Raw genomic sequence first — 72,089 nt, forward strand, 5'->3', positions numbered from 1 at the left:
GGATTCCCGTTTAGTTGACCGTTCGTCACGTGTGGGGCCGCGTCTTGTGGGGCCGCGTCGTGTGGGCCCGCGTCGCGTGGGGCTGGTAGAAAGGGACCGCGTGGGACAGGACGAGAAGCGTTTGGTTGCACGTGAGCAGGAGCTGGGTTCTGTCTCTCTCGGCCCCAAATTGGCATTATTAAGTGCACATTTTTCCCCTCTTTCTCTCTGTCCTTTTCACCAAATTAGTATAAAATCTAGAGAAGCTTGCATTTCTGACTTTCTTCAATTATTTCTGCCTTTTGGCCCTCGTTGTTTGCCCAATATGGCAGCAAATCTAGTACTCCCTCCGGTCCATATGTATGTAGTTAAATCTAGAAGCAAATCTCCAGGATAATGTACGATAAATTCACAGTCATAGTAAATCAAGAAAACTAAGTACGGCCAACAAAATATAGTAGACTAGGGATAGATAATCCCTAGATAATATGGATAGATAATAGGCAGCATACACAGGCAGCCAACATAGTAACAGGTTCTTCACAAGCACCATCATACTAACATAACAACAAGGGATCCCTAGCTAACAACAAAGGGATCCCAACAACAAACTAGGAGGCAGACGAGCGGCAGCAGCGACACGTCCAGGGACTCCGCCTACCCCATCTAGCTCTGCCTCCACTTGTTGCTCTTGCTCCCCTTGGGAGCCTTGGGCTTGAGCGGAGGCATGCGGCCGGCGGAGATCTCCACCCGCCGCAAGCCGCGGAGGTGCATGCCGAGCGCCCGTGCTTGGCGCGGAAGGAGTGGACGTTCACCGTCGTGCCGACGTTGGGGAAGGTGTTGCTGATGTTCTCAGCATGCGTGACGAGGCAGTTGAAGTCCATGGCGCCGAGTCTCCTGGTGCAGAAGGGGCACCTGTACACCCCCTTGGCGAAGTAGGAGATGTACTGGCCGACCTGCAGCCTCCGCAGCACTTGGCGAGTCTTGACGTCCTCCTCCTCTTCGTCGCTGCCGACGTCGCTGCCGGACATCCGATCCATATCAAACGAAACTAGTGAATGAGTTGCAACGATGACTAACGTACATGATAACAAAGTTAAGAAAAACAGAGTCAGCCTCGGTTAGAGTGGACATGATTATATATCTACGGGGAAGGTGTTAGCGAACTAAAGCTCATGCACAACAGATTTGTACACGGCAATGGTTCGCTGAACCCTCCCCGTAAAAATTTGTGCCCAACCATTCATCATAGGCAAAGAAACAGATTCTAGATCTGAACTAGATCTGAACTTGAACACATTCGAGATTATTTGCAAAATTAAACGGTTGATATCTTTTGATTAGTGCATAAAATAACTGATTGAGATCCCATGATTACTTGCATAAATTAACTGATTGAGATCCAATATTACTTGCATAAATTAACCGAACAGACCGAACCCCAAATCTTAAACGAAATCAAGAAGTGATCAAAACAAAATGGAATAAAATCGGCGCAAATATTAGCCCAATACTCATCCATCTACAGATCCATCTACACCAGCAAAAATAGGGTTCAAAAAGGAATGGGGAACAAAAAGGAAGCAAACCGTAGTTACCTCGTTCCATGGGTCCTCCGAGGAGGTGTCGTAGGGGTTCGGGGGCGGGACGTACGGCACGGGGTCGTAGGGGTCGACCCATCCCGCCGGGATCTGACTGCCACCGGCGGCAGCAGCCTCCGATGCACCGGCGACGGCGGCGGCGGCGGCGGCGTCGTCGTCCGTAGAGGGACGGCGCCGAAGATGGAGGCGTCACGCTTTGAGCCCACCTCGACGATGGGATTGGCATTCTCCTTGTCCATCTCTACGGCGGAGGAAGAGGAAGAGGGAGAGGGAGAGGGTTTTTTGCTTTGGAGAAGATGATGGGACGTGAGAGAGTTGGCGATGCGTGAGCGAGTGAGAGTGACAGAGAGAGTGCGAGGAGGCGTCTATAAAGGCGAGGGGTGGTTAATGCGACCCGCGTCCTACGCGTGCACGAGTGCACGTCTTGGACTTCGCAACGCGACACGCGTCCACGATTGCACGTCTCGACTTCTCCACCGCGACCCGCGTCTACGCGTCAACAATTGCACGTGTCCTCGAGTCTAACCCCGGAAATTTAGATATACTCGGGTATACCCTCGAGTCTTATACTAGCATTTTTTGTGTGCTCAATTTTCCCCTCGAGTGCTAATACTGGCTAGTGCAATATACTCAGTTTTACCCTCAAGTGGCTGGTCAACAGAGAGTCAACAAATGGGATTAACTAGTTAAATGAGTCATTTAATGTGCAAAAAAATCCTAAAAAGAGTGGCACTTACTCATGGAGTCTTTACCACAAATTGCCACTTATCAAATCATAGATAAATCATAGATAAATCAAGTTTTACCACAAATTGCCACTTCTCAAATCACCTAGTAGCTATGAAGGTGCATGGTTTTCCACAATAAGCCCTTCCCAAAACAGCTTCCCCCAAATCATACTTTGTCTAAATGAGGCCACAATTCTCACACCGATGTATATTGGTATTGCAAATAGTTTGAGGTAGGCCAAGATGGGTTTCATTGTACAAAACAAGCATTTTCCATTTTTTAAATCTCATATTTGAATCCCTTAGTCTATTTACTACTCGGGTGCCCTTGGTTTCTTGATAGTACTCAGTTTTGCCCTCTCTCTTCACAAATTCTCGCAGACGTGCATCATCGCCCTGATTGGTCTAGCCCATGTCACGCGGATCGTGCCCGCCGACCGTTGATCGTATGATATAGGGAACGGGCAGGATAACCCCTCTCTGTCTCTCTGGTTGGCGTTATTTTTCACGCAAAAAATGATAAACCATCACCGATTTGTTGTTACCATTACTTTTCACGCAAAAAAAATGATAAACCATCACCGATTTGTTGTTGCCATTACTTTTCACGCAAAAAAATGATAAACCATCAACAATTTGATGTAGCCATTACTTTTCACGCAAAAAAATGATAAACCATCAACAATTTGATGTAGCCATTACTTTTCACGCAAAAAAATGATAAACCATCAACAATTTGTTGTAGCCATTACTTTTGATGCAAAAAAAAAATGATACAGTAAACCATCACCGATTTGTTGTTGCCATTACTTTTCAGGCAAAAAATGATAAACCATCACCGATTTGTTGTTGCCATTACTTTTCACGCAAAAAATGATAAACCATCAACAATTTGTTGTAGCCATTACTTTTCACGCAAAAAAATGATAAACCATCAACAATTTGTTGTTGCCATTACTTTTCACGCAAAAAATATGATAAACCATGCATCACCGATTTGTTGTTGCCATTACTTTTCACGCAAAAAAATGATAAACCATCAACAATTTGTTGTAGCCATTACTTTTCACGCAAAAAATGATAAACCATCTATCTTTGTATAGAATGATAAACCTATCACGTATGATTTTTGAGGTCATTTAGAGAAGGCGAGAAAAAACCTAATTTGTTACAAAAGCTGGTTTCGAGTGAGACCTAACCAAGTTTGGCATACATGATGGCATACCTATAACAACAAGGAATATGTAAAAGGGAAAGTTTCAGAAAATTTGAAATTTAGGGTGAAAATGATGCCATACATGATGCTGTTTTTCGAGGTTTTGACCTGAAAATCAATTGGGTATTATAAAGGGAAATAAAATGTTCGAAAAATGTAAGAGATAGAGTCTGGCCCATGCACGGTTAGGTGCACGCCTCAATTAGAAAGTCCCTTGGACTATAAATATGTATCTAGGGTTATCGGAAAAGGAGGACAATCATCGTTCAACCAACACAAATCAGGCGCATCGCCACCCCTTTCTTCGAGGGTTTCTCCGGGTAAGCACCATGCTTGCCTAGATCGCATCTAGCGATCTAGGCAGATATCGTTTATTCGTCAACCTTGTACTTGCTCGTGTCTGAAGCCTTGTTGATGGCGAGCAGGTACTATTTATCCTTAGGTGTTTAGGGGCTTGCATTGATGCTTTCACGTGCATATCTGCGTGGCGATGCCGTCCCTCGACACCTAACTGCCCTTACGTCTATCCAGACGTAAGGGCAGCATCTTGCTTGTTCGTTACTTAGTAGATCTGATCCGTTATAGTTGCTCCTTGCTCCGCAGGGATTAGTTTAATATCTGCATAGTTAGGCCTTACGCTGGGGTCGGAGGATCCGGTAGTGCGCTAGATGTTGTTCACCGTCCCTGCGAGGGATGTTCCGGGAATCGACGTTATGTTGGTTTTTAGGCCTCTCGTAGGGGTGGTTTGCATCATCTTCCGTAGTTGCTAGGCCCGATCACACGTAGGACGTTCCGGTTATGCGGTGAAAACCCTAAACTGTCGTGGATCGTTTTAGCTTTGTCCCGATCAAGCGGGATCCCCATGCCATTGTAAATCCAACGTGAAACATGGGGCGATCGGCTCCTTGAGCCGATCCATAGGGAAACCTGAGAGCCGATAGGGCTCGTATTTAATGTTTACGTGTCTACCATGCAGGAACAATAGAAGCACTCTAACACCTTCCTGATCGGGTCTAGGTCAGGTGGCACACCCTAGCAACCACCAGGACGTGGCTAGAAGATTTGCGGGGCGACGCGAGGTGCCTGATGACCCACAAGTATAGGGGATCGCAACAGTCTTCGAGGGAAGTATTACCCAATTTATTGATTCGACACAAGGGGAGACAAAGAATACTTGTAAGCCTTAACAGCGGAGTTGTCAATTCAGCTGCACTGGAAACGAGACTTGCTCGCAAGAGTTTATCGATAGTAACGGTTTTATGGCGGTGGAAATAGCGAAATAACAGCAGCGGTGAAATAAAGACAGCAGTAGTGATTATAGTAAACGAGCAGGATTAAAATACGTAGGCACGGGGACGGATTTAACGGGCGTTGCATGGATGAGAGAAACTCATGTAACAATCAAAGCATGGGCATTTGCGGATAATAATAAAACGGTATCCAAGTACTAATCAATCAATAGGCATGTGTTCCATATTTAGTCGTACGTGCTCGCAATGAGAAACTTGCACAACATCTTCTGTCCTACCAGCCGGTGGCAGCCGGGCCTCTAGGGAAACTATCTGGATATTAAGGTACTCCTTTTAATAGAGTACCGGAGCAAAGCATTAACACTCCGTGAACACATGTGATCCTCACATCACTACCATCCCCTCCGGTTGTCCCGATTTCTGTCACTTCGTGGCCATTGGTTCCGGACAGCGACATGTGTATACAACTTGCAGGTAAGATCATAAACAACGAATATCTTCATGAATCAATAACATGTTCAGATCTGAGATCATGGCACTCGGGCCCTAGTGACAAGCATTAAGCATAACAAGTTGCAACAATATCATAAAAGTGACATCTACGGATACTAGGCACTATGCCCTAACAATCTTATGACTATTACATGACCAATCTCATCCAATCCCTACCATCCCCTTCAGCCTACAGCGGGGGAATTACTCACACATGGATGGGGGAAACATTGCTGGTTGATGGAGAGGCGTTGGCGGTGATGGCGGTGAAGATCTCCTCCAATTCCCCGTCCCGGCGGAGTGCCAGAACGGAGACTTCGGCTCCCGCGACGGAGTTTCGCGATGTGGCGGCTCTGCGGAGGGTTTACGGCGACTTCGACTTCTCCCGTGCGTTTTCAGGTCGAAACCAATAAGTAGTCCGAAGGGGGGCGTCGGAGGCCGGCCGAGGGGCCGGACCACATGGCCGCGCGGCCCCCCGGGCCGCGCCGCCATGTGGTGTGGGGCCCTCGGGCCTCCACCTCCTTTGCCCTTCCGGCTCCGTCAATATTTTGGTAAAATAGGGCCTTCGCAAGAATTCCGAGGATTTTCCCGAAAGTTGGATTTACGCACAAAAACGAGACACCGAGCAGTTCTGCTGAAAACAGCGTTAGTCCGTGTTAGTTGTATCCAAAATACACAAATTAGAGGCAAAACAATAGCAAAAGTGTTCGGGAAAGTAGATACGTTTTGGACGTATCAACTCCCCCAAGCTTAGCTTATTGCTTGTCCTCAAGCAATTCGAGTTAACAACCGAGCGATAAAAGAACTTTCACGAACACATTTGCTCATATGATGTATATATTCTCATGCTATGGCTAATACTTAAGCAGTTCATAATAAGATACATGCAAATAAGATCATCCAACAGCTATGTCAATCATGGAGAGGTACCAACAATTAATAATAAGCACCATGAATCATGTATATAAGCAGGATTGCAATGTTCATAAGAGAATATGATAAAGTGGTATCTCGCTTGCCTGTATTTAATCGGCAAAACATAAATGCCGAGGCACCTCTTGAGTTCATAGAAATACTAGAAGTAGTGATTGTCAAAGATAAAAGCATCAAAGTTATACCACGATCAATCATATTTTGAGACAAGCATATTATACTAAGAATGACAGGTTGTGCTCTCAAGATAGTGCTCAAAGAAAGAATGGAGACACAACATAAAAGTAAAAGATTGACCCTTCGCGAGAGGGAAGCAGGGATTAACATGCGCTAGAGCTTTTCATTTGTAAAGCGGGAGTAAAATTATTTTGAGAGGTGTTTGTTGTTGTCAACGAATGGTAATGGGTACACTAACTACCTCATCAACCGGACTCACAAGAGCGGCTCCCATTTTATTTATTTTTGGTTGGCACTCCTTCCAACCTTTCTTTCACAAACCATGGCTAACCGAATCCTCGGGTGCCTGCCATCAATCACATACCGTGAAGGAGTGCCTTTTTATTTAAGTTTTATTATGATGATGACACTCCCCCCAACCTTTGCTTACACAAGCCATGGCTAACCGAATCCTTCGGGTGCCGTCCAACAATCACAAACCATGGAGGAGTGTCTATTTGAATTAATTAATTTGGGACTGGGAATCCCATTGCCAGCTCTTTTTGCAAAATTATTGGATAAGCGGAAGTGCCACTAGTCCATATGAGAGTCCGTCAAAAGTAAATGACAAGGTTGAAAGCTAAACACCACATACTTCCTCATGAGCTATGAAACATTAACACAAATTGAGAAGCATTTTGAAAGTTTTAAAGGTAGCGCATGAGAATTTACTTGGAATGGTTTGAAATGCCATGCATAGGTATTTATGGTGGACACTTTTGGAACAACTTGGTTTTCAGGTGTTTGGAAGCACGAGCGGCGTTCTCGCTCAGTACAAGTGAAGGCTAGCAAAAGACTAGGGAGCGACAAATCAAGAGAGCAGTAACTGTCATAATCATGCTTGCGGCAAAATAAATTAACGGAGGCATAAAAGTGATACAAGAACTCTGAAGCAATATAAATCATCGAGGCTTAATTGACCTTTTTTGTTTAGTCATATGCATGCGTGAGCATGTGCCAAGTCGATATAAATGAATTATTCAGAGGAGGATACCACAATGCCATACTTACTTATGAATAAAACAATGCAAGCAAACGTCCACGACATGCTACTCATATTAATAAATTGGAACTAAACATGAGAGATCATGAACTACTAGACTTCCTCAAATAACATATACCTCACATGAACCAACTAAGCATGCTCATATGGATGAGTATATGTACAAAAATGAAAGCAAATAGAGTTCATACCAGCCTCTCACCACAATCAGATTGTCGTAGATCGTCATTATTGCCTTTTCACTTGTGTAGCTTGGATAATATGAAATGAAAACCACGCTCCAGCCACCGAAGACCATTGAACTCATGATGAACTTTACAAACCAAAGAAGAACAGCAAATATTTTTGGTGTTTTCGAATTGGAAACAAGAACGAAAGAAAACAAGCAAACAAAGCAAAATCTTTTTGGGTTTTCTCATAGCAAACCAACGATAGCAAATAAAATAAACTAAGAGCAAGGAACCAAATAAACAAATGGTGAAGAGAAACAACAGAAATATTTTTGGTCTTTTTGTGTTTTAGGAAAGAAACAAAGCGAAAACAAAAGAATGCAAACTAACAGAAACACAGAAAAGCGAGGATGACGAGAAATCTGCCAAATCCGACAGCAGTACAGAAATCGAAAATAACAAAAATCTTCCATTGCTCAGACCAAAAAGTGTTCAACTAATGAAAGTTAGATAACAACCTGGGGAACATGCTCAAAAATTGGCAACTCAAAATAACGTTCTGGCTGTGCGTACGAATTTTTTTGGTAACAGCACAGAATCTGTTTTTGGACAGCACTTCCCCAAATATCATCTCCCTCTCATTAGAAAACCACTTTAAGAGACTAAACAAGTATGTACAAGTATCCAGCAACCATAATATGCAAAGAATGAGTGATGCCGGTATACCTCCCCCCAGCTTAGGCTTTTGGCCTAAGTGGAGTTCATTCCCACGGTCCCCATGAAGTGGTGTCTTCGTAGTATGACGAAGAACGACCCGGTTCCATGTATGTGCTGGAGGAAACGTCGGGGTACGTGACGGTGTAGTCGTAGGAGGGCTCAGCGTTCTTGGAGTCATGTTGCTGGTGGAATTCTTGTATCTTCATATGTTCTTCCACCACCTCCTTAGTGAGTGACCATGATTGCCTGTCAATATTGAACAAACCTGGCTGGGGAAGAGGGATTTCCTTCTCATTCCCATCAGCAAACAACATTCTATAAACCATATTATCTATAGTGGAGTCAGTAGTAACAAAACGATGGCTCTTCATAGCAGCAATATCTAATTTCCTAAGGGTTAATGGTACATCATTAGAATCAAGAGGAATATCTAGATGTGTTAAAATGCGCAGTGCAATAGTTCCTCCAAAAATGGGCCCCCTGCTAGACAGGCGGCGAGCAATTAGAGAACCAAGATGATAAGGTGTCTCTCCAGTAAGTGCAACATTCAAGAAAGCAAGATAGTAGCTAGAGATGTTACTAGTATTTTCTCTACCCAAAATGCTAGTACCAATGTAATATGCGAAATACTTAATAGCGGGGAGTTGAATGTTTCTTATCTTCCCTCGCTGGATGGTGCGGCAATCATCCCCGGTGATCCCTCGGTAGAGCTCCAACAAGTCCCGGGGGTTGTCATCAATCCTCCTTGCTGTACCTACAGGGGCAATACCCAATGCACAACAAAATTCTTCCAATTTCATGGTAACAGGAATATCATAGATTTTGAATGCGACTGTCGGCTCATATTCCGTGTTGTGGAACTTGAAGCTCTCAACGAAAACTTTGGTGAGCCTGTAATATTGTCCCCTCTCGTCTCCCACGTAGGTGGCTAGGCCTGCCCTGTTGACAAGGGTGAAGAAGTCATCCAATATCCCTGCATTGGTCGGAAACTCATAACGGGGGAAGGATGAAGCATTAGGAGCCCCATGGTCCTCCTCGGGCGCGAAGCTAGGCGCGATGACATCCTCATTGTAGGATCGCCTAATTTGAGTAGACGCCCTTGAGGGCCTACCGGTGCTGGTTGTTGCTTTCTTGAACAACTCTCCAAACTTGAATTTCTTCATCTTCCCCTTCTGAAATTTTCAACAATCATTATAAAATTTGATTTCAAGGTGTGTAATTGAAGGGAACTACTATAGGAACTTGCTAGAGTACTAAACATGCATCAAAACTAATTTCTTCCACTTAGAACAAGCATGCAAGCTCACTAAACATGTTATCTACAGCAGCAAAATATTCAAGATATACTCAACCAAATGAAATTCTAATTGGACAATCAAAGGAGTCACATACCAAGGAGTAAATGTGCCAAATTTCAGACGAAATCCGGGCTGAGCAAGGAGATCGAAAAATCGCGAGTTCTTGAGCGAGAAACACGAGTGAGAGAAACTTGGTACGAGCTTTTCGGGAGAGAGAAGATGCTTGGGACGAAGAGATGATGTAGTGGGGCAAGGGGTGGCCCACACCACAAGGTGGCGCGGCCCCCTTGCTGGCCGCGCCGGCCTATGGTGTGGCACCCCCGGTGCCCCACAGGTCATCCTCTCGGTGCTCCCAGGTGCCTCGTCGAAAAATAGGACCAACGGTGTAATTTTTGTAATTTTTAGAGAACTTCGAAAAATGCACATTTACGGGTATTAAATTAATGATTACTTGCGCAGGAAAATGATTTCTAAAATCTTAAATGACTAAAGCATATTGCAAAACAAAAGTGCTACAGCAAGTAAAATAAGTGGAGGGAGAAAGAAAGAAAGAAATGTTGTTTAGCTCCCTTATGCATTAAAATGTACTTGTTAACAAGGTTGATCAAGTCTTGCTACCAAATAAATTTTATATGACATAAGAAGAAATAAACCTCAAATCAATCATGTTACCTTATATTGAATTGATATGGATCCAATCACAAGAGTTTGATATTCTTCTTTAGGCTCATATATAGGACAATCAATGGATCCCACTTTGATAGTTTTCACATTAAAAATTGTATTGACTCCACATACTTTATCAATCCTCTTGGGAAAATAGACGGTGTGTTCCTTATCATCAACATTGAAAGTAACCATGCCTTTATTGCAATCAATAACAGCCCTGCAGTATTAAGAAAGGGTCTTCCAAGAATAATGGACATATTACCATCTTCAGGCATTTCCAACACAACGAAATCAGTTAATATCAAGCAATGCTGAGTAACTTGAACAGGAACATTTTCACATAAACCAACAGCAATAGCAGTAGATTTATCAGCCATTTGCAAAGATATATCAGTTGGTATCAATTTATCTAAATCAAGTCTCTTATAAAGAGAAAAAGGCATCACACTCACACCTGCTCCTAAATCACATAGAGCAGTTCTAACATAATTATTCTTGATGGAACAAGGAATAGTCGGTATACCTGGGTCGCCCAACTTCTTTGGAATCTTACCATTGAAGGAGTAATTAGCGAGCATAGTAGAAATTTCCTCATTGGGGATTTTCCTTTTGTTAGTAACAATATCTTTCATATACTTTGAATAAGGAGGCAATTTAATAGCATCGAGTCAAAGGGATTTGCAAAAATAAAGGTTTCATCCAATCACAAAATTTATTATAATGTTCCTCCTCCTTTGATTTTAATTTCTTAGCGAGGAAAAGGCATTTGCTTTTGAACCCAAGGTTCTCTTTCATTACCATGTTTCTTTGTAATAAAATCTTCTTTAGTGTACTTTTTATTTTTAGCGAGGCTTTTCGGGTTCTTTTTCAACCTCTTCTTTATCGGGAGTATCATTCTTATCATTATCTTCCTCATGTTCATTACCACTTTCGGTTTCGGCATCAGAAATAGAAATACTATTAGGATCATTAACGAGGTTCGGAGGATTCTACAACATTCTTATGTTTCTTTTTCTTTTTCTTAGATGGAGCACTAGTTTTAATTAATTGAGAATCTTGTTCAACTCTTTTGGGATGCCCTTCGGGATATAGAGGATCCTGGGTAGAAACACCACCTCTAGTTGTTACTTCATAAGCATGTTTTTCTTTAGAATTATTTCCCAACAAGTCATTTTGCACTTTAGTAAGTTGATCAATTTGAGTTTGAACCATTTGAAAATGTTTAACAAGTATCTTAACATCATTGGAGGTTCTCTCCACAATACCATGCAATTCACTAATAGCTCGAGAATTTTCCATTAAATGATTCTCTACTCTCATATTAAAGTTTTCTTGCTTAACAATATAATTATCAAATTCATCTAAGCATTGAGCGAGGAGATTTTGAATACGGAATATCTTCCCTAGTAAAGTGTTGAAGCGAGTGTACCTCAATCATGGATGAAGGGGGAATTGTCTCACATATATCTTCTATAGGAGGTAAATTCTTCACATCTTCGGGTTTAATACCCTTCTCCTTAAGAGACTTCTTGGCTTCCCTCATATCTTCATCATTTAATTTAATCATACCCCTCTTCTTCACTATCGGTGTCGGGGTTGGTTCAGGTGTAGACCAATCATCATGATTCCGGCCTATTTTAGCCAATAATTCTTCGAGCGTCTTACGGAGTTCTTTTCACGAAAACACAACCAGCACAACTATCCAGGTATGCCCTAGACTCAATAGTTAGTCCACTATAAAATATATCAAGTAAATCATGCTTTTCCAAATCATGGTCAGGCTGAGCTCTAATAAGAGAGCAAAATCTCGCCCAAGCCTCAGGCAATTTCTCTCCATCTTCCTGGTCAAAATTATAAATTCTCTGCAAAGCGACATGTTGAGCACTAGCAGGAAAGTATTTTCGAAAGAAAACATCACGCAAGTCAGTTGGACTTTTAATAGAACCAGGAGGCAAATTATTATACCAAGTTTTAGCATCATCCTTTAATGAGAACGGAAAAATTTTGGCGACAAAATAAGTTCGCATCTTGACATCATCAGAAAACACGCCACTAAGAGTAGATAACTCGGTCGGGTGTTCAACGAGCACTTTCTTTTTCGGTACCACAAAAGGGTGTTTTCTCAACAATAGCTATATGAGATAGATCAAGAGAAAAATCATAATCTTTATCCCTAATGTTTATAGGAGATGTGGCAAATTTAGGATCGGGAGACGGTTTATATCTAACGGCATGTTACGCAAGCAACTTTTTAATTTTTCTTGCATCGGTAGTAGCATTGCATTTTTCAATAAAATCATCATCAAGCTCTACATAATCTTCATCAAGATCATCACTAGAATAATCAAGTTCGGGTGATTTAACGGGTGTAGTAGCATTAGGAGTTTCGGTATTTTCAATTTGTCTAGACTTAGCAATTGTAGCATCTAGAAAAGATCCCAATGAACCACTATCATCAAGCACGGCAGAAACATTATCAATATTATGAGAATTTTCAGATTCAGCGAGAAGTACCAGCACGCGAAGCATGTGGCGGTGAAACAAGTTTATCAATCACAGAGGGTGAATCAAGAGCAGCAGAGGTACTCAGAGTTGTACCTTTTCTTGTAGTGGATGGTAATATGGCGATCTTAGTATCGCGAGGTTTACCCATGATGGAGAATGGCAGCGAACAATATCAATCCAAGTGAACTTCCAAATAAAGCTATGCTCCCCGGCAACGGCGCCAGAAAATAGTCTTGATGACCCACAAGTATAGGGGATCGCAACGAGTCTTCGAGGGAAGTATTACCCAATTTATTGATTCGACACAAGGGGAGACAAAGAATACTTGTAAGCCTTAACAGCGGAGTTGTCAATTCAGCTGCACCTGGAAACGAGACTTGCTCGCAAGAGTTTATCGATAGTAACAGTTTTATGGCGGTGGAAATAGCGAAATAACGACGAGCGGTGAAATAAAGACAGCGGTAGTGATTATAGTAAACGGCAGGATTAAAATACGTAGGCACAGGGACGGATTTAACGGGCGTTGCATGGATGAGAGAAACTCATGTAACAATCAAAGCATGGGCATTTGCGAGATAATAATAAAACGGTATCCAAGTACTAATCAATCAATAGGCATGTGTTCCATATTTAGTCGTACGTGCTCGCAATGAGAAACTTGCACAACATCTTCGTCCTACCAGCCGGTGGCAGCCGGGCCTCTAGGGAAACTATCTGGATATTAAGGTACTCCTTTTAATAGAGTACCGGAGCAAAGCATTAACACTCCGTGAACACATGTGATCCTCACATCACTACCATCCCCTCCGGTTGTCCCGATTTCGTCACTTCGGGGCCATTGGTTCCGGACAGCGACATGTGTATACAACTTGCGAGGTAAGATCATAAACAACGAATATCTTCATGAATCAATAACATGTTCAGATCTGAGATCATGGCACTCGGGCCCTAGTGACAAGCATTAAGCATAACAAGTTGCAACAATATCATAAAAGTGACATCTACGGATACTAGGCACTATGCCCTAACAATCTTATGACTATTACATGACCAATCTCATCCAATCCCTACCATCCCCTTCAGCCTACAGCGGGGGAATTACTCACACATGGATGGGGGAAACATTGCTGGTTGATGGAGAGGCGTTGGCGGTGATGGCGGTGAAGATCTCCTCCAATTCCCCGTCCGGCGGAGTGCCGGAACGGAGACTTCGGCTCCCGCGACGGAGTTTCGCGATGTGGCGGCTCTCCGGAGGGTTTACGGCGACTTCGACTTCTCCCCGTGCGTTTTCAGGTCGAAACCAATAAGTAGTCCGAAGGGGGCGTCGGAGGCCGGCCGAGGGGCCGGACCACATGGCCGCGCGGGCCCCCCGGGCCGCGCCGCCATGTGGTGTGGGGCCCTCGGGCCTCCACCTCCTTTGCCCTTCCGGCTCCGTCAATATTTTGGTAAAATAGGGCCTTCGCAAGAATTCCGAGGATTTTCCCGAAAGTTGGATTTACGCACAAAAACGAGACACCGGAGCAGATTCTGCTGAAAACAGCGTTAGTCCGTGTTAGTTGTATCCAAAATACACAAATTAGAGGCAAAACAATAGCAAAAGTGTTCGGGAAAGTAGATACGTTTTGGACGTATCAGTGCCAGGGTCCACTAAGCGGCCACGGGAGCTTCCCGGCTCTTCGTGTTGCTCAGCCATTGCCCGTCGGTGGGTTTTGGAGGGTAACACATTCCGGCACGCCCGAGTGGGACAACCTTACGCAACATCCACGTCAACATCGGCATCCGAGATGGCGGAGGAACAGATCACATACGAGGATCTTCCTCCTGATCATAAGAAGAAGTACGATGAGCTGAAGGCCATCGTTGAAGCCGAACTCATCGGCTCCTTTGAGAAGACCCGTTCGCACGGCATCAGGTTCAAAGGATTCACGCCACAAGGTGTCCTCGATGGGTTGGATTTATCCCTCCCTTCAGATGAACGAACCGAGCCCTGCGACGGAAATCAACTACGTGGTGGCCCATTCATCGCATCGGCATTCGAGAGCCTGGTGAATTCTTTGGAGCGCGTTGCGTTCGGGTGGTCCAAGAGATCATGGAGCGTCGGTACTCCCCTTCGGGACCTGCTCTAGGGACTCACCAAGGAGAGGTGCAACTCCACACCAGGCCACCATTGCCGTACGCTATGGCAGCTCCACAGCAACAAGGTTCACCGGCATACGTTGTCCACAAGGTTGGAGGTGATCCGGGCGACTACCAGTTCTTATATGAGCCGCCCAAGGAGATCCCACACGGGTACGTGTGCACGTTTGTGCCGGATTGCAACAACTGGACACAGGCGATCCAGGCTCCAGCAGGAGGGATTGCCGGAGCGAGGAGCCATTGTTCCGGCAGGGAGGAACGACTGCAGCGGCGGGGAGTTTGGGAGCGGAAGCCGAGAAACAGGCGTGGCTAGCCAAGTATACCACTCGCACCGGTCCGGGAAAGCTCAGCTGCCACCACCTCCACCGCGGATCAGATCGGCGCAGTCCCGAGAGATCGGTTCGGCATCTTGCCGAAGAAGAAGATAATCGGCTATTCCAAGCCGTACCCCAATGAGTTCGACCTGATCCCACTACCACCCAAGTACCGGCTTCCGGACTTCAACAAATTCGGTGGGTAGAAGGGTCTAGCTCCATTGAACACGTGAGCCGATACTTGGCCCAGCTGGGCATGGCTTCGGCATCGGATCAGCTACGGGTGAGGTGCTTCTCGCAATCCCTCACCGGTCCAGCTTTTGGATGGTACACCTCGCTGCAGCCGAACTCAGTACGATCATGGAAGCAGTTGGAGGAACAATTTCACACCCAATATCATTCAGAAGCTACTGAAGCTGGTATTGCCGAACTAGCACAAGTTCGGCAGAGACGAGGAGAGACAGTGGCTGAGTACATTCAGCGTTTCAGAACTGTCAAGAACCGATGCTATTCGGTTCATTTAACTGAGAAAGAAGCAGTCGAGCTGGCCGTGGCAGGCCTTGCAGCGTCATTCAAAGATCTGACGTTCCAAGTGGAGTACAACTCGTTGACGCACCTGGTCAGTAGGCTGACCTTATATGAACAGCGCCATCCAAAGCTGTACCAGGACAAGTTCAAGCGCGCGATAACCCTGGTCAATGCTGATGAGGATGAAGATTCTGCGGAAGATCAGGAAGTTGCGGTAGCCGAGTGGACTCGGACGCCGATGCACTGTGTCCTGCAAATGGGTGAACCCGCCGGGGCCTCCAAGAGGGTTGGACTTCGATGTGAGCAAAGCTGAACGGATCTTCGATCTGCTACTAAAAGAGAAGCAGTTGAAGCTCCACGAAGGCCACAAGATCCCTACGGCACAGGAGATGAACAAAAGGCCATACTGCAAATGGCATCATACGTTCACGCACGCCACCAACGATTGCAAAGTATTGCGCGCACAAATTCAGATGGCGATAGAATCGGGCCGATTAACTTTCGGACGGTTTGCCATGAAGGTAGACATGCGTCCGTTTCCGGACGTCAATATGGTGGACCTGAGCCACTCCATAAGGGAACCTGGGTTCTCTTTTGATGTCAATATGGCAGGGTTTGTGATCCGCCATGGCAAAGATAAAGCCGAGAGCAGCCACTCTCGTGGCAAGGATAAAGAGGAGGCCGTTCCACACGACCGGCCCCAAGATGATGATAGACGGTACCTAACTGAGGAGGAGGTGAGAAGCATACGGTATCAGCGCCCACTCTCCGTGCATCTCCTCAACAAATATGAGCAGCAGTATGACCGACGTCGACGCTACGACGAAGAGTGAAGACGATGAAAAATATCGTCGGTCTGATGCGGAAAACAGGAGGTATCGTCAGTATGATGGAAGCAACGATGGGTACGAACGCCACGCTGGAGGGAGGTCAAGGGAGCAAGACAACGTGGATAAGCACTGGAACTGTCCCTTCTTCAAACATTGCTGGGACTCAGGAATGAGCCGATTGCCAACAATCGAGAACTGCCCAGAGTGCAAACAGCGAAGGAGAAGGACAAACGAAGTTTTAGTGTTCGAGCGTCTAGGACCCCTCCCACCACATAACAAACGAGCTGAGTCCTCTCAAGAAGAAGACTTCGAGGAGTCAGATGGAGAAGAAGATAGGTATCACCGGCCAAGGTGGTGCCCTGATGGACTCAGCCATTCTCAGAAGCGTAGAGTGCAGCGGCTGCGAAACCTGGAAGAAGCCGAGGCACAGTACCTGTACACGTTGAGAAGAGCACGGCCCGATCTGGCCGTGAAAATCCAGCAAACATTGGAGACGAAGGCGCGCCCGCCAAAGAAAGTATGGCGCCCAAAACAGCCGAAAGCCGATGCACAGGCATCGGCTGATGCCGATGCAGAGACATCGGCTGACACAAACATGGTGTTTATACTCCCGTCGGAGTTTCGCGCTCCAAGCGACGAGGAAGTTTCGAGTGGCTCAATTCGACCGCGGTCCACGACCAGTTATCTTTGAAAAGCCACGAGATAGAAGCTACAGGCATCTGAAAGCCCTATACTTGAGGGGTTACATCAACGGGCAGCCTGTCAGCAAGATGTTGGTTGATACCGGAGCGGCAGTCAACATAATGCCGTATTCCATGCTACGTCGTTTGGGGCATTCTAGCGACGATCTGATCAAGACCAACATCACATTAAGTGACTTCAACGGCCAGGCATCAGAAGCGAAAGGTGTTCTGAATGTAGAGCTTACTGTAGGCCGAAAGACCATACCTACTGCGTTCTTCATCGTCGACAGCAAAAGCAATTATGCCGTCCTATTAGGAAGGGACTGGATTCATGCTAACTCGTTGCATCCCGTCTACAATGCACCAATGCATCATACGAGTGGGATGGAGATGAAGTGGAAGTCGTTCGAGCGGATGACTCAATCGAGATATCGTTAGCTGCCATGAGTGTGTGGGAAGCAGATAACCAAGAGCCGCTCTCTGGAATCAGTTTAGAGGGTTGTGAGCGCATCGAAGCTTCAAAAAATGGGGTAAGGCTGGTTTTATCCACCGGCCTAACAGAGTAGCAGGTCCAAGACATTGGACGTACGTGGCAAGGCCGATCCCTGAGATCGGCCCTCAAAAAATGAAAAGCAAAGGGTCTTATCTCCAGCATGCCACGTAGCTATAGTGGAAATTCGAGAAGTTGCAAACCATCGTCAAACATTGCAATGGAAAGGGAGGCCGATTCCCGCAATCGGCCAAAATTATCCTCAACATCCCTTTGTCTGTGTTCAGCATTGATCCAATAGATGCCTGAAGAGCCGATACCATCAATGACTTGACAGAATCGGCTCGGGGGGCACATAGATGGATAAGACATGAGGATACGAAGCTGAGAATGCATGCCAAACGCCCAGCAGAACAGCTCAAAGATGGGGGCCGATACATAAACAAATTAGCTGTAAAAAATCGAAAATACAGAAATTTTTGAGCACAGCCGATGCACGGCCATCGACTCAAGGGATACCACTGTTACAAGCGGAAGCCTAATAGAGCAGTCATCTACTGGAGGAACCCCTCAATGGGATTGCTTGGCAGCACCAGCAGGAGCGTCAGTTTGGGCGTCCGAGACGGCCCTTTTTCTCATTTAAGCTGCTGATAGTCGCCGGCAAGTTGGAGGATCGCAGCCCTGGCCAACAACAAGAACAGCATGGACGTGCAGATCAGGCTAGGATCATGAGAATGACCGACGGTCATCCAGTTGAACTGAACTGCATTCTCATCAGAGGTTGCCTCATTGGACTGAAGAATCTCGGGGGGCAGTTCACGTTGAAGGTTCTCTGCTTTTGAAAAGCCGACTTGGTTAGAATCGGCTGGTGCACTTTCATTCTCGCCTTAACTGAGGCTCGGGGGGCAGCTAGCCCTGAAGATTCTTCGCTCTGAAAAGCCGACGGTGTTGAAATCGGCTGTCTCTGCATCATAACCATGTTGAAGGGTAGAGGACTCTTGCAGAGGAAAATTACCAGGTTGTCAGGAGGAGTTTGAAGAAAGAGCCGTCATAATTGACAGGCTTGGGGCCAGTTTGTTGCTGCAAAGAGACAAAGCCTCGCGGCTAAAGTTGTAGGCGATCAAGATTTTCAGCATTGGTCCTATAGTTCCCCTGAAGGCATCAATTCTGGAGTTTTGCCGAATAGGGCTAACATTAAGGCTTGGAGGACTTGGATTTCCAAGATTTAAGGTGTGCGCGATTCCGGTTTGGTCCCGTTCGGCTGAAATTTGAGGATCCAAACTAATCTATCTCGAAATGTATCATAAGAGACCGATGCGTTGCCATCGGTTCGTCGAGCGTTGATCAGGCTAACAATCGGCAAAATCCATATAAGGGAGAATCGGCTAAATCACTCGGTCAAGAAATCGGCAAAATCAAGTTGGGGAAATTCTTCATTGATAAATAAAATTTCTTACATAAAGAGCTGATTGCTCTCAAAATCAAGGGGTGCATGGCCTTATCTACTACTGCTGGTCCTAAGCTAAGCTCCTATCTAGGGGCCATGGCTGCCCTCATCGTCGTCGTCGTCACCATCACCGTCGTCGGCGCTGTTCCCGACCGGCTCGTCTTCGCTGCTGTAGCGGCTGCCGGCAGGGCCTTCGTTGTCCTCATCCTCCTCGTCAGCATCGTCGTCCTCGCTGTCGAAATCGCTGAGGTGCCCGGGCCAGGGGCAATGGCGTTTGGCCGGCGGCTCGTCGGAGGAGCCGTCGTCCTCCTCCTCCTCGTTCACCTCCTCGGAAGAGGGGAACCCGTCCCAGGAAAAGCGGTCGTCGTCGCTTGCCTCCACCGCTTCCTCATTGGCGAGGAAGCGGAGGTCACTCTCCCCGTCAGTTGAGGACCTGTCATCCTCGGACCAGACGGAGGAGTCATGGTCCTCCTTGTCCCATGCTGTTGGGGCAAGGATATCGTACGCCGCCTGCGTACCCCACTCTGGTGTTGACTCCCGGATGGTGGAGGACACGTAGGAAAGGCCCGATGACGCAGAGGGAGGAAGAGGAGAACTGTTCGATGTGGCCGAATAAAAGGGGAATATATGGTTTAATGCCTAAGCAGTTCCCGAGGACATGGTGCCAGAACCGTCAAATCGTGCAGAGAAGGTGAGGAGGCAAGACGTCATCATGAAGAAAACTGCGACGGTTCTGCCACGATATGACCCTTCGAAGGAGACAGATGGTTTTGCAATTATCATTATCAAAACCAGGGGGCATGTGTTACCACCCGATTTTGGCCAAATCAGGAGATGGGCCGTAAGTGAAGATGGGCTTGAAGGACGTACACGTGGAGCATCTTCGAAGCGGCCTTGCGCTGAGAGTTTGGGCTAAGTTGCCCATGTATCTGTAATTTAGTAGATCGTGTTGTATTTAGATTAAAAAGATAGAGTCTGGCCCGTGCACGGTTAGGTGCACGCCTCAATTAGAAAGTCCCTTGGACTATAAATATGTATCTAGGGTTATCGGAAAAGGAGGACAATCATCGTTCAACCAACACAAATCAGGCGCATCGCCACCCCTTTCTTCGAGGGTTTCTCCCCGGTAAGCACCATGCTGCCTAGATCGCATCTAGCGATCTAGGCGAGTATACGTTTATTCGTCAACCTTGTACTCGCTCGTGCTGAAGCCTTGTTGATGGCGAGCGAGTACTATTTATCCTTAGGTGTTTAGGGGCTTGCATTGATGCTTTCACGTGCATATCTGCGTGGCGATGCCGTCCCTCGACACCTAGCTGCCCTTATGTCTATCCAGACGTAAGGGCAGCATCTTGCTTGTTCGTTACTTAGTAGATCCGATCCGTTATAGTTGCTCCTTGCTCCGCAGGGATTAGTTTAATATCTGCATAGTTAGGCCTTACGCTGGGGGTCGGAGGATCCGGTAGTGCGCTAGATGTTGTTCACCGTCCCTGCGAGGGATGTTCCGGGAATCGACGTTATGTTGGTTTTTAGGCCTCTCGTAGGGGTGGTTTGCATCATCTTCCGTAGCTGCTAGGCCCGATCACACGTAGGACGTTCCGGTTATGCGGTGAAAACCCTAAACTGTCGTGGATCGTTTTAGCTTTGTCATGATCAAGCAGGATCCCCATGCCATTGTAAATCCAACGTGAAACATGGGGCGATCGGCTCCTTGAGCCGATCCACAGGGAAACCTGAGAGCCGATAGGGCTCGTATTTAATGTTTACGTGTCTACCATGCAGGAACAATAGAAGCACTCTAACACCTTCCTGATCGGGTCTAGGTCAGGTGGCACGCCCTAGCAACCGCCAGGACGTGGCTAGAAGATTTGCGGGACGACGCGAGGTGCCGGGGTCCACTAAGCGGCCCCGGGAGCTTCCCGGCTCTTCGTGTTGCTCAGCCATTGCCCGTCGGTGGGTTTTGGAGGGTAACACATTCGGCACGCCCGGTGGGACAACCTTCCGCAACATCCACGTCAACATCGGCATCCGAGATGGCGGAGGAACGAGATCACATACGAGGATCTTCCTCCTCGATCATAAGAAGAAGTACGATGAGCTGAAGGCCATCGTTGAAGCCGAACTCATCGGCTCCTTTGAGAAGACCCGTTCGCACGGCATCAGGTTCAAAGGATTCACGCCACAAGGTGTCCTCGATGGGTTGGATTTATCCCTCCCTTCAGATGAACGAACCAGAGCCCTGCGACAGGAAATCAACTACGTGGTGGCCCATTCACTGCATCGGCATTCTGAGAGCCTGGTGAATTCTTTGGAGCGCGTTGCGTTCCGGGTGGTCCAAGAGATCATGGAGCGTCGGTACTCCCCTTCAGGACCTGCTCTAGGGACTCACCAAGGAGAGGTGCAACTCCACACCAGGCCACCATTGCCGTACGCTATGGCAGCTCCACAGCAACAAGGTTCACCGGCATACGTTGTCCATAAGGTTGGAGGTGATCCGGGCGACTACCAGTTCTTATATGAGCCGCCCAAGGAGATCCCACACGGGTACGTGTGCACGTTTGTGCCAGATTGCAACAACTGGACACAGGCGATCCAGGCTCCAGCAGGAGGGATTGCCGGAGCAGGAGCCATTGTTCCGGCGAGGAGGAACGACCAGCAGCAGCGGGGAGTTTGGGAGCGGAAGCTGAGAAACAAGCGTGGCTAGCCAAGTATACCACTGCACCAGTCCAGGAAAGCTCAGCTGCCACCACCTCCACCGCAGATCAGATCAGCGCAGTCCTGAGAGATCAGTTCGGCATCTTGCCGAAGAAGAAGATAATTGGCTATTCCAAGCCGTACCCCAATGAGTTCGACCTAATCCCACTACCACCCAAGTACCGGCTTCCGGACTTCAACAAATTCAGTGGGTCAGAAGGGTCTAGCTCCATTGAACACGTGAGCCGATACTTGGCCCAGCTGGGCATGGCTTCGGCATCGGATCAGCTACGGGTGAGGTGCTTCTCGCAATCCCTCACCGGTCCAGCTTTTGGATGGTACACCTCGCTGCAGCCGAACTCAGTACGATCATGGAAGCAGTTGGAGGAACAATTTCAGGTGGCACGCCCTAGCAACCGCCAGGACGTGGCTAGAAGATTTGCGGGACGACGCGAGGTGCCAGGGTCCACTAAGCGGCCCTAGGAGCTTCCCGGCTCTTCGTGTTGCTCAGCCATTGCCCGTCGGTGGGTTTTGGAGGGTAACATCAGCAAGTCAGGCGACTCTAGTGAAGTCGGGAACTATCACCTGAATCTGATGTACTATTGCCACCCTGCCAGGATAAGGAAAATTGATGGTTGTGATCTTATTTACTGCGAGCTGAAGCGTGCAGTTATGGACCGCATGACTCCCAACTATACTCAGTATGTTCAGCGGCTCATCAACCACATTGTCCCTGCTCCTCTCAACACTCGTGATGAACGAGTCATCATGCCACCATTCAAGTTCCCTGCTCCGGAAGGTCGCCCGGAAGTCCCTTCCATGATGCCCGCCAATGAGCGCCGTTCCAAGGAACACCATGATCCTGTAGCTAGCTCTAGCTACTCCCGGCGCCCCAAGCATGGTGCCGCCCGCTTCTTCTCTAGCATGTGGCAAATGTGCAAGAACACTAATGATGTTGCACATCGAGTCTTGCTTTGAACCGGGAGACCAGGAGGCGACGGAACGAGTTTATGGCTACTAGGAATGTCCATGTTCCTCCTCCCGGACCCGAGTTGGCGCTCGTGGTTGCACCTCAGTGGGAGATGCCTCCCCTCACCGATGAGATGATCCAGAACTTTGACTTCTCCATGTATGCTCATGGTGGCCTTCCTCCTAGGACTGCTCGTACTCCTACTCCTCCTGATGGTGATGGTGATGAGGATGAAGGTGATGCGGCTGCCAGTGATGATGACGAGGGCTCCTACTCCACCGGGCATGAGTTCTATTGATGGGTGCGATAGCATCTCTCCTCTTTCCTTCGCCTTTTTGGTGTTCCGATGCCAAAGGAGGAGAAGAGAGTAGAGTCTAGGACCACGGGGTAACTTTGGTTGTCACAAGCCATGGGTGTTGCTTTATTTGATTCTTATATGGCTTGTGCTTATTTGCTTTGATTTCTCAAGAACCATTTGGATTTGCTACTTCGAATAATTCATGTATGGACGAATATTATGTGTGCTACTCTATGTTAGGATGATTATGTGTGCTATGCTTATATATATATGCTTATATATCCTGACATGCACATCTCCATACCATGCTTGTTTCCTAAAGATATTGGGGGAGCTTCTCATGTTCCACAAATGGTGCACTTTGCATTCAAACGCAAATTCTCCAAGTGCATACATTATGGGGGAGCTGTCGTAATATCTTATATGGAATCAAGGTTTAAAGCTTATCATAATATCTCTATATGACTCTAGCTCGGTTTGTCATCGTATACCAAAAAGGGGGAGATTGTAAGGGTATTTTACCCTTATCCATTATTTTGGTAACAATGACACCGTGCTAGAGTATTTTGCCTAATATGTGTACAAGGATAATCTCAGGTATTAGGCAAAGAGGCATACATGGTGTATCAAAGGAACAAGAAGGCTAAAGGAGACCCCTACTTCAACAACAATCGAAAAGGGGTCTACAGAAGAAATCCGGTCTGCAGCCCGGTTTGACCGGCCCACAGACCGGCGGCTCCGGCGCGCCGTCCGGTCAACCGGCCGCCAACCGGTCGCCAACCGGGCGCCAACCGGCCCTGGACGACGCAAAGATGGTCCGGCCTGCAGCCCGGTCAGCCGGCCTCTGGACCGGCGGGTCCGGCGCACGGTCCGGTCGGCCGGTCGCCAACCGGCCGCCAACCGGACGCCAACCGGAGGAGCTCCTGGACGACGAGAAGCAGCTCCGGTCGCTGGTCCGGTCTGACCGGCCTCTGCACCGGGCAGTCCGGTCCCTGGTCCGGTTAACCGGGTTTGTCGAAGAAAAGCTGAGGTGGCAAGTGGCCAACGGCCATATTTCGAAGAACACTATAAATAGCCCTTCTCCTACCTCTAGACAGTTAGGCACTACACTATAAGTTGTTCTTGAGCTCCTTCTCTCATACTCCATTGTTAGAAACACCAAAAGCCTCAGATCTCCCTCCTCCTCCACCCAAACTCAAATCCCTCCGGGGAAACGATAGAGGAGGACCCGATCTACCGTTCTACCAAGCCAAATCTCATTCCCCCTTGTATTAATCAAGAAGCTTGCTTCCTAGGGTTCCTTGGAAACCCTAGGTGGGCAAGAGGAGTCCGGAAGCATCCGGGCTGTGGATCTACTCCGGGCAAGAATGTGAAGGTTTGGAGGCTACCTCAAAGTCTACCACAAGTGAGAGAGCTATTCCTTCGTGGGATAGGCTCCGGAGAATAGGGTGAGCCTTCGTGGCGCGGGGAATCCTTCGTGGGACCTCCACTCCTCCAAACGTGACGTACCTTGTTGCAAAGCAAGGGAACACGGGAATACATTCTCGTCTCCGCGTGCTATCGGTTATCTCTAACCGAACTCCTTACTTGTGATTTAACCGCTCGTGAGAGCCTTCGTGCTCGAGTTAGTTGTATCCTCATATAGGTTGCTTCACCTAGTTTGCATTAGGCTCACCTTTATATTCCGCAAAGCCTAATATTGCAAAGAAAGAATTAAAATCTGTAGAAACCTATTCACCCCCCCCTCTAGGTTTACCATCTCTATACTTTCAACGCCCCCAACCGCCGCCCTTGTATCGACAGTAGCCGAGATCGACGCCATCCAGAAGGTGAACTCATTAGTTACTCCTTCTCGTCATCTTCTTTAACTATATATGCCTTTCGTGACTGCCATCTCACGATGCCCAACATGGCGCCCCTGACTCAGGACGAACCTTGCATACTCCTGCATAAGGTGGAGCCCGGCGGCAAGTTGATGGAAGTTGCTAGCGGCCTTCTCATGGCTTCCCGCGTTATGCACGGCGCTAGATTGGCGGAACACGTGGTGAAGGTCAAGTTGGTACTGGTAGTGCCGGAGTACCGCTACACCATCCCCCCTTTCAACCTCCGGGCATAGACGAGGGCGACGTTATGGCACTTGGGGATTGCACCTCACGGATTATGACATGGCCGAAGAACCAGATTCGTCTTGGGGGCTCTTCCGAGTGCTCCGAAGTCCACCGGCGCCACCTCCCCTATCATCCGGCCCAAGATCGCCAGCGCCAACGACACCCTTAAGGAAACGGCGGTCGCCGCCCCCACTACCCTGAAGGAAACGGCGGTCGCCGCCCCCACCACCCGGAAGGAACCGGCGATCTCCGCCACCACCACACGTCACAAACAGCTGTTGGGAGCGCTACCGCAACGACCGTCGACGGACAAACGCAAGGTACGCCAAGCGGCGGCATCGCAACCGCCACCACCTAAGGTCAAGGACATGGCGCCACTTGATGGCAACGATGTAGATGATGATGATGACATCAATGCCTACATCAACACCGGCGCCTGCAGCCAAGATATGTACATGCCTCCTATGGATGAACAAGCCTTCCGCACTCACGGCGATCAACTTGGTCGTCCCACTATAGTCACGAAGCAGCGCCTGGTCTTCACGGGTTTTTCTCAAGACACTCCTCCGGAGGCTAGCAATCCAGCTCAAGTCAAGCCTGCTACCGTTTTCAGCCCTAACACGCTGCGTAAGACGATCATCGGCGAGCAACCCAAATCAACCCCAGCAGCAACCCAAGCAACACCAGAAGCACCACCAGCACCAACCCCAGCAGCACCCGAAGAAGCACCACCATCAGCACCACCAGCACCCCTAGTAGGTCAGGTGAAGAAGGCAAGGAAGAGAGGAGCCAAGAAGGGCGCATCTTCGATCCAGCCTGCTCCTAAGAGGATCCGGGCCGACGACATGGTACCACCGACACCGGATGGCTTTCCCCGGTGTCATGAAGCTGGTAAACCGATACTATCTAAGGACATGGAACACCTCGCAAGTGGACAAATGCTCCCTTTGCAGCACACTATTCATTATCTAGAGGGCAACCTTCTTAAAGAGAAGGATCCAAATTACCCGGTGTTCTCGGTCAAGGTGCCACAAGACCCGAACTTCGTCCATGAATACCCCGCGGATATCTTCTTCATAGCGTTCGAGGACGTCTTCAATCTGTTTCACTGGAAATGGCTCGACTATAACTTGGTCCGCCTATATGCGATCAATCTTCAGATGAAGATCAACAGAGAGAGACCCCCCACATCGCGGTAGCGGATCCCTACTACATGCGCGATAGCCAGCTCCAGGACGGCTCAAGCACACGGACCAAGGCGGTGCGGTACCTCGAGAGCTTCATGCTCATGAACAAAGAGAAGAACACCATTCTGCTGCCTGTCTTTCCCGAGTAAGTACTGATGAGGACATCCCTACCTCACTACTACCTCCGTCATTACCAACTGAAGATGAACCTGTTGTGAAGCTCAAGTCCAATGAAGTCAGGATTGGACCAATGACACGAGCTCGTGCGAAGCTACTTAAACAACAGGTGAACTTGTTTCTAAACGATACTTTGATTGATGAGAACTTTATACTGCCTAAGTCCTATTACTTGTGTATCATCAGGTATCAAGAGGAGACGAGCATCGCACGAGGAGGAGAGGAGCAGCTGGACGTGAAGATGGACGTGAAGCTGGACATGGAGCTGGACATGAAGATATCTCATGGACGCGCGAGGGAGGAGCGGGAGGCATGCGCGAGAGGAGAAGAAGAAGTCCAGGCCGGTCCAGAACCCGGTCAGACCGGCCGCCACGCCGGGCCGCCCGGTCCCTGGCCCGGTCGACCGGTCGCCAACCGGCCGCCAACCGGACGGAGCCCCTCGTACCGGACGGAAACCGGAAACCTCGCAGATTTCCGGTTGCCGACCGGTTGACCGGACCACAGACCGGACCGCCCGGTCCACAGCCCGGTCGACCGGATTCCAGACCGGACATGTCCGAGTCTGTCTCGACCAGATCTATTCTGGGTCGGTTATTCTTGTATCTTTTCGACCAGAACTCGTCCCAGACGCCTATATAAGTCCCTGGGACGCCCCACAAGTTGCTTTAGACCACGTTTAAGATAAACCCTAGTTCTTAGTTGTTTGCTCTGCAAAACTATTGAATTCCCTACACCATATTGCTTGGATATTGTGTAGATCCTGTTTAAGTCTTGTGTGATCTGCTGTTCCATTGGGAATTAGACGGTTGCAACTTACCGCTTCGTGGTCGGCGGCTACGTGCGCAAGTGTGTGGAGTTGCGAATATCTTGCAGGGTTGAGAGCTGTTGCATTGGCGACAGGGACCAATCGAGACATCTCGTTGCGTCATACAAGTTATCATCCACAACATCGTCGTGTTTCTCCGCTGCTATCATCCCGTGATCATCATCACCACCGTTGCTTACTGAGAAGATCGGGCCATCCCATATCATCTTGGTATCAGATTTCCAGTTTTCCTCGGTAAGCCATCCACAATCCACCCCATAGTTGAGTTGTGAGTGTTTTCCTATCCAGAAAAAGCCAAAAAAAAATTAGGGTTAGGGTTTTCCATAGCCATAGATTGCACTAATTTCGAGTTTTAGTTGCTTTTCGTAGTTGTTTTTGCGTACCTTTATCTTTCTTCTAGTAGAATTGTTAGGTTTTGTGTTTTTCTCTATCATCTAGTTTATCTTCTAGTGTCAGTTTTGTTACTCCGAGTCCACATAGCATACAGTGTGCTTGTTCCCAACCATAGACACATCCTTTCGATATACGTGACTAGGAACTTCCCCAGAAGAGACTAGTTTTACCGCTCGACAGGCTGCTCATTAGGGTTTTGGTGCTTTGTATATCTTGTTGGCCGTGTTATCAAGGAGTTGAGTCATAAAAAAAAAGAGAAAATAGAAAAGAAGCAAAAAGAGCTACATAGCTGCGTGTGTTACAAAAAGAAAATACAAAAAGAAAAGTGTGTGCTAGTGAAATCAAGTGAAAGGCCTAAGTTTTCTTTACTGCATCCGTAGTTGAGCAATCTTGTGCCTGTCTCGTTGAGCTTTGCTAGCGTCTCTCTTGTGCATTGCAACCTTTCCTCCATATAGTTGCATTGCCCCATTATATCGCCTTGTGTGAGTATCTTTGGTTGTCTACGATCAGCGCTAGAGCTTGTTATTGGTGCAAATAGGTAGCCTACCTACAGCCCCACATATACCCTGCTTTGTCGTGTGATTGTTCTTATACCCTTGATATTCGCTTCGCTACATCCGTGCACTAATTGTTACTACAAGTGGTAAGCAACACTAATTTACTTTGGAACGGTAAGATTTCCTTTTCTTATCAGTTTTGAGTGAGTTGTGAGAGTACCACCATATATTTTTGATTTAGTGCACTAACTTACTAATCATGTCTTCTAGTGATAATAAGATTGTTAACCAGGAAAACAAGAATTCGGCAGATATCATCACATGGAGGGAGTATGAAGCTCTTCGTAATGAGATGCGACGTGAATTCCGCACTAAGGATGATGAGCTTAAGAGTACAGTTGACGAGATCAAACAAACGCTGGATGCTACTAATGTCACCGTCACGGGATTGTCTGATCAAATGACGGATATACAACGCAATATTGCGGATATGCGTCTCGCTATTGAGAACTTGACTGCACAACAACAACAACAACAAGAAGATGATGACGATCCTGAGCTTGAAGATGACGCACACAATGCTCGTGGTGCGCCTCGTGGTCATCGTCCTCGTGGCTGGGTTCCACTTGGCCGCAATGGTCGTGGACAAGATGAAGAAGATGGATTGGGTAAGCCCAAGTTTTCCATACCCAAGTTTGAAGGAGGAGCTGATGTTGAAGAATACCTCACTTGGGAGCTCAAGATTGAGAAATTATGGAGCCTACATCCACACTACTCTGAAGATAGGAAGATCAAGCTTGCGTCTTCTGAATTTGATGGTTATGCATTGCGTTGGTGGGATTCTTTGGTTCGTAACCTCGATGAAGATGGTGCACAACCTATCCGTACATGGCGTGCTATGAAAGAGGCAATGACTTCTCGTTTTGTGCCTACGAATTACATGCGGAATATATTTGATAAGCTAACACTATTGAGGCAAGGTGTGAAGACTGTTGATGAGTACTACATGGAGATGGAGATGCTTATGCAGCGTGGTCGTGTCCGTGAGTCTCTAGAGATGACAATGCAGCGTTTTCTCAATGGATTAAAGTATGATGTTAAAGGCATTGTTCGTCATTACACCTACACCAATATGAATCAACTGTTACATCATGCAAGAGAAGCTGAATCACAGTTGGCTGAAGAAGCAAAGGTTAAGGGACGTGCTACGGGAGCTGGGCGTTTTACACCCCGCGCGCCCTCTACGGCGCCGGCGCCTTCGACGCGCTCCGTTCCTTACTCTACTCCGCCTAGCAAACCGGTCTCCAATGTATCTAATGCAAAGAAGTCCGAATCTGCTGCAAGTACAAGTGGTTCTGGTATGTCTACAACGCGCAACCGCGATATGCTTTGCCATACATGTGGTGGCAAGGGTCACTTCAAGAGAGATTGTCCTAACCGCAAAGTTATGTTTATCAATGAGGACAATGAGTATGAGACTGGAGATGATGTTGATCCAAATGCTCCGGACAATGATGATTATGACACCGATGGTGAAGATGCATATCCTTCGATGCTCGCACCATTGTTGTGTCGCAGCCGTGCTCTTAATGTGTTGCCTAGTGCATCTACTCAGCGCTGCAATTTGTTCCAAACCAAAGCTTTAGTTGGTCCTGACAAGGCTTGCAAGGTCATTATTGATGGCGGGAGTTGCCGAAATTTAGCAAGCAAGGAGTTATGTACCAAGCTGAAGTTGAAGTATCTACCGCACCCGCATCCATATTATATTCAGTGGTTGAGCGACAATGGTGAGATGAAGGTAAACCACATGGTGCGTGTTGAGTTTGCGATTGGACCGTATAAGGATTGCATTGACTTTGATGTGGTTCCTATGACGGTTTGTCACCTCTTATTGGGTCGGCCTTGGCTCTATGACCGTTCTGTGCAACACAATGGCCGTGCCAATACATATCACTTGGAGTACAAGGGCAAGAAAATTAACTTATAGCCTATGTCACCACAACAAATTGTCAATGAGTCTCGTCAGAAGATCGAAGTGAATTTGGAGGATGCCCCTCTAGATAGGCGAGAGAATTGTAATGTCGTGAGTGATATAACGAAAAGTGAGAGAGTGAATTCCTTAGTCTCATTAGCCACCAAAGAAGACATGAGAGAATTTAGTGAGGATCATACGGCCATGCCTCTTGTGCTTTTGTACAGGGGTACGGTTTTGGTTTCTAACGACATGACCCCTCTTCCTCTTGGTGTTTCTAATGTTTTGCAGGAATTCGGCGACGTGTTTCCAGAGGAGGTACCCGTAGGACTACCACCATTGCGAGGTATTGAGCATCAAATTGACTTGATTCCCGGAGCATCGCTGCCCAATAGGGCGCCATATCGCACTAATCCCGAAGAGACAAAGGAGATACAGAAGCAAGTACAAGCGCTACTCGACAAAGGTTATATTCGCATAAGCCTTAGTCCTTGTGCTGTTCCTGTTATTCTAGTTCCTAAGAAAGACGGTACTTGGCGTATGTGCGTAGATTGTAGAGCTATAAACAACATTACTATTCGATATCGTCATCCTATTCCTCGCTTAGAGGATATGCTAGATGAATTGAGTGGTGCTGCTATATTCTCTAAAATTGATTTGCGTAGTGGCTATCATCAAATTAGGATGAAAGAAGGGGATGAGTGGAAAACAGCCTTTAAAACAAAATTTGGTTTATATGAGTGGTTAGTAATACCTTTTGGTTTGACTAATGCACCTAGCACTTTCATGAGACTGATGAACCATGTTTTGCGTGAATTTATTGGCAAATTTGTGGTTGTGTATTTTGATGACATATTAATCTACAGCCGCAATGAATCTGATCATACTATACATATTCGACATGTTTTGCAAGTGTTGCGTGATAATCAACTCTATGGTAATCTTGAGAAGTGCACATTTTGCAAAGATAAGGTCATATTTACGGGTTATGTTGTCTCTAAGCATGGAGTGGAAGTAGATGTGTCTAAAATTGAAGCTATTCAAAATTGGCCTACTCCCATGAATGTGAGTCAAGTAAGAAGTTTTCATGGTCTAGCTGGGTTTTATCGCAGATTTGTGCCTAACTTTAGTACTATTGCTGTACCTTTGAATGATTTGACTAAAAAGGGTGTTGTTTTTGAGTGGGGCACAGCCCAAGATCATGCTTTTGATGAACTTAAGAGGTTGTTAACTTCTGCACCGTTGCTTGCACTTCCTGATTTCAATAAGCAATTTGAGATTGAATGTGATGCTAGTGGTATTGGAATTGGTGGTGTGTTGATGCAAGAGGGTCGCCCAATTGCATATTTTTCTGAGAAACTTTCCGGTGCTAAGTTGAACTATCCTATATATGATAAAGAATTGTATGCTTTAATTAGAGTTCTTGAGGTTTGGCAACATTACTTGTGGCCAAAAGAATTTATCATACATTCCGATCATGAAGCTTTGAAATACCCGAAAGCCCAATCTACTTTGCATAAGCGTCTAGCTAAGTGGGTTGAGTTCATTGAGTCTTTTCCATACATTATTAAGCATAAGAAGGGAAAAGATAATATTGTTGCCGATGCTCTATCTAGGAAGAATATGTTATTAACTCAACTTGATGTTAAAATTCCTGGTTTAGAGATTCTATGTGATTTGTATGCTACCGATCATGATTTTGCTGAACCATATCGCTTATGTGCTCTTGGTAAAGCATGGGAAAAATATCACATACATGATGGGTTCTTGTTTAGGGCTAACAAACTATGTGTTCCGGAATCGTCCGTGCGTTTGCTCTTATTGCGGGAATCACATGCCGGAGGTTTGATGGGTCACTTTGGGCGTGAGAAGACGCTACTCATTCTAGCTGACCACTTTTATTGGCCAAAGATGAGGCGGGACGTGGATAGATATGTGAGGAGATGCATTATTTGCAACAAGTCCAAGTCCAAGCTGAAGCCTCAAGGTTTGTATACTCCTTTACCGGCACCTACTACACCATGGGAGGATATTAGTATGGATTTTGTGTTGGGTTTGCCGCGTACTAAGAGAGGCCATGATTCTATATTTGTGGTAGTGGATAGATTCTCTAAGATGTCCCACTTTATTGCTCGCCACAAGAGCGACGATGCGTCGCATATTGCTAACCTGTTTTTCGGGGAGATTGTACGTCTACATGGAGTCCCGAAGACTATTGTTTCTGATCGTGACGTGAAGTTTATGAGCTACTTCTGGAAGACGCTTTGGAGAAAGCTGGGGACGAAGCTGCTGTTCAGCACTACTTGTCATCCCCAAACTGATGGTCAAACTGAAGTGGTGAATAGAACATTGTCACAACTGTTGAGATCCATGATCAAGAAGAACTTGAAGGAGTGGGAAGAGTGTTTGCCGCATGTGGAGTTTGCTTACAACAGGGCGGTACATTCTACCACGGAGCTATGTCCTTTTGAGGTGGTGTATGGTTTCAAACCCATTACTCCACTTGACTTGTTGCCTTTGCCCATACATGAGAGAGTTAATATGGAGGCATCAAAGAGGGCAGATTATGTGAAGAAGATTCATGAGAAGACTAAAGAGTTGATTGAGAAGAAAGGCAAGAGCAATGCCGCAAGGATGAATAAAAAGCGCAAAGAGATGTTGTTCAAGCCTCGGTGATTTGGTCTGGGTACATTTTCGCAAGGATAGGTTCCCGAAGCTGAGAAAGTCTAAGTTGAAGCCTCGTGGTGATGGTCCTTACAAAGTGCTTGCCAAGATCAATGATAATGCATACTCGATAGATCTTCCAGAGGATGAGTTTGGTGTCGGTAATTCTTTCAATGTTGCCGATTTGACACCGGATGACGGAGAAGACCTTGGAGCGTCGGGGTCGACGCCTTTTGAAGGGGGGAGATGATGAGGACATCCCTACCTCACTACTACCTCCGTCATTACCAACCGAAGATGAACCTGCTGTGAAGCTCAAGTCCAATGAAGTCAGGATTGGACCAATGACACGAGCTCGTGCGAAGCTACTTAAACAACAGGTGAACTTGTTTCTAAACGATACTTTGATTGATGAGAACTTTATACTGCCTAAGTCCTATTACTTGTGTATCATCAGGTATCAAGAGGAGACGAGCATCGCACGAGGAGGAGAGGAGCAGCTGGACGTGAAGCTGGACATGGAGCTGGACATGAAGATATCTCATGGACGCGCGAGGGAGGAGCGGGAGGCATGCGCGAGAGGAGAAGAAGAAGTCCAGGCCGGTCCAGAACCCGGTCAGACCGGCCGCCATGCCGGGCCGCCCGGTCCCTGGCCCGGTCGACCCGTCGCCAACCGGCCGCCAACCGGACGGAGCCCCTCGTACCGGACGGAAACCGGAAACCTCGCAGATTTCCGGTTGCCGACCGGTTGACCGGACCACAGACCGGACCGCCCGGTCCACAACCCGGTCGACCGGATTCCAGACCGGACATGTCCGAGTCTGTCTCGACCAGATCTATTCTGGGTCGGTTATTCTTGTATCTTTTCGACCAGAACTCGTCCCAGACGCCTATATAAGTCCCTGGGACGCCCCACAAGTTGCTTTAGACCACGTTTAAGATAAACCCTAGTTCTTAGTTGTTTGCTCTGCAAAAAACTATTGAATTCCCTACACCATATTGCTTGGATATTGTGTAGATCCTGTTTAAGTCTTGTGTGATCTGCTGTTCCATTGGGAATTAGACGGTTGCAACTTACCGCTTCGTGGTCGGCGGCTACGTGCGCAAGTGTGTGGAGTTGCGAATATCTTGCAGGGTTGAGAGCTGTTGCATTGGCGACAGGGACCAATCGAGAGATCTCGTTGCGTCATACAAGTTATCATCCACAACATCGTCGTGTTTCTCCGCTACTATCATCCCGTGATCATCATCACCACCGTTGCTTACTGAGAAGATCGGGCCATCCCATATCAAGTACACATCCGCTCACGGCCGTCGTAACTTATGCTTTCTTATATATTTCTTCCATTGCCGATCCTTTTCCAACATTCCATTTCAATTGCATGTGTTGAGCAGGGACAAATACTGCACACTCATCATCCTTTGCCCGAAGTGGTCACTAGCCCAGTATTTCGACTCGTCGAATACGACGATGAAGAAAGACTACAGGAGAATAAGGGGTGTTCTCGATGAGGCTATCCTTGGCTACTCCAAAAATGGAGGCACCTTCGACAAGAAAGGGGAATTTGTTAGGCCGGACACTAAAAAGCTCGGGTTCAAGCACGTGATCGACTTCCCTTGCATCAAGCTGGCACCATTAAGGAGGCCTTCTATGTCCTCCATCACCTTAAAGGGTTTGTCGAGGATGCAGAGATGATGTCTCTGCCACCTAGCAAGCGAGACCCCATTAAAATGTCGGGGGAGATCAACGATGATGATCTTAGAGAAGACTTCCATCACCTCCAAGTAAAGCTCTCGGAAATTATGGTACACGATGTATCCAACGCATTGGGGCTCTTACACCAACTCAGAGGGTTGTGTAAGAGGGATATCGAAGAACGCCTACATAGGCAGGGTGATGGAAGGACGTGGACGACGAAGGCCTTGTACAAGCCATTCCCGGAGCCGCTCAAGAAGAAGTCTCGTTGACCGAGACTGGTGTGCTTAGCATTACTTTGAATCGATGGACAATTTGTACTGTGTTGTAAACTAAACTTGCTTAATTTGCTCGAAACGGTGGTTGTTGTTGTTGGACTTCAATTACTATTGTAGTCGTTGTCGTTGAACTTGATTACTTATGTGATACTGATGCTATATGTCTTTTAGGTTTATTATTATTTCTTTGCTTTAATTCTTGTGAATATGTATGCATGTGAACCCTCTCTTTCCATTGTTATATACTAATATGCCTTGTGTCCATAGAGATGACGTACTACGTCGTGTTCGAGGGGCGGGTTCCAGGAGTGTACGAGGAGTGGGAGGACTGCAAGAAACAGGTGCACAAGTTCAGCGGCAACTGCTACAAAGGGTACCCGACTAGACACGAGGCGGTTGCCAAGTGGAGGAACTACCAGTTCGAACAAGAGCAAGATGAAGATGAAGATCTTCCTTGTGCTCTCGCTCTTGCTCACCATCATCGCGGTGGTACTCTATTCATCGTAGTGTAGGCGGCGGCCGGTGTCACTTCATTTGTATCTACAGATGATGAACTTAACTAATATGCATGGATTATGAGTAGTATGGAGCTATATGTATAACCCGATCGGGCTCTAAGTAATATGATGATGATGATGTGATGATTATATGTGTCCATATTATATCTGTCTATATTGTATCTGTATATAACATGTATACTGTGTATAAAACATGTATAAAACCCGTATAATACACCAGGAAGCACAAAATCGAGTATACATGTACATTGTTCTGTGGTGTACCAAAACAGAATTCAGTGGCGCACCATGTTCTGTGGCGCAGCTGCTTCACGTGCGCCACAGAACACCTAATTTCCGTGGCGCACCACTGCCAGTGCGCCACAGAAACCTTAATTCTGTGGCCCATGACCAGCTGCGCCACAGAAACCTTATATTTATGGCGAGGTTTCTGTGGCGCATCGCCCATGCGCCACAGAATCATTTTTTCGTGCGCCACTGATGAGGCTTTTCCTACTAGTGATCTTTATAACCACCCATTTACGCAATGGCGTTTGATGTAATCAAAGTACCCTTCCGGTGTAAGTGATTTACATGATCTCATGGTCAAAGGACTAAGGCAACTATGTATTAAAAGCTTATAACAAATTGAACTTAATGACTTGATCTTATGCTACGCTCATTTGGGTGTGTCCATTATATCATTCAACCAATGACATAACCTTGTTATTAATAAAATCCAATGTTCATGATCACGAAACCATGATCATCCATTAATCAACAAGCTAGTTATACAAGAGGCTTACTAGGGACTCCTTGTTGTTTACATAACACACATGTATACCTGGCCATGGGCAGCCCGACCCGGCCCGAAATTCCCGGGCCAAGCCCGACCCGACCATGCCTGTGGGCCGGGCCTGGGCTAGATTTTTTGGCCCGATAGTCAGCATGGGCCGGGCCTGGGCCATCATTTTGCGCGGTTTAAGGAAGCTGCCCGGCCCGCGGCCTGCGGCCCGACGGGCTTTCCTTATGATGGGCCGGGCTTGGGCCAAAATTTCCGGCCCGACGGTCGGGCCGGGCCTGGGCCGAGATTTTCCGCGTCAGGCCTTGGTTGGCCCGGCCCGAGGCCCGGCCCGGCCCGAGAAATGCTCAGGTATACACACATGTATCAATGTTTCGGTTAATACAATTATAGCATGGTATGCAAACATTTATCATAAACATAAATATATTATAATAACCACTTTATTATTGCCTCTTGGGCATATCTCCAACAGTCTCCCACTTGCACTAGAGTCAATAATCTAGATTACATTTGTCACATCCCGAATTTTTCTAAATTTTGGAATGTAAAATAAAAATAAATTTAATGCTTGATTGTTTGAACTTGATTGAAAATTTACAAAGAATTAAAACTTTTTAAACTTATATACAAGTTAATTCCAAAATAGTGTTTTCAAAGACTTTTGGTTTTAAAAGTATTTTCAAAATCAAACATATAGGCCAAATGTATATAATGATTATTTTGTTTTCACAAAGGGATATTAAAAAGGTTTTTGCAAAATATAGAGTTTCATAAAACTTGGTTTTAAAAAGATTTTTCAACAATGCTCTATTTTGTTCGGAGGTTTTGGAACTTATAAAAATATTTTATTTGAGAAAACATTAAACCCTAAAAAGGCACTATAGCCACATAGACATGTATGTCAAATTTTGGTTTTATAAAGTTTATATTTTGTTCCAAATTTAGTCTCATATTGAAGCATTTTTCATAACGAATCCAACGGTATCTTATTTGCATTTTTCTGATTATTTTTAATCCTTCAATTATGTTTTTCCAATTTCAAAAAAAAAAAGAAAAAAAAAGGTTCGGCCAGGCCGAACGGCCCAGCTGCCGCCTGGCCCAGCGCCGCAGCCCACCCGGGCGCTGCTCCCTCCGCTCCGCCCCGCCTGGCCCAGCCGGCCATGCACCGGCCCAAGCCGGCCCTGCCCAGCTCCAGCCCACCCGCGCGCGCTGCACGCCCAAGTCCCGCACGCCGCCCTCGCCTCTTCTTCTTTTCTTTAGTCCCACATCTTCCTGGGCATTTCTCGGACCGGGCCGGGCTTCGGGCTGGCCCGAAAAAAGCCCGACGGGAAATCCTTGGACCGAGCCCGGCCCGGCCGACCAACTTTCAACAAATTTTGGCCCGAGCCTGGCCCGTGGCCCGAAAAAGCCCGATTTTTTCCGGGCTGGCCCGACAGCCCGGCCCGATCTAATGGTAATTTCCTTTTTTCTGTGGCCCGAGCCTGGCCCGATATAATTACGGGCTGAAGAATGATGGCCCGAGCCCGGCCCGATAGAGAGAAAAAGCCCGGCCCGGCCCGGGATTTTCGGGCCGGGTCGGGTCGGGCCGTTCGGGCCGGGCTTCCCATGCCCAGGTATAGTCCCACATCGCTTGCTGATGAAAATCATACCAGTCCATAGTCCGAAATCCCTTCTTCACGGTCGATCGCTCGAGCGGTTACTTTTTGCGGGAAGCGGCCATGCGATGCGCAGCTTTCCTTTTGTCGTTTTCTGTTGACTTTCTCTTACTCTTTCTTTTTGGAGGCTGCATGACGATGGGCGGCCGACGCGGGGCATCAGCTCGCCGAGTCGCCGGGACGGTGGTCCGGAATCGATTTCGTGCGCGGGTGGTGCTGGAATTTGTGGGCATTTGGCCTTTGGCCCATGGCCCATTATCAAATTCTGAAACTCACATGGCCCATATCATAAATCAGTGGCAGCACTAGTGGGGGATAAAGTTTAGTCCCACATTGCTAGTTGGGAGAGAGTTGGAGTGGTATATAAGGTGGGTTGTTCTAGTCCTAGTAAGTGAGTGAGAAGAGAGAGAGCCCTCGCGCACTCCTCCTCCTCCGCCGCCCGCCTCGCCTCGCCTCGCCACGCCTCGCCTCGCCTCGTCACGACGCGCCGCGGGTTGCGGGAATCTCGCCGAGCCGAGCTTATCCTTTTGCTGTTTGGGAAATTAATTGTGTAATCAATTCTGAGTCATTAACGGACGCGTTACTCAGCCGTTTTGCCTTCCGGTTTTTCTGGATCGTGGCTGTGTCGACTCGGACGTGGGCTGCGCCCCACGACCTTCCCGAACCGCACTATATAAGCGCGGACGAGAACCCTAGCCTGTACGTGCCACATATGCGACTACCTGTTTCCAGTTCATTGCGCCGCCGCCTTCGTCTTCCTCATCCCGTCCGTCGGCGTGCACCGACTGCCGGGACAGTAGGCCTCCGGAACCCTGCCTCTCGTGAACCTGTACGGGTGAGGGGCAATCAGATTTTTGGGGAGCGCTCCGGCGCGACTACTGGTAGCACGACGTCGTCTTCGGACGACGAGTTCCTCCACACCGACAACTTCTTCCCGGATCTCAGCGACTTCTTCGACAACCTCAACATGGGCGACAACGACGCTGCTGCGAAGTATGTGATCTTGTTGTTTCTCTTTCAGTTTCTGCTAGAGTTTCTTCTTCTAGTTTCTGTGGTAGATGCGATCGGTTTGTCTAGTCTAGATGTGATCTGTTCATCTATCTTACTAGACTGCACGTTTAGTTTATTTGTTACATACATAGTCATGATTTATCAATTACCTGCACGGATTATTTCATATGGATATTTGCTTATATATTCAACAATCCAAAAACCTGATTATAGGCAAATCAATTCAAGCAGCATTGCTGCCGCTACTCGACCTCCCTCCTTTGATGGTATGCATTACAAGAGGTGGCGCACAAAGGCGAGTTCTATGGTTTACAAACCTAGGCTGTTTTAGCGCCACGGATGCTAGACTCCGAGGGGCCTCTCTCACGAGAGGAGCAGGAAAGGTTTGAGAAGTTCGACGCCATGTTTAAGGCGGCCTTGTTCAGCATTCTTGGGGACAACATTGTTGACCCGTACATGGCTTTCGACCATGGTAAAGATGCGTGGGATGCGCTCGAGGCCAAATTTGGGGTCTCGGACGCTGGCACTGAACTGTATGTCATGGAGCAATACTATGACTACAGGATGACTGATGGGCGCTCCGTGGTTGAGCAGGCTCATGAGATTCAGTCACTTGCCAAAGAACTCGAGCAGTTTAAGTGTACCTTACCGGACAAATTTGTGGCCGGTGGCATTATTGCCAAGCTTCCTCCTTCGTGGAGGAACTTTGCTACTTCTCTGAAACATAAGAGACAAGAGTTTTCCGTTTCGGATCTCATTGGCTCACTTCATGTGGAAGAGAAGGCGAGAGCAAAGGACACACGCGCTCGTAGTTTTGAGGGAGGTTCCAGTGCCAATGTGGTACAGAAGAAGAACTTCCAATCTCACAAGTCTAAGAATAAGAACAATGGAAAAGGCAAGTTTGACGAGAAGAACAAAGCCTCCAACTCAACCAACTTCAAAAGGAAGGCTCCTTATAAGAAGAAAGGGAACTGCCATGTTTGTGGCGCTCCTGGACATTGGGCTCCTGATTGCCCAGAACGCCATGATCGGCGTGGGAACAGCGGCAAGTCCGCAAATGTTGTTATTGGTGTGGATACTGAGATGAAGGACGTTGGGTACGGTATTTCCCCTACTGTCCTTTCAGTATGTAATTCTCCTGATTGGTGGATAGACACCGGAGCCAATACACATGTATGTTCTGATGTTTCTATGTTTTCTTCTTATCAGGTCGCAAGGACTTCCTCCGTGCTGATGGGAAACGGCTCACGTGCTTCGTTCGTGGTGTTGGTACGGTGGATCTGAAGTTTACTTCGGGAAAGACCATCCAGCTGAAGAATGTGCAGCACGTTCCTTCCATTAATAAAAATCTCGTTAGCGGATCGCTTTTATGTCGAGATGGTTTTAAGTTGGTTTTTGAGTCCAATAAAGTTGTAATTTCCAAGTGTGGACAATTTGTTGGAAAGGGTTATGTGTGCGGAGGCTTGTTCCGCTTATCTCTCGTCGACATATGTACTCAAATTATTAATCATGTTTGCAATGATAGTGAGTCCGATATTTGGCATTCACGACTTTGTCATATTAATTTTGGGTGCATGACGCGGCTAGCGAATATGAATATAATTCCGAAATTTGCTATTGTCAAGAAATCCAAGTGTCAAGTATGTGTGCAAGCTAAGCAACCACGTAAGTCTCACAAGACTGCGGAGGCAAGAGACTTGGCACCGCCTGGAGCTTATACATTCGGATCTTTGTGAAATGAATGGTGAATTGACAAAAGGAGGGAAAAGATACTTCATGACTTTAATCGATGACTCTACTCGATATTGTTATGTGTACCTCCTGAAATCTAAAGATGAAGCTCTTAATTACTTCAAAATCTTTAAAGCCGAAGCAGAAAACCAACTTGATCGAAAGATCAAGCGGCTAAGGTCTGATCGTGGTGGAGAGTATTTTTCCAACGAGTTTGATTCTTTTTGTGCGGAACATGGTATTATCCATGAGAGGACGCCTCCCTACTCACCTCAGTCAAATGGGGTGGCCGAAAGAAAGAACCGTACTCTAACTGATTTGGTTAACGCCATGTTAGATACATCGGGTCTATCCAAGGCATGGTGGGGGGAGGCGATATTGACTGCATGTCATGTCCTAAACCGTGTCCCCACAAAGAACAAAACCATTACTCCTTTTGAGGAATGGGAAAGGAAAAGGTTGAAACTCTCTTACCTACGAACTTGGGGTTGTATGGCGAAAGTAAATGTGCCGATACCCAAGAAGCGCAAGCTTGGACCAAAAACCGTGGATTGTGTTCTTCTGGGATATGCATTTCATAGCATTGGCTACAGATTTTTGATAGTAAAATCTGAGGTATCCGACATGCATGTTGGTACAATTATGGAGTCGAATGATGCGACTTTCTTTGAGGATATCTTTCCTATGAAAGAAATGTCTAGCTCATCAATTCAGGAGATGCCCAGTTCATCTACTCAGGAAATATTTCCTGAACCTACCATGGCTATAGAACACTTTGATAATCCTATGGAGGATGACAATGAAGCTCCCAAAAGGAGCAAGAGACAGAGGACTGCAAAGTCCTTTGGACATGATTTCATTGTGTACCTCGTGGATGATACTCCCACTTCTATTTCGTGAAGCCTATGCATCTCGGGATGCCGACTACCGGAAGGAAGCTGTCCGTAGCGAGATGGATTCCATCTTAGCTAATGGAACTTGGGAGGTGACTGATCGTCCTTATGGGTGCAAACCTGTAGGATGCAAGTGGGTGTTCAAGAAAAAGCTTAGGCCTGATGGTACTATTGAAAAGTACAAGGCACGTCTTGTGGCCAAGGGTTATACCCAGAAAGAAGGTGAAGATTTCTTTGATACATACTCACTCGTTGCCAGATTGACCACCATTCGAGTGCTACTATCCTTGGCTGCCTCACATGGTCTTCTCGTTCATCAAATGGACGTTAAGACTGCTTTCCTAAATGGAGAGCTTGAAGAGGAAATTTATATGGAGCGGCCTGATGGATTTGTAGCAGATGGTCAAGAAGGAAAGGTGTGTAAATTACTGAAGTCTTTGTATGGGCTTAAGCAAGCGCCTAAGCAGTGGCATGAGAAGTTTGAAAGAACTTTAACCGCTGAAGGCTTTGTTGTAAACGAAGCTGACAAGTGTGTATACTATCGCCATGGTGGGGGCGAGGGAGTTATTCTTTGTCTCTATGTCGATGACATATTGATATTTGGGACCAGCCTTAATGTGATTAAGGAGGTCAAGGAGTTCCTATCTCGTTGTTTTGAGATGAAGGACTTGGGAGTAGCTGATGTGATCTTAAACATCAAGTTGCTTAAGGATGACGATGGTGGGATTACATTGCTTCAGTCCCACTATGTGGAAAAGATCCTGAGTCGTTTCGGGTATAGCGACTGTAAATCTTCTCCAACGCCTTATGATCCTAGTGTGATTATTCGTAAGAATAAAAGAATTGCTAGAGATCAATTGCGATATTTGCAGATTATTGGCTCGCTTATGTATTTAGCCAGCGCCACAAGGCCTGACATCTCCTTTGCTGTAAGTAAACTCAGCCGTTTTGTGTCTAGACCTGGAGATGTTCATTGGCATGCTCTTGAGAGAGTTTTGCGTTATTTGAAAGGCACTGCGAGTTACGACATTCACTATACTGGGTATCCAAGAGTACTTGAGGGTTATAGTGATGCAAATTGGATATCTGATGCTGATGAGACTAAGGCCACAAGTGGTTATTTGTTTACACTTGGAGGTGCCGCTGTTTCCTGGAAGTCTTGCAAGCAGACCATCATTACGAGGTCAACTATGGAAGCAGAACTCACAGCATTAGACACAGCCACTGTTGAAGCAGAGTGGCTTCGTGAGCTCTTGATGGACTTACCTGTGGTTGAAAAACCAATACCCGCTATTCCTATGAACTGTGATAATCAAACTATGATCGTCAAAGTAAACAGTTCTAAGGATAATATGAAGTCATCAAGGCACGTGAAGAGGAGACTGAAAACTGTCAGGAAAATGAGAAACTCCGGAGTTATAGCGTTGGATTATATCCATACGTCTAGAAACTCCGGCAGACCCCTTCACAAAGGGACTATCACGAAATGTGATAGAAAATGCATCGAGGGAGATGGGTATGAGACCCACACTATGAGCTGCCCACGGTGGTAACCCACTCTATGTGATCGGAGATCCCGTGAATTAGAACTCGGGAGACAAGCTGTTGGTCAGCTGAGAGGAGAGTATATATCCCTATAGCAATTTTACCACTCCGTAAGATGCAATACTCTCCTAATCTGCATGGCAGGTTGATAATTATCTTAATGTGTTCTAAGTGGCTTATTTTAGCAGAGATGTTGTCCTGCAGAACATCTTTTGAAGAACACACCTATATGAGTCTGATTGTTAAACGTCGCAATCTATGAGAGTTGGGTGCTCTCTAGTAAACTCATGAAAGGCCCTGGAGTATGACGTATAAGCTCCAAACCGCGAGGAAGCCTTGCGGCAGCCTAGTATCGGTCTAGGCTTTGTATGAAGCTAGTGCGCAGAAAACTTGTAGTTCAAGGCATAGTCCACTATCCAAGTTGCAATCTAGTGTAATATGAAGCTTTAAGTGGAAGTTCAACTTAACAGTCTCCACGACATACCGGTATATAAAATAATGTTCTGGAAACTTATTGATGAGATGTGCCAATGAGAGTTTGTGGGGGATTGCTGGAATTTGTGGGCATTTGGCCTTTGGCCCATGGCCCATTATCAAATTCTGAAACTCACATGGCCCATATCATAAATCAGTGGCAGCACTAGTGGAGGCTAAAGTTTAGTCCCACATTGCTAGTTGGGAGAGAGTTGGAGTGGTATATAAGGTGGGCTGTTCTAGTCCTAGTAAGTGAGTGAGAAGAGAGAGAGCCCTCGCGCACTCCTCCTCCTCCGCCGCCCGCCTCGCCTCGCCACGCCTCGTCACGACACGTCACGACGCGCCGCGGGTTGCGGGAATCTCGCCGAGCCGAGCTTATCCTTTTGCTGTTTGGGAAATTAATTGTGTAATCAATTCTGAGTCATTAACGGACGCGTTACTCAGCCGTTTTGCCTTCCGGTTTTTCTGGATCGTGGCTGTGTCGACTCGGACGTGGGCTGCGCCCCACGACCTTCCCGAACCGCACTATATAAGCGCGGACGAGAACCCTAGCCTCGTACGTGCCACATATGCGACTACCTGTTTCCAGCTCATTGCGCCGCCGCCTTCGTCTTCCTCATCCCGTCCGTCGGCGTGCACCGACTGCCGGGACGAGTGGGCCTTCGGAACCCCGCCTCTCGTGAACCTCGTACGGGTGAGGGGCAATCAGGTTTTGGGGAGCGCCCCGGCGCGACTATCGGCAGCACGACGTCATCTTCGGACGACGAGTTCCTCCACACCGACAACTTCTTCCCGGATCTCAGCGACTTCTTCGACAACCTCAACATGGGCGACAACGACGCTGCTGCGAAGTATGTGATCTTGTCGTTTCTCTTTCAGTTTCTGCTAGAGTTTCTTCTTCTAGTTTCTGTGGTAGATGCGATCGGTTTGTCTAGTCTAGATGTGATCTGTTCATCTATCTTACTAGACTGCACGTTTAGTTTATTTGTTACATACATAGTCATGATTTATCAATTACCTGCACGGATTATTTCATATGGATATTTGCTTATATATTCAACAGGTGGCCGAAGATGTGGGCTCGTGTGGCGGCGCGGCGAGATTGATATGCGGGGATGGGCCAAACGGGGGCTGCCACGGCGGATCTGACGGCCGACTGCGGCGGCGCGGTGGCGTGTTGATTCCCAGGCGCCCCGGTGGTCGTGGGATGGAGGTGGAAGATGGATCGCCGGCAGCGGGAGCCGTCAACAAGAGGCGCTCGCGTGGTGGGCGGCGACGAGCTCGTGCCTGAGCGAGCGAAATCGTGCAGATCGGTGGATCCAGACGATGGGATTTAGATAGGATTGGGGGATGGGTTACGCCGGCTGCCCTTTTTGGGCTTTTGCTGGGCTGTTTTTTTTTTTAGATAAAAGGCAGCTTTATTGCCCGACTTTAACTTAATAAAGCCCAGTAAACACAAGAGTTCGAACGGAAAACAAGAATTACATGCTGCGGCATACAGCTTAGCCAAGATAAGCGCCCACTAGATGGGACTTTCCTAGGGGGGGACTAGATCATCTCCAGGCGCGGCGAGGTGTAGTGCAGATGGGCGAGGAGCGCGCCACCGCGCATCAGAGCATCAACTTCTTGGTTTCATGGAGGCGTAGAGCTCCCGTAGCTCTCGCTCCATCCAGTCGAGACCTTCCCTTTCCAGTCCCTTGAACTTGAGCCTCCAGAGCTGCAGGAGAATCACATTTTTATATATAATGTCAGCAGGGTGATTAATAACTTTTTTCTCAATGGTAAGCTTATTGCGGATTGTCCATAAAGCCCACGATTGGGCCAAGAACAAAGTCCACAGGATGCGGCGCGTGTAACCAGCAAAACTAGCGAGGATAGCATGGAATTGGGGGAAATTGGCCGGCCTCCAGTTACACCCCAGTAACTGGCGCAACACAGCCCAAACGAACTGAGCTGGGGAGCAAGCGAAGAGGATGTGAGTCGTGTCCTCGGGGGCACCACAGAGCGCACAACCTCCAGTAGCAGGACCATGGCGGGAAGCAATTTGGAGGCTCGTGGGGAGTCTGTCCAAGGCCATCTGCCAGGAGAATATTTTTATTTTTAAGGGGACCTTGGCTTCCCACATGTCTTTGAAGTAAGCCACCGACGTGCCCTGGGAGAGCTTGAAATACATGGACTTTACCGAAAATTTGCCGGCGTTCTCCAAGTGCCAACTGATCTGATCTTTCCCCTGGATCAGAACCACTTCATCAATCGTGTCACACAGGTTTCTCCACTGTGCTGTGTAGATATGATCGAAAGCTCGTCTAAACCGGATGGCTAAGCCTTCCCCTTGAAGAGCCTGCGCCACCGATACAGCGTCATCATCACAAATGGCAAAGAGGGCTGGGAAAGTATCTTTTAGAGGCCTTGCGCCAATCCACCAATCCAGCCAGAAGGTGGTTCGGGCCCCATCCCGCACCACGTGTTTCGCACCGACTTTGAAGAGGTGTTTGACCTTGTGCAGGCTCTTCCAGAAAGGCGAGCCGCCTTGCCCCGAACCACTGAAAATGTCGTCGGCGTCACGGTATTTAGCTCTGACCAGCTTGGCCCAAACCGTATCTTCCTCTTGGTAAAGTCTCCAAATCCACTTGAGGAGTAGAGCTTGGTTCATTTTCTTCGTATTAAGGAGTCCAAGACCTCCCACCTCTTTTGGTCTACAAACCGTGGGCCAGTTGACCAGATGGTATTTTCGTTTAGGTCCAGAGCCTTCCCAGTAGAACTTGGACCTGTGCGAATCGAACTTAGCATGGATCCCATCATGCAACAGAAACAGGCCCATGGCAAACATTGGGAGGCTGTCCAAGCAAGCATTGGATAGAATTAGCCGCCCACCCGAGGACAGTAATTTTCCAAGCCAGGGTTCAATTTTTCCCGCCAACTTCCTTACAAGGAAAAACCATTGCTCCATATTCAGTTTTCGGTCAGACATGGGTAACCCGAGGTAGATGAATGGGAAGGATCCCAGCTTGCAATTGAGCTTGTTGGCAATCCGCCGTTGAGACTCCAGAGGCTGCCCCATGACGATTACCTCACTCTTGTGGTAGTTGATTTTTAACCCCGACATGTCTTCAAAGCACATAAGCAGGAACTTCAAGTTAGCAATGTCTTCCTCAGAGTTCTGAATCAGGATGAGGGTGTCATCCGCATACTGAAGGTGAGAGATACCCCCAGGGATCAGGTGAGGGACTAACCCATGGATGTGTCCCGCTCTGCCGGCAGCACCAAGAATAGCAGAAAGCGCTTCACCAATGAAGTTGAAAAGCAGAGGAGAGAGTGGATCCCCTTGTCGCACTCCTCGTTTGTTACGGAAGAAAGGACCAATCTCCCCGTTGATCGAGATGGCCGTCTGCCCTCCAGACACCAACTGCGAAATACGGTGGATAAAGCCCTCGTCAAAGCCTTTTCCTCTCAGCACTTCAGCAAGAAAGTCCCAGTTGACGCGGTCGTACGCTTTCTCAAAATCCAGTTTGAGTAGGATCCCTCCCAGCTTCTTGGTTCTGATTTCATGGATGATCTCAATGAGCGCCAGCGGCCCATCGAGGATGTTCCTGCCTTTTATGAAAGCAGTCTGGAAGGGGCTGATGATTCTGTTGGCCACCGGATCCAGGCGTGTCGCGTATGCTTTAGACACAATCTTAAAAATGACGTTGATGAGAGCTATAGGTCTAAATTGTGTGATCTGGTCCGCCCCCGGAACCTTGGGGATGAGGGATAAAATACCGAAGTTAAGGCGGGCAATGTCTATGCGCCCCAGCACAAAGTCATTGAGGATGTGGAGGATTCCTTTTTTGACCAAGGACCAGAAAGATTTGAAGAAAAACACCGGCAACCCATCCGGGCCCGGTGCCGTGTTAGTTTTCATCTCGTTGACAATGCAATCCAACTCTTGTTCAGTGAAGGTGAGAGACAAATTAAGGTTCTCCTCTTGCGACACCCTTTGCTGCACCGACCAAGTGTCCGGCGCCAACCCGCAGCCCCGCACTGCAGTTGTGCCCAGGAGTTGTCTATAAAACTCGTAAACGTGCTCTTGGATCGCCCTGTGCTCCGTGATTGGTCCAAATGGAGTGTTAAGGACTGAAATGTGGCATTTGCGCCGGCGCCCGTTCGCCACCGCATGGAAATACGCAGAGTTTGCATCCCCCTGGAGTGCCCAACGCGTCCTGCCACGCTGCCTCCAATGCTCCTCTTCTACCCTATAGAGTTGGAGAAGTTGTTCTTCTAGGTGGTAGCGCTCTGCACATCCCTCTTCATCCAGGCCTCCCGCATCAGCGTGGAGATCCAATTGTGTAATCTGGTCGAGCAAGAGCTTTTTTGCTTCTTTGGAGTCACGTCCCAGGTTATGACTCCAACCTCTAAGGTGCTGTCTGAGGCCCGAACTCATGAAATTCCACCAGTCAATGATATCTCTGCCGCCAACTTTGTTACTTAACTTCTCCCACATCGCATGGACCATGGGCTGAAACTCTGCGCGCTCAAGCCAGCTTGATTCAAAAAAGAATCGGTTGCTTCGTACAGGGGACCCTTCCCCTGAGTCGAAGAGGAGTGGAGTGTGGTCCGATCCGAGGCTAGTCTCGGCCGCCAGGGTGCAGAGAGGGAAAATAGCTTCAAACGCTGGCGACACGAAGACTCTGTCAAGCGCAGATCGCACCGGGTTGAGCTGGCGGTTAGTCCAGGTATACCTTGCCCCTGTGCGCGGTATTTCTCTAAGAGCCCAGCTCGCAATGTTTTCATTGAAAAAGTCCATCAAGGGCCAGTTCAGGTTGCCGTTATTCTTGTCTTCCGCAGAACGAATAAGATTGAAATCACCTCCCATGAGAAGAGGTCTGGTTGTGGTAGCAATTTTGTTGGAGATTTCTTGAAGGAACAGTCTCGATCGCCCATGGTCTGCCGGTCCATACACGCCAATCACATCCATCGTGCGGTTCGTCGCCCTATGAAGAACCGCCACGCTGAGGAAGAATTGACCCCTGTCAATCGATCCAACTTCGCAAACACTGTCTCTGACCCCAATGAGCATCCCACCCGATTGGCCAGTCGCTGGCAGCCAGTCCCAGAAGAACTTGTCGCCCACCTCAAGACTCCTGAGCTCCGCGTCAGTGAAGTCTTGCTTGATCGTCTCTTGAAGCAGAACCACATCGATCCGATGAAGGCGCAGGTATTCCTTGAGTAGGGTTCGGCGCCCCTTCCTACCGAACCCTCGGATATTCCAGAATAAGCATCTCATTGGGAAACCAGTTGAAGAGCCCGTGCTCGGCGGGTTAGTGGGCGTGTGCCGATGGGGTTTGGTCGCGCCGCAGCCTTTCTGCGTGCCACCTTGGCAGGAGAGCTTCTGAGTTTGCCAGACCCCTTCGCGAGAGCCCCCCTTGGGCTCTGTTGGATAGGGGGCGCCTCCATGCCCAGGTTAGCATGAGGAGGCAGATCTTCCGAGGGCTTGCTTGCCGAAGCCTTCTCCTGGGCCTGCTCTTTGTCCTTAGCAATCTGCACCTCAACCTTTTGTCTGGCAGCTGCTAGCTCAGCCTGAGCCACCTCTTTAGCTTGTATGAGTTCCACAAGTTGAGCCGGAGATTTGTCTACTGCTTTGAAAAGGATGCAACTATCTTTCGCCACTCTAAGCAGGTGATCAACAGAAGAGTCTTGGAAAGCAGTAAAATCAGCAAGGGAGGACGTACCTAAGACCTGATGAGAGGAAGAGGACGCCGTCGCTTTGTCCTTCGAGACGTTCGTCTGTCTTTATGTAGTACTACATAAGATCTAAGGGTGTCAGAAGAAGAATTGATGCCCCTTGGTGTGTGCTTCCGTTGTGTAGATGAGCAAGGGTGGCAAGAGGATAGCATGTCAGATTGTGTCATTTTTACAATTCCCTTTTTCTCAGTCGGGTCAATGATTTCAGTTCGTTTGAGTTTTCTACAATTCTCTTTTTAACAATTCTCTTTAAAAAACTCTTCTTTTATCTTATATTGGAAGGTATTATCTTACTATGAAGATTCATGCTAGTCGGACTAGTTTTTTTTATAATTCTCTTTTCCGCGCCAGTGGTTTTTAAAGGGGGAAATAATGGGTGGGGAACCACTTGCAACTCAAATAAACTATCACTTGCAACACAAATAAATATCACTTTAACTCAATTAGCTTTTCGGTTCGATAACATTTCACATTTACCATTGATAAATAACAGGCGGATGGGTTGATAAATTGTGTGCTAAAGTGTTTCTAAAATATTCTAAATGAAATTAAATTTTCGGGTTGATAACTATTCACATTAGCATTGCTAAATAACGAACAAATGGGTTGATAAATTGTGAGCTAAAATCTTTCCAAATTTATTCTAAATATAAAGCTTTTCGGGTTGATAAATTTTCACATTTACCGTTGACAAATTATAGGTTGGGGGGTTGATAAATTCTGAGCTAAAAATGTTCCTATAAGATTCTAAATTAAATTATTTTTTCGGGTTGATAACTTTTCATATTTACGGTTGATAAATAACGGACAAAGGGATTGATAAATTTGAGAGCTAAAAATCTCCAAAAGATATTCTAAATTAAATGAGCTTTTCGGTTCGATAACTATTTATATTTACCGTTGATAAATAACTAGCAGAGGGTTTCATAAATTGTGAGCTAAAAATATCTCCAAAATATTCTAAATAAGATTATTTTTGTCGGGGTCGATAACTTTTAATATTTTACCGTTGATAAATAACGGGCGTTGGGGTTGATAAATTGTGAGCTAAAAATGTTCCAAAAATATTGTAAATAAAATTCCATTTTTTGAGTCGGTAACTTTTCACATTTACCGCTGATAAACAACGGGCGTAGAGGTTGATAAATTGTGAGCTAAAAATATCCCTAAAATATCGTAAATAAATTTTTTCTTTTTTGGATCGGTAACTTTTTGCATTTTACCGTTCATATATAGCGGGCTAGGGTTGATAACTTATGTGCTAAAAAGAATCACAAAAATATTCTAAATAAAATTAGTTTGCCAGGTCGGTATTTTTTTCATGTTTACCGTTGACAAATAATGGGTAGACGGCTTGATAACTTTTCGGCCAAAAATAAGTTGTTCAAACATATTAATATAGATGATACTTTGAAAGATCCTGTATAGATTGGTTTATTGCAGATCTAAGATTTAAGTTGTATTTTTAGAGGTAAAACATGTTGAATTTTCGAATTTGGAGTGAACAAAGTAGTATCTGATCCTTCCATCTTGGGAGCTAAAGGGGCTATGTATATTAGTAAAAAGGAACTTCGTCACTTTTTAATACTCCGTAAAAGAAGCTTCCGAGGTTCTGTTGGCTAGCTCGTGCTGTGCCGCGGCCTAGCGGAGGAGGTTGCCGGTTCGACTCCCAGCGAGCGCGAAATGTTGTTTTTGGCAGTGCGGAATAGTCCCAGCGAGCGCGAAATGTTGTTTTTGGCAGTGCGGAATAGTCCCAGCGAGCGCGAAATGTTGTTTTTGGCAGTGCGGAATAGAGACGTCCTAAAACGGAAAGCTGCGAAATAGGGACAGCCGAAAACGGAAAAAAGCGGAAAGTTGGGAATCAACCGCTGGAACGCCTCCGAGCGGTCGACCGCCAGCTAAGGCGACCAGTCCCAGGGAGCCCCAACACACACCACGAGCGCCCTGCGCATCTCTTCCATGCCCAGCGGCTGCTGCATGCTGTTCTGCCCCGCGACGCAGCTGTTTCGCGACGCAACATCCGCAACGCTATTTGGAGAAACGCCGCGACTCGACACATTCCTCGTCCGGTAATAATTTTATTTCCGCTCTTTTCACGTAGATTTTCGTACGTAACTTCGCAATTTTATTTCCGTAGATCTACGCCTCTGTTTAGAATAGTGGTTTTTCCGTTAAGTTTGTAATTAGAATCTCTACAACTTTCATGTAGAAAGTTTCTCCATCCGACCAACTTGTTCGGACAACTTTTCGTACACCATTACAATAGTAACCACTTAGATCTAATTTTGTAAAATTCATATCTTAAGTTCTGTCCGTCGGATTTCGACAAACCCTATACCGTTGGAATCAGCAAATCCCGTAGATCAGCCTAGACATTTTGCATGTCAGATTCGCCCATTTTATTCTTGCGGTATCCCTTTGATCCGCAACATTGTCTATAAAATAAATCCTACAAACTTTTTCCGAGAGATTCTTTCGGCGATATGCTTGTAATGGAATTCTCTATAACTTCCGTGTAGAAAGTTCTTCCATCCGAAACAGTTCTTCTAATGACTTTTCGCGAAAAGTGCAGTCCTATAACTGGTTTCGACATAGTTTCTTTAGCCAAAATGATCCTTATGATCATATCCATCTTCTAAGACCAGTTATAATTCTTTATCATGTTCACATATATGCATAACTTACCCCTGGTTGTCTAGTTTATATTATTCAAATAACAATTGAGTTATTTGAGTAAAGTGTGACATGTCTTTGTTTAGATTTTTACCTTGCTTTAGTAGGGTGGAGATACTTTACCCCATATCACATGTGATGAACCTTTGTTATCCATTAGCCTCCGCGAACCAAATCCCGATATCATGCATGCCTATACAACCTCATGCCATTCAACCCTTCCACTTAGTTCGAACTATTCAATTTACAAATGAGTTAATTGAGTAATTCAATATGTCACAAATTCATACCCAAGCCTATGTGTAATTTATACTATTTTGAGTAATTGTTGTTACACTTATTCAATAGTATTGTTGTTGCACTATTTGTCATTTATGTGATTCAATTCACATAAGCCGTTCCGAATTCTTTTCATGCTTTTGTAAAGCATAAATATTCTTCATTTATATCTTAGATTATCCAATTCTTTCTAATCATGTGACTTTCCGTCCAAAGTCTCACCGCCATACCTTGCAAGCCAAACTCATGCCACACCTTAGTACCATAGAGCGATTTTCGATTGTTATCTTGTTTGATTATGATGTTGTTGTTGAATGGTGTGTTCATGTTGTGCTATATTCTATGTCATAGTTTGTACGGAGATGCACGTATTTTGATTAAGAGAAGTGAACGCGCTTCGACTACCAAAAGGCAAGTGACACTCAAATCCTACTTATTTTCTTTATGCATTAGTGTTTTGAAACTAGTATGCATGGTAGGATTTTGTTTTCAAAAGTAAAGCATTATGTTATGCTTAGCAAACCCTAGTAGTGTGTAGCTACTCCTGAACCCATTGCTAGATCGTTATTGGTTGTGAGTGTTTGAAAAATTAAAATTAACAACCCTAATGAAACACCTGGGTGGATTGGTTGATTGGTGGGCGGCTGCTCAGGTCCACGCCCCGAGTGGGCTAAAGTGGTGAATCCCTGAGAGTGCGCAAGTTGTAGAGTGGTCGCTTTTGAATGCACACCTGGTTTTCACCAGGGGATCGTGTGGGGGTTTACTACCTGTAAGGTTTTAAGCTTGTGAGTTCCACTTTTGGTTGGTCACCCAGGATTAAAGAGATTTCTATGTCGTCCATGTTTTAGTTAGCTTCCAGTGCAGCCTTATGGTATTATGGGCTCTGCCGGGATTAAGTAAGTTGTGAGGTCCAACTTGTTTGCTAGACATGATGATGTGGCTGCAGCCAAACGGGAACGGGTCTAGCTAGTATGGTTGAAACCTTCTTCTGAAAGATCTTGTCTCATTCTTCTCTTGGGAAGGGTGGGTCGTAAGGTGAAAGTGCACAACCTCTCGAGAGTTAAACCTAAGATCTTAGCCGTGTCCCCGGTTACGGACAATTTGAGCTCCTAGATAAGGAATGTACGGAAGAATCTCATCACCTTTTCTGAATGTATTTAAAATTTGTATCAACTTTGTAAAACTCATGGGAGATGCAACCATGTGATTATTCTAAAACCCATGGAGGATTTAACCATGGTGTGATTTCATAATGTCATTCAAAGATTTTCAAAACGTTTTGTTTTAAATAAAATGTAGGATAAAATTGGCTTTATGCAAATTTGCCTAAAACTCCACTAGCCAAATATCATGTAGATAGTCATGCCTAAAATTGCCACCAAATAAGTGTCATTTGCCAGTACATCATTGTACTGACCTCCATTCGCGGGGCTGCATATTCAAACGTGCAGGATTTTCTGAGGAGAAGTACGTGGTAGGATCTCGAGTCTACATTCCAACATGACTGCCTGTGGCACATGAAGATGATGAAGGCTCATTGCTGATTTACATTTCCGTTGTGTATGTTCTGAATATTGTAGAGCTAGTCCATGTGACTATGCAATTTGTAAGGTTTTACTTTACCCTCTGGATCAAAGATGTAGTAATTTGATACTATTGCAATGATTACTATATTTTGTAATGTGTGTGCTATCAGTGATCCCGGGAATAGCACTATACACAGGTATCTTACCTTTATTAAAAGGTAGGGTGCTACAACATTGTAAGGTACCTAACACCCATGATGACATGGGTATACCCTTCGGGTACCCATTATTAGCATACCTGGCTCGGCCCAATATGGAGAAGACCCAATATGGAGAAGGCCCAACAAGGTAACCCGAAGAAGTAGTCGACTAAGACTCTTGCAAAACCCTAGGCTGGTTGCATATATAAAGCTAGCCAGGGCACCCAAAATAAAGAGGCCAAGATATAGACATAGAGATAGACAACATAGCTACGCCGATGGAGGCACCCTGTAAAGATACTTGTGTTCATATAGTGGATTGCTAGCAACACGTAGGGATCCTCCACCGAGGAGACCCGAAGCTGGGTACGTCGTGTGCCTAATCTTGCTTCCGGAATCTCCATCGTCGCTTTCCCGAAACCCAAGTCTACAATACGTAGGCATTGCCGAGGTATTCCCTCGTTAATTGGCGCCGTCTGTGGGAAATCGCGGCGACTGGATTTTGTTATTCGGGCGGGATCCTTCATCGACAGCCAGCCAGATTGAATCTGGTCGAATAGTATACTTCATCAAGAATCAACTTCATCGTCCATGATTCCGCCAAATTGGATCGAAAGCTGCATGCGTGGATCGGGAGCTGCGTGCGTGAATCAGAAGCTAGGTGTGCTCATTATCATCTTAGAGAGATCGATCCACCGTGACGCACATGAGATCAGAGGAAGCCGAAATCCAAGAAAAAAAAGGTAACGTGACCTATCGGGCAAGTACCAAAGCACTCGCCAGTGGCCAATGGAAAGTCAATCAGGTACTGCCATCTCACGGGAAAAGCTAAGGGTGTGTTCGGTTTGGGAATGGGGTGGAATGGAATGGAACCATTCCATTCCACTGTCACGGAACCGTTCCATCCCTGTGTTCGGTTTGGACAAAAAAATTGTCATGGAACGGTTCCATCCCTGTGTTCAGTTTTGGAATGGGATGAGAATGGAATGGAATGGGTGAGATAGTCACCCGATTAATTATTCTAAACTCGATTAATTATTTGCTAAACTCGATTAATTATTTGCTAAACTTGATTAGTACTGCTAAACTTGATTAATTATTGCTAAATTTGGTTAATTAGCACGCAGATCGAGACATTCCACCTCGTCCGGCCGATTTGCCCGGACGGGTGTGTTCCGCATCTGGACAGAATATTCCCTTTCGAGGAACGGTTCCATTCCATCTTATCCCTGAACCGAACGCGAGAATGGCTCCGAGGAATGGAATGGTTCCATTCCATTCCACCTAATTCCCAAACCGAACACACCCTAAGGGAATCCAAACTATTGTTTGCTACTACATCCAGGTGATATTATTTTAGTTCTTTCCGTGATTGAGTCAGATTTCGATATAAGCTTCATTATTATTACTTCTTACTATGCACGAGTAGAAGAATACATATGAAACGTATGTTATGATTAATCGGGTGAAGACACCTGAGCATTATTTTTATGGACAAATGACATATTTATTTGTATTACGTGTGAGGGATTCGTCCATGAGCGGGCGCTCACTACAAGGGAAAGGCCTACCGCCGGCGCACCTAAAAGGCCCATTGCCGGCGCACCACGAGCCCGCCGGTGCGAACGGGCCGGTGATAAGTGGCTACTGCCGGCGCACCAACCAATGCGCCGGAGGAAGTTCATCTACTGCCGGCGCACCAGCGTTTCTTCGCCGGCAAAGGTCTTGTTCCACCGGCGCACGTGCCACTGCGCCGGCAGTAGAGCTTCCAGCACTGGCGCGTGCGATGTGCGCCGGCAGAAGGGCATTGAGGTGCGCCGGCAGTAATATTCGAAAATTCAATTTCGCGCTTTTTCCAAAGATATAACAATTCATATTTGCATATTTATATAGCAAAGATATAACAGCTCACATTTAGACAGCAGACATGCAATATGAGAAGCACATAGAGAGCCAAGTTTCATTTCGGTATCAATACACAAATACGCAAGTCTCGTTGATTCATACAACACATGTGCATATGCAACACCGAAGGACGAAGTTTCACAAAGTTAGAAGTCTCGGTACATAGTCGTCACAAGTGTCGTCATACACCTCCCAATGTAGCTACTAACCTAAACTACAATCACATAGAACATGACCAACATGGTCACGATGACCATCATCACGAAGGCCATGGTCTTCATCCGGTTCCTCCTCATGTCCGTCATCTCTCCCGCTAGATAACGGGCGTATCTTCCTTCCGCCTCCACCCTAGTGGGGTATCCCTTGTAGCTGTTGCCACCGAAGCGGTGCACCTGTCTCCGACAGTCCTCCCGGCCGTCGTAGACTCCAGAACCCTCCCCTTGTACACGACATATGTCGTCGGCATCTCCATGCACAAGACAAATAAAACGTTAGTACCAATGCAATGAACAAGTGTGAACTCAAATAAAAGACAAGTAGTATGAACTAAATAGCATGTGCCTCATACTTTGTTGGTCGAAATAAATAATAACATACAGGGATGGGGTCAGCGAGGCTAGGTAGGATGCACAATAGATTGATATTTGTGGCCATCACACCAAGCCTCACCGGCCCCACCCCGGAGTGTACAAGTGACCAAACATTTTAATCATCGGCCAATGCAATTAAGAAGTGCGAACTCAAATAAAAGACAAGTAGTACGAATTAAATAGCGTGCCTCATAATTTGTCGGTCGAAACACATATTAACATCCAGGGATGGAGTCAGTGAGGCTAGGTAGGATGCACAATAGATTGATACTTGTGGCCATCGCACCAAGGCTCACCGGCTCCACCCCCGAGTGTACTAGTGACCGAACATTCTAATCATCGGCGAACTCCAAATACGAGGCAAGTAGGGGTCGAGTAAATGCAAATAATTATTAAGGTATCTACGCCATAATCTTGAAATATATAGCAAAGTAAATGAAACTATAGACACATGTTCACATGCACATCCATACAACTAAATAAAAGCAACAAGTCGATTCTATGGGAATATGTAGCAAGTATTACAATACGGAAGTTCAAAGACATATCGTTCAAGCTGTAGCAATATTGTTCCCGTCGTAGGATCAGAGTTGTACGCCTAGGGGGAATGGACGGCAGCCCTCAAGCGTGTTGAACGGCCTCTCATCACGCGACATCTCCAAGCGGAGTTCTATCTCGTCATTAGGTGGTAGACCGTAGCCGTAGAAGAACTCGCCGCACCTTTTGTTGACATCATGCACGATTACCGTGCAAATGAACCGCCGGATGCGACTCCAGCTCTTTCTAATCTCTCTATCGGGGGCATCCGCCATGTTTACAAACCTCTCTCCGAGACTCTCCGGCAGCAACATGTCATCTGCGTACTTTATGTACTCCTCGCATCCGAAGGATGGCGTACCACGCGTCCATCCCATTGTCTTGCTTCGACTGCCTGAGGCAGGGGAAGTTGGTTGTGTGGGTTAAGACCAAGCCTCCTCGGGATTTCCTCTCTACTTTGAGGGGGCCCGCCTTGTTGGCGAAGCCGGTGAGAGCATCATTGAGAAGGGCCCCGATGTTGGTGTAGTCTTTCTTCTTGTCCCTACCCGAGTCGAGATAGACTCGCATGCGAGTGTTGCGGGTGCACGACGATGAGGGTGCAGTACATGTCTCTCGCGGAAAACACACGGATTAACCTTTGGAAATGCAAATGGAGATATAGGATAGAATGGTGATGGGGACTAGCGAGTGATTACTTACTCGGGGAAGTAAGGGATGAGAATGGCGCCCTTCTTAATGTTCGCCAGCATGAAATCCTCGACCTGCCGTGTGGCAATCGCCCGATCCCCGACGTTGCAGCATGATGCTCTCCCGCATATAGAAGGGGTCCATTATCGCGATGGTCGGCGTCCCCTCCTTAACGATCTGGGAAGACAAGCTAAGAGCAACTAGGCGAACCACACTAAAGTGGAGCATTTGCATGCGATAGATGCTGAAGATGTCATTGAACCGGATGAAGCACAAGTCCGCGGGGTACTTCTCGACGAAGTTCATGCCAGTTGGCACCTTCGCCACGAAGAGAGGGTAACTAGGATTTTTTGATTTGAGAAGCTGCCTCTCCAAATACTGGACTTGGTTATGCAAGCTCGCCATATCCCCGGTGAGTAGGTTGAGGACATGCTCCGGCAGCATCGGTTCACCCAAGTGATGCGCAGGTCGCCAATTGTTTGGCAACTTGTCAAGGAGTGCCACCTTGTCCTTGTCTTTGGCCGCCGCCTTGTCTTTGGCGTCCTTCTTAGCTGGCCTCTTCCTCTTCTTGGGTTGTAGTACTGGACCATCTCCCATCGCCGTAACCGTAGCACGGAGTGTGTTAGGGCTCAGCATCTTCTTGACGGTGGCGGCGGCGACCTCCTCAGGATTTTCCTCCTCAGCCGTTTCTTGAGAATCGAACAGCTTCTTGGAGCACCCATATTTTGGGGCCAGCGCATCCTCATGGACAACTTGTGAAGACGTAGGAATATCCCATAGGAAGTCTTCACGTTCGTATTCCTCGGCCTCTGGCGCCGTTGGCTCATGTGGTGGGGCGCTGACCACCGGCGCCGCTGGCCGTTGTGGTGGGGCGCTGACCTCTTGTGCAGCTGGCCGTTGTGGTGGGGCGCTGACCTCTTGTGCAGCTGGCCGTTGTGGTGGGGCGCTGACCACCGGCGCCGCTGGCTGTCGTGGAGGGACGCTGACCTGTGGCGCCGCAAGGTGCTTGTCTTTGCTTGCCGTCGACCCCGAGTAGGTGTTGATCCTAATTAGGGTCTTCGGCCATAGCAGTACCCAACCCTTCAGTGAGGCAAGATTCAACGGGTCTTCGTCATCGGCACCATGCGGTTGATTAGGAGGAAACAAATCCTCATAGCCCGGTAACGCCCGATCCACTTCAACCCGGTAAACGTCATCCTCCATATCTCGTGTGTGCCACTTCTTATCCAGGGGCCGAAGGATGGACCCCCTCGCGACGTCTTTGAGTTCGCCGTTTACTCTCATCAGGAAGGTGCATTGCGTTGAGAGCGCATGCGAGAACATGTGTATGGCGTTAGAGAGAGGGCAAGGATGACGAAACTAATATATTAACTTGATGTACACATGGGTTAATTACCGTGAGGGCGTTGAGCTCGGCTAATGTCGACGGGCCGGCACATGCGGCGGCGGGCGTGCAAGTGACGGAGGGGCTGCTACCCGGCATGGACGGTGAATCCCTAGCACCAGCGACATTGCCGGCGGCCGGAGGAGTCTCCATTATAACATTGTCATTGCCGGCGGACGGCGGCGCCATCGAGTTGCTGCCGTCGAAGCTAACCACTTGCATTTTCGGGGGGGGGGGCCTTGTTTGCCACCCTCATACCACGCGTGTAGAGCGTTGAAATCTGCTTGGACTGAAGCGGCGACTTCAGCTTTGACTTCAGGTACGAGCGTAGCTTTGAGTTGCGGTACCAGTTGCGGTACCAAACCAGCTTGGACTTCGGCTAGGATTGACTCCCTCATTTCCTCCGCCTCCCGCTGCTTCCTCTCATCTGCGCGCATTTTTATCGTCCGCGTGACGACAAGCCATAGTGACCATGCTTGTAGCCTGTACCGGCGCCAGCCACACGGCCTCTATGCGGCCTTCTCGTCGGTGAATGCTCATTAACGATGTTTAGCGCCCGTACGAGAGGCTTGTCCCGAGCTACCCTGCCCGTCGACGCTCGGGAGGAGGAGCCTTCGTCACATTGAGAAAGTTTTTGTCTTTCTTCTTTTCTGCGGAAGAAACGCGAACCATTTAGAAATGTTGCTACTATTATATGAACGATACTTGATCTAATTAAACCGGTAAATTGCTTACCAGCTTTTTCTCCAACGCCAGGACCTTCTTGTCGTTCGTGAACCAAATTATGTCGGTTACGACCTTCGGGTCCGTGACAAGTTCCCCGGTTAGTTTCTTCTTATGGTACCGGGACCTGATGAATCTTCTTTCAAGCGGGTCCTTGTACTTGAGCCAGGGGTTCTCAATGCCGGCATTTACATACGCCTCGTCCTCCTTCGCCCAATAGGGCTCCTTTCCCTCGTACCCACGGCTCCCGAGGTTGTGGTTGCCGATGTTAAGCTCCCGCATTTCCTTCCCCCACAACTTGCGATTCTTGGTTGCTTGTAGCTCTTCATTGGCCACAAAAGCATCAAAGTCCGCCTGGGAGACATGCGGAAAGGCGGAGTGGACCTCTTCGAAACCTTTGCCCTCGGCAATCGCTTCCGCACCATGTACTTGTAGCTGCCGAGGTGTTTGGTGAACTTCGGGAGGGCTTGTGAGTTCACAATGTTATTGGTTTGATCGGTGGAGGCGTAGTCGCCTAGGAACTTGTATCGTGAGTGCAACCTCGCAATGAGCTGGGCTCGCAGAGGCGCTTTGCTCTCAGCTCGGAGGTCCGTCTCGTTGAGATTGACGACCTCTCGGAGGATACATGCCGGCTGGTTGCCGTACCCCTTGGCAACATCCTTAGGCTCCTTCGGCAATCCACCGGCGGGGTCCACCTCTTTGATCGTGTCTCTGCCGGTGCCGACCGTGTTTTGGCGCCTTGCCTTCCGCGGCCTCTTGGAACCACTTGTCCCGGTGCCACTACTCCCGGCGGCGCCGCTAGGATCGTCGCCGCTTGTCTCGCCGCCACCCCCGGCGGCGCCGGTTGCCTCGTCGCCGCTTGGCGCGTAGGTACTACCCCCGGCGGCGCCGGTTGCCTCGTCGCCGCTTGGCGCTTAGGTACTACCCCCGGCGGCGTCGCTTGCCTCGTTGCCGCTTGGCTCGTCGCCACTACCCCCAGCGTCATCCTCCATCTCATGATCCTCGTCGCCGCCAACACCAGCGGCCTCGGCATCCTCCTCCGTCCTAAAGAAGTGCCTATTGTAGTGCTCCTCTAATTGTTCTTCGAGACGCCATGGTGGCTTGCACTAATAGAAGATGAAAGAGTTAGAATTCACGGAAAAAATCGGCATGACCTTTGCTAAAAATTGGTCATGCCGAGTGCTAGAATTGCCGGAACGGAAATGAATCGACATTCCGGCACTCAATAGCAACTCAATCCCTGTAACAGAAATACAATTCACATATAGGAATTTTCTCCAATTACATAACTCAAAATGTAGCAGCAACAATAGTAGCAGAAACATCTTAACTCTCAAGTTACATAACTCAAAATATATGATACATGTGTCTTCTCCAACAAACAGTGCCAAACAGAGCTTGTACCCACTTATACAAAATACACTAGGTACCTTATCATTTTCATTTTGTTTTAAATGAACCAGATAAGGAACATAGCACCAATTTTCATTCTCTTTTAAATGAACCAGAGAAGCTCACATGTGTCATTTTAGCAAACCAGAGAGCAAAACCGGAGAGCATTCTTTTTGGCAGTGAGCATGAGCAGTAGCATTTCAAAACCATTTCAAAATCTTTATTTGCAACCAGTGAGCATCAAGCATTCATTTCATTTCCATTTCCATTTTAAATAGTGAAGTAGCAATAGTGAACTAAACCAGAGAACTATTTTAAATGAACCAGTAGCATTTCCATTTCATTTACACTATAATAAAAAACCCCAACTCAATTTCTTTTTTCAACAAGCACTTAGTATATAAAGCATTTTATTAAAGCATTTTATTTTTATTGCTAACATAATTTGACAAGTAGCATGAGCATGAGCATGAGGTTTTTTCACAGTAGCATTTCACCATAACCATCATTTTCATTTTGTTTTAAATGAACCAGTAGAATGAATTAAACACTAAAGTGCTCATTTCACCATTTTTTAAATGAACCAGAGAATGAAACCTACACTAAACCAGTAGCTACAACATTTTTAATTAGGGTTTACCACTAGGATATCTCATGTGCTTATTGTAAATGAACCAGAGAATTTTAGCTACTGCAAGTAAAATCAATTTTGAGCCAAACCTCTATTAATTTTGAACCAAATTAATTTACAACCAGTGAGCATGCATGAGCATTTTGAACTAAACAATTGAGCATTTTCAACTTTTGCATCAGCATTTCATTTGCATTTCATCTAAACCAACTAAACCAACATATATAAAGTTCATTTTCAACTTGATTCCAGTAGAATAAGCATGAACCAGAGAACCATGTACATCATTTTTATTTTGTTTTAAATGAAACACATAATGAATTGAACCCTAAAGTGTTCATTTCATCATTTTTTAAATGAACCAGAGAGCATTATTGCTATATCAACCAGCCAACATCTAGAGAATTTATAGAATTTAAATGAACCGGAGAGCATTGTCATAGAAGGCACTACATTTATAGAATTTCAGGCAGCCAACATCTTGCTATTTGGTTCATTTAAAAATTACTACATTTTCATTTGCATTGAACAGCTACAAAATCATATAACCGAGTGATAGGGAGCAATTCGAGAGATATAAAAGGGCCAGTTTGACCGTAAGTGCAAGAAATGTTCAGAGCAAATTGCAAAATATAAATCAAGCATGCCTTTGAATTTCAGTTACTCAAACACATCATTCAGTTTAAACAAGTACAAAATGCAACCTACAAACACCATTATAACTCACTCGCAAGTTTGGGATAATTGGCCCAATCATTTGAATTTCATGTTTTATCAAAATGCTGCAAATAACATCAGTCTAACACACTTAGCATCTGTAGTACCTATGCAATTTTCAAGCATCAAGACCCACAAATTACAAGAACTAATAATGTTCCAGAACTGCAAACCAACAAGAACTAGAAAAATTAGTTTCAAACCCTATTGCATTGTGTTTCAATTTCATTACTACAAGAACTAGAAACTGATGCTAAATGTAATCACACGAGCAGAGAACTATTGGAGGATTTCGTTGAACAAAATTTCTTTGTTGGAGGAGAACCAAAGAGGGCAGGGGGAGGGGGAGAGGGAAGGGAAGAGGGAAGGGGAGAGGGAACCAAACCTCACGGTGCTGACGTCCCCTACTCCAACGGCGGCGGCGCCGATGTCCCCTACTCCAACGGCCGTGGTGCCGACGTCCCCGTCTCCAACGGCGGCGACAACGTACGGGTCCTCTTGGTCCAGGGCTTCCACGCGGCGGCGTGTATGGGGCAGGTGGGGGCTAGTGGAGGGGGATGTTGGTGGAGGGAGATTGTGAGGACGGCGGTGCTCGAGATCGACGGTGGCGGCAGCAGAGAAGAACAGGGGCGCGGTTAGGGTTCGTCTCGATTGGGGAATGGGGAGGGAGAAGTGTCGCGCGGTGCGGCTAAGTCCCAGGTATAGCCGGACCCATGTTATTGCCGGCGCACCACCTGTTTGGTTCGCCGGGGACAACCGTACCCCGGCGAACCAAACAGGTGGTGCGCCGGCAATAACATGGGTCCGGCTATACCTGGGACTTAGCCCTCAGCCCCCGGCTGGCCATTTCCTTTTCTATTTTACTTTTACTTTTTCTTCATTTCTTTATTTGTTTTCACTTTATTTTATGTTTATTTTCTTTCCTCCCAAATCATATACAAAAAATGAGTTATGCATTATATTTATGTTCTTATCTTTTTAAGATAATAACAAAGCAATATGCATGAGTTATGTAAAAACATGAAGATATGAGTTATATATACATGCATGCATAAAATATTGACCAACACAAATCCTATACTATTTTTTTCCTTTTCTAAAACATTTCCTTTTTCTATTTTATTTTATTTTTCTTCTTTTCTTTATTTCTTTTCACTTTCTTTTATGTTTATTTTCTTTTCCCACAAATCCTATAGTATTTTTTTCCTTCTCTTTTCAAGATAATAACAAAGCAATATGAGTTAATTAGGCATTACAAAAAAATATGAGTTATATATACATACACAAAATATTGACCAACACAATATTAATTAGTCATACATAAAATATTGGCCATGACCATATGAGTAGTTATGAATTACACAAAATATGAGTTATAGATTGCAAATAAATTTTTACATCATCGATTGAGAAGAGTGTTTCGCTTTCTTCTTGCTTTTCTTGCTTGTCGTTGAATAATTTAGCCCCGTGTCGTGACTTCTTCTTTTGAAGGGTCGACCTGACCTCGGTAGCGTGGTCCTGCTTCTTCTTGTGGTGTATGTTGTGTCTTCATCCTCGGATTCTTCCATCATTGGGTCTCCGACTTGTCCTTCGAAGTCTTCCTCGTTGGCGACTCCATCCATTCCGACGATGGTCCTCTTGCCTCTCCTCACGATAACACGGCTAGGCCTCGGATGGGTCGGTTATGAAGAAGCATTGGTGCACGTGTTCCGCCGGCACCCATGGCTCATTCTGCGCGGTGGCGTTCGTGGACTTTGATTTGTTGGCTTCGGGTAGAAACATGGTGGTGAAATACCGGTCTTCTTTTGTGACGTTCTTAGCCCATCCGATACGGAACATCGGCACTTTCTCCCCAGCCGTAGCTAAGCTCCCGTATTTCCTCGATTCTTCCGTAGTATCTAGTCTTTACGTCACCCGTCCAGGAATCCATCGTTACCCCCGAGTTCGGTAAGCACTCGTTCTTGTCTTTTTCTTCCGTGTAGAATGTGTACCCATTGATATCGTACGCTTGGTAAGTCATGAGGTTGGGCGCGGGGCCATGTGACAAGGCCAATACTAGTTTATCCTTGTCAGAATCCATTGGTGGGGGATTAGCATCAATGTGGTCTTTGAACCGCAGCGTGAAAGAGGAGTTGTGCTCTCTGAAAATTTCTTCTTCCGTCATCGGCTTGCCACTATTCTCTCTCATGGTTTTGTGCACTGTCAACCAAGGATCGATCGATTCAATGTGTTATAGTGCTACTAAGTTGGCCCTGTCAAAGTCGGATGTCCGACCATACATCCCTCCTTCCATTTTTGTGGCCTACTCCCTCGAACCTGCGGTGGTGCTTGTTTCAAGGTAAACCAACATGGTCCTCGATGTCTAGATAATTCGTGTAGAAAGAGATGCACTCTTCGGTGAGCCAGCCCTGGACGATGCTTCCATCCGGATGTGACCTCGTTACGAACGTATCCTTTAATGACCCCATTCATTCTTTCAAACGGCATCATGTTGTGTAAGAATGCCGGCCCTAGACCGACGATATCATCCATGATATGGACCAATAGATGGACCATCACGTCAAAGAATGCAGGCGGGAAGTACATCTCAAGCTCACATAGGATCACCACGATCTCTTCCTGGAGCCTTGCGAGTTTCTTCACGCTTATCGACTTCCGAGTTATGATGTCGAAGAAGTTACGTAGCCCGATCAGCGTTGCACGGACATGGTCATCCATTATACCTCGGATTGCAACCGGAAGAATCTGCGTCATCATCACGTGACGCTCATGAGACTTCATGCCGCCGAAGTTTCGTTTCTTGGGGTCCATGTATCCGCTTATTAGCCCGGAGTAACCGAAGGGCACTCGACTCCTAGAAGGCAATTGAAAAATTGATCGACCTCGGCCGGACTAAAAGTGAAGCAGAGGGGGGACAGTAATAGTCCGGCTGCTTAATCCTTTTGCGCTTCCGACCGCCGTCCGCCTCCTCCTCCGACTCGTCCCTCTTGGGCCGCCGGGATCCGAAGCTCTTCCCCGATGCCCAAAACTTTCGTGTCGTGTCTTGCTTTCGGCCCATCTTTGGTCCGGTCCGGCATGTTGAGAAGAGTGCCAAGCAAGCTCTCGCACACGTTCTTTGTAATATGCATGACATCAAGGCAGTGAGGTGTATCGAGAATTTTCCAGTACGGCAAGTCCCAAAACACGGACCTCCTTTTCCATACACCAATGAGCGGCGTCGCCGTTTCCTTTTTCTTCTTCTTCTCTCCAGGCTTTTGACGTATCTTTCCCGGCGGAGGGCACTCCTTCCAACCTTTCAGTAATGTATCGATCTCTTCGCCGCTCTTCTTCCGTGGAGGTCCTCGGGGTTCATTTGTACCATCGAACAGTATCTCCACGCTTTCTCCACGGGTCGGTCTTCCGTAGCCACCTTCGATGCCCCATGTAAACTGTTTTCGAAGAGCCGGGATCCTTACCAAGCTGCAAAAACATCGTCTCTTCCATGCACCCGACACATGCCTTGTGTCCATGGCACACCCGGCACGAAATGTAACCGTATCCGAGGTAGTCCCGCACCGTCGTGATCAACGCGGCTCTCAAAGGGAAATATTCTTCCGCGACGGCGTCCCATGTATCTACCCCTTCCTCCGCCCACAACGTTTCAAGCTCCTCCTTTAATAGTTCGAGATACATGTTGATATCGTTTCCCGGCTGTGTCGGCCCTTGAATTAGCATACTCATCCGTATGTACTTCCTCTTCATGCACAGCCAGGGCGGGAGGTTGTAGATCCATACAAACACGGGCCATGTGCTATGTGTGCTTGCTCTGGTTTCCGAACGGATTGAATCCGTCCGTGCTCGCACCCAACCTGATGTTTCTGGGTTCTGCCCCAAAACTTCCGAATTCATTGTCTAATGCTTTCCACTGGCTTGCATCCGAAGGGTGTGTCAGCACTGGGTGCTCAATCCGATCTTCATCATTCAACACCGCCTCCTTTCTTTCAGCGTGCCAGCGCATGAGCTTTGCTTCCTTGCAGTCCTCGTAGAACCGTTGCAGCCAGGGGGCGAGCGGGAGGTACCACACAACTTTCCGAGGAGCTTTCTTCTTCCCTTTCTTGTACCTTTCAGCGTCACACAACGGACATTTGGTCTTGTCCACGTGCTCCTTGCGATACATGATACGGCCGTTGATGCGAGCGTGATACTTTTCGTGGGGTAAGTCGAGAGGGCACGTGATTCTCTTGGCCTCGGCTAGACTACCAGGACACGTGTTCCCGGCAGGAAGGAGATCTTTCACGTATTCCAGGATGTCGTCGATGCTTGTGTCCGTCCATCCGTGTTTCGCCTTCATCTGCAGCACATCGAGAGCTACTCTCAAGCGAGACTCCCCCAACCCGCGACCTGAGTCGTACAACGGAGTATTCGAGTCTATCTCCAGTTGCTCAAGCTTTGATTTCCGCTTGGCGCCCTTCGTCTTTTCGAGAAGCAGATCTTGAAGATGAGGGTCCCGCACGACCGAAGCTAGCGGCACCTCTTCGTCGTCGTCAAGGTTATTGTCATCGTCAAGGTTATTATCGTCGTCAAGGTTATCGTCTTCTGCGACAAACTCTTCATCGTCATCAATGTCATGATGCCCTCCTTCTTGCCGGCCATTATTACCACCCGCTGCCGTCGCCCCATTGACCTCCGCGCCATCATCGCTCATCCATTGAGTGTGTCCATGCATGAAACCATTAGTGAGCAGGTGCCCTCGCAATTTTCCTCGAATACGGGTCAAACCATTTCCCTCGTTTGCATCTCCGGCACGGACACAATACCTCCGTGCGTTTATTTTCATACATGTCGATGATCGCGTGTTTCAGATATCTCATCACGATGCTTTCACTCATCTCGATAACCATTCTCGCCTCGCATGGTAAGATTACATAATTCATTAGAACCATGCATCCGTCGGTAGTTTTCACGGAAAATTTCGGCATGACCTTCCTACACGGTAGGACATAGGAGCGCCGTAAATGTGCCGAAACGGAAACTTGAAGAATCAACATTTCGGCGCAACGTTGGCAACTCATTTTCAACGCCAACACACACACAAGCACAAGCACAACATATATATATGCCACACACACGAGAGCTTTTCTTCAAATGTCCAACATACATTGATTACATTCCTTAATTTGTTCATTAATCACCTATTTGTTTGATATATTCGTCGATAAGATCGAGACAACGCGCCGCGATAATGGCGTATGGAAGCCGACTTTCTAGATCTAGATCTAGATTGAGCGGTCAATGCGGGATAGTAGATCTAGATCTACATAGGGGGATGTGGGAGATGCATGTAGGAAGGGAAGATTTGCTCAAAAAATATGATTTTGTTTGGTCAAATTGGTGAAATTGGGGATAGAAATGGGCAAAAATGAGCTGGGTTGGGAGAAGGCTCGGGTTTGTGTGGAGAAGTGGAGTGTAGTGAGTGTGTGAGTGAGTGTGCTGGTTGGTGGCTGAAATAACTCCCAGGTTATTGCCGGCGCACCCGGACCATGGTGCGCCGGCAACATATACCCCTTTCGGCTATATCACCCCGGGCCAGGCCCAAGAATCATTGCCGGCGCACCGGCCCAGGGGTGCGCCGGCAATAGCAATTCTCCACCGGCGCACCACCGGGCCGGTGCGCCGGCAATGATTCCCGGGCCTGGCCCGAACCGGCCGGGGCCATGCCAGAAATAGCGCCGGCGAGCCCTTACCCGAGGTGCGCCGGGAGTAGCCCTTCATCGCCGGCGCGTCTGAAATGTGGTGCGCCGGCAACCCTTTCCACCGGCGCATGTCCAAGGTGGTGCGCCGGCACCACTTGCCTCCACCTATAGGCTTTTCCCTAGTAGTGGCTAGCCAGCGTGAACTTTCGACAGAAAAACTATCAGCTTCATATTTCGCCGCTGTTGTTGACATCTTCAATTACGGAACAAGCTTCGACTACTCTGCCGCGTCTATTACTTCCAGCCAGGTGCTATACTTCCGAATAATCTCAAGCTCGTACTATTTATTTGCGCGCAAGTTTTTTGCGCCATCATGTGTCTCGCCTTTTTTGCGCAATTACTTCGACATCGTCATCTTCATCGACCACGCCGGCTAGGTTCCGCGTGACTACATCAACAATGTCAGCCAGACATCGCGCGCTTACATCGACTGTTGCAGCGACGACTCCGTCGCACCTGATAAACAAAGCTAAGTGTTCCTCTTTCAAAAGTTAACTATCATTTACTTTTGCCACACTCAAATACTCGGGGGTTGCGTCATTACATTATTACAGCAAATTCACCCAAACACTGGGGGCTCCACCATTACTTCGCTACCACAAATATTCAGTTATTTGGTGAATTTTTTTTTCTTCGGCTCTGGATATATCTTCTCCGGCTCAGTGAAATTATTTTCTTCGGCTCAGTGGAATTATTTTCTTCGACTTAGTGGATTTATCTTCTTCGGCTCAGTGGATTTATTCTCTCCGGATTACTGATTGGTTTTCTTTGGGTTATTATTGGTTCACTTATACAATATTACCCGATGTGTTTCCGGGTCAATGGATTCATCTTCTATGGTTATTACTGGAACTATTTTCTCCGGCTCAATGGATTCATCCTCTATGATATCAACGGATTTATCTTTTATGGTTATTACTGGAACTATTTTCTCCGGCTCAATGGATTCATCCTCTATGATATCAACGGATTTATCTTTTATGGTTATTACTGGATTCTTCGGCTCAATGGATTCATCCTCTATGATACCAACGGATTTATCTTTTATGGTTATTACTGGATTCTTCGGGTCAATGGATTCATCCTCTATGATATCGGCGGATTCATCTTCAATATATGATGGTGTAATCTTTAATATGGATTCATCTCAAGTACTTCATCTCGGACTTCATCTTCAGTATTTCATCCTTAATGGCTTTCTTTCGGCGACATGGATAATACTCGGGGGCTCGACAACGACTTCGTCCCGAGTAACAGTTGTGACACAACGTCTAAGTAACAATGATGACATCACCCCAGCAGCGTTCGGGGGCTCGGCTATTTCTTCATCAACAATTTGGCGGCATCTATTTTCGCTATTTGGTGGTTTCTACTTCGGCTCAACATTTTCGCTGCACTCGAAGACCTCATCGCGCATCGACTCCGTCGTGCCCAGTAAGCTAAGTGTTCCTTTATTTCACATAAAGTTGATTATCATTTAATTTCGCCGCACCCGTTGCTTGGGGGCTACGCGGCATATATTCACTTTACATATCATCAAATCCGAGCATCTGACACCGCATGCGAAAAAGAGAGTCAAGGAAAAGATAGAAAAAGTTTGTTTATTTGTGCAGGAGAAAGCAAATTTCAAAGTATATAAGAGAGAACCGGACGAAATTGTCTACAGGGAGAACTCGACGAAATTGTCTTCAAGAAAGAACAGGACCCGACGAAATTTTCCTGAAGGAGGGAGGAACCCGATGAAATCTTGAGAGAACCCGACGAAATCAAGAGAGAACCCGATGAATCTTTTTCAGGGAGGAACCCGACGAAATCTTGAGCGAACCCGACGAAATTGTCTTCAAGACAGAACTCGATGAAATCTTATTCAAGGAGGTCCCCGAAGAATTATCTTCAAGGAGGTGCCGAAGAATTATCTTCAAGGAGGTCCTGAAGAATTATCTTCAAGGAGGTCCCGAAAAATTATCTTCAAGGAGGTCCTCGAAGAATTATCTTCAAGGAGGTGCCGAAGAATTATCTTCAAGGAGGTCCCAAAAAATTATCTTCAAGGAGTGTCGGGGGGAAGACCCCGGGTAGGGCAATGGACGCAGAGCGGCCGGCTTGAGGACGGCCGGCTCGCGGCAAAGGCCGGCTGAGGAGCAGCCGGCTGCCTCGGGAGCCGGCCGGCTCTAAGTCCTAGTCGGCCTGGCTGCGGCCTTCAACGCTGTAGCTGGGCCGGCTTCTACAAGCCATATCCGACTGGGGTTTATACCTCAGACCGACTCGAGGCTGGCGAGTCTTGCACCAGAAGGAACTGGGTAGGTGATCCGGCTGCAAAGGTCCACGCTGACCTCATCTCCCGTAAAGTACGGGGCACTGTAGAGCAGCAGTGCCACGCGCCAGACAGGCCATCATGGCGTACGTCGGACCGTACGCGCTACAGAGCATGATGACGACAACGACAGCACCTCCCACGCCGCTGACCTGAGCATGCGGATGGGACGTGCCACTACGCTCAACGGCTCCCTGATGTCAGCGCCTCGGGAAGGGACGGGAGCCGAAGCCGGCCATGCCGGCCACTAGACTATAGGGACTTATATGTAAAGTACCGGTGTCTATATAAGCCGGGCTACCCCCCTCGTGCGGGGGACGATCGATCAGTTCTCATTCACTAGTCTTAGAGCTGCCCTGAGAGAGAGACCTTCGTCTACCTTAGAGCAGCCGGATATACAGCTCAAGGAGCACCATTGTTCTGTGTGATCATCTTATACACTCATAGCAGGAGTAGAGGTGTTACCTCCATCGGAGGGCCTCGAACCTGGGTACGTCGCCGTGTCGCTCGTGCCCATACCCGCATCCGGATACCGCCGTGAGACCACGAGGAACCACATCGATTAGCCACCCTATGGCATATGTCATGACGCTACCACGACATTTGGCGCCCACCGTGGGGCCTTCAGCGTCCGCGGCCGGTGTCTCCATCCGGACGGGCCTCACCACCACCACCGGCGAGAGGGTCGCTTCAGGCTTGGTCTAGAGATTCGGCTCCCTCGACTGCGTCAACGACAACGCTGGCTGCTTCGCCGACCGGCCATTCCCTGCCGGCGGCAACATCATCAGCTTCGGCGGCTTCGACGTCTACGTCGCCACCGTCGCACCACCGCGCTACCCGCGCGAGATCGTGCGCTGCGCAAGCCCTCCCCCTGGAGCCGGCGCCAGCCTCACCACCACCGGCCCTTGCATCATGCAGGAGGTCATGGCCACCGGCGACGACGCCGGAGGCAAGTCCACGCGCATCCGCGGTCCTGAGTTGGAGCGCAACAAGGACACCGGCGCATCCGCCTCGGGCGCAAAGGCGCCGCCACCACCGTCCCGGCTGGAGGAAGTCCGGGCAAAGCTGAGCACCCCGCTCACGCCTGGCGCCGACCCCACCACCATCGAGAAGGACCTGGAGGAGCACCGCCAGCTCCTCCTCAAGCAAACAGAAGAACTGGCTGCTGCAAAGCGCCAGTGGGAGATCTCCCAGCGCGAGTTCAACCGCGCCCACGGCCTCACGCCCGCCGGCGACAACCCCAGCCGAGCCGGCCAGATCCGCCGGAGAGGAGGCGGCCTGGGCGCAGAGATCGCCCGGGACGGCGCAGCATCGCCGGCTCCGTCTGCGGAGCAACCCGTCTATAACACCCCCGACAAGAACATGCTCGCGGCTGAAGCTGCCGCGGAAGAGCTGCACCGCCTCGAAGGCGCAGAGTTACGCCGCCAAACTGAGCGGGTGACTGAGCTGCTGAAGGCGGCCAACCGGCTGACCAAGGACCTCAGGTACGCCCATGCCCCCAG

Source organism: Lolium rigidum, chromosome 3 (genome assembly GCF_022539505.1).
Source record: "Lolium rigidum isolate FL_2022 chromosome 3, APGP_CSIRO_Lrig_0.1, whole genome shotgun sequence".
NCBI lineage: Eukaryota > Viridiplantae > Streptophyta > Magnoliopsida > Poales > Poaceae > Lolium > Lolium rigidum.